At 33.1% G+C, this 72,089-nt stretch overlaps 4 protein-coding genes and 2 long non-coding RNA genes across 9 annotated transcripts in view; 5 read left to right on the plus strand and 1 right to left on the minus strand.

The window, feature by feature from the left end:
* Window positions 1-16,004: 16,004 nt before the first annotated feature.
* Window positions 16,005-19,678, plus strand: LOC107914639 (RAN GTPase-activating protein 1). Of its 4 annotated transcripts, none has more exons than XM_016843608.2 (3): window positions 16,005-16,278; window positions 16,488-16,566; window positions 17,747-19,678. In XM_016843608.2, the coding sequence occupies exon 3, from the start codon at window positions 17,758-17,760 to the stop codon at window positions 19,372-19,374; it is 1,617 nt and encodes a 538-aa protein (XP_016699097.1). In that variant the 5' UTR covers window positions 16,005-16,278; window positions 16,488-16,566; window positions 17,747-17,757; the 3' UTR covers window positions 19,375-19,678. The 4 variants fall into 4 exon arrangements, with proteins under 4 accessions (XP_016699097.1, XP_040955754.1, XP_016699106.1 ...); XM_041099820.1 differs by having other exon boundaries at window positions 16,028-16,278; window positions 16,488-16,553; XM_041099821.1 differs by having other exon boundaries at window positions 16,098-16,278; window positions 16,488-16,513.
* Window positions 19,679-20,037: 359 nt separating this feature from the next.
* LOC107914655 (chloroplast stem-loop binding protein of 41 kDa a, chloroplastic) lies at window positions 20,038-22,139 on the minus strand. The gene is made up of 6 exons (XM_016843634.2): window positions 21,635-22,139; window positions 21,426-21,547; window positions 21,073-21,175; window positions 20,841-20,979; window positions 20,475-20,752; window positions 20,038-20,371 (listed from the first exon to the last, which is right to left on the minus strand). Exons 1-6 carry the CDS (start codon window positions 22,013-22,015, stop codon window positions 20,189-20,191), a joined length of 1,206 nt encoding a protein of 401 aa, XP_016699123.1. The 5' UTR covers window positions 22,016-22,139; the 3' UTR covers window positions 20,038-20,188.
* LOC121220264 (uncharacterized) lies at window positions 21,139-21,865 on the plus strand. The gene is made up of 2 exons (XR_005917496.1): window positions 21,139-21,256; window positions 21,337-21,865. It is a non-coding gene; the product is annotated as an uncharacterized lncRNA (long non-coding RNA).
* An 8,095-nt stretch (window positions 22,140-30,234) lies between the features above and the next one.
* Window positions 30,235-32,122, plus strand: LOC107914633 (uncharacterized). Its single transcript, XM_041099822.1, has 6 exons — window positions 30,235-30,388; window positions 30,513-30,677; window positions 30,799-30,921; window positions 31,033-31,272; window positions 31,364-31,528; window positions 31,613-32,122. Exons 1-6 carry the CDS (start codon window positions 30,338-30,340, stop codon window positions 31,928-31,930), a joined length of 1,062 nt encoding a protein of 353 aa, XP_040955756.1. The 5' UTR covers window positions 30,235-30,337; the 3' UTR covers window positions 31,931-32,122.
* Window positions 32,123-39,897: 7,775 nt separating this feature from the next.
* Window positions 39,898-40,725, plus strand: LOC121220265 (uncharacterized). The gene is made up of 2 exons (XR_005917497.1): window positions 39,898-40,455; window positions 40,535-40,725. It is a non-coding gene; the product is annotated as an uncharacterized lncRNA (long non-coding RNA).
* A 28,187-nt stretch (window positions 40,726-68,912) lies between these two features.
* Window positions 68,913-72,089, plus strand: part of LOC107914624 (probable transmembrane GTPase FZO-like, chloroplastic) — a 7,071-nt gene continuing 3,894 nt past the window's right edge. Inside the window, 5 exon segments of the mRNA XM_016843582.2 lie at window positions 68,913-69,737; window positions 69,992-70,545; window positions 70,706-70,774; window positions 71,667-71,733; window positions 71,736-71,863. Of these exon segments, the coding sequence (XP_016699071.2) occupies window positions 69,233-69,737; window positions 69,992-70,545; window positions 70,706-70,774; window positions 71,667-71,733; window positions 71,736-71,863 (1,323 nt within the window). The 5' untranslated portion in view covers window positions 68,913-69,232.

Genomic DNA, 72,089 nt, shown 5'->3' on the forward strand with positions numbered 1-72,089 from the left:
TTGCAAAAGTGAGAAAAGTTTTGTTGCCCAAGAATAAATACTCAAAATTTGAGGGGTTAAAGTGTAAATATAAAAAAAGTTGAAGGACCAATGGTGTAAATATTTTAAGGGTGGAATCATCTAGAAACTAAGAAAAATGGATGGATTAGGACCAAATTGAAAAAGGTGAAGACTTTTGAGGGACTAAATCATAATTTTACCAAATTAAGTGATAACTCAAGGATAGAATTTTAAAAGATCATAAAGGGCAAAATGGTCAAAATGATGATGTTGGAGATATTTTAAATTAAATAAATAAATATTAGTTTATTAATATTTTAATTTGATTTTTAACTGATGTTTTATTATTTTATTATTATATTTAGTATATATATAAGAAAAGGAAGATGAAGAATCATCCAACCCACCATTTTCCCATGCACCAACGTGAGAAAAAGAGAGAAAGAAAGAAAGTTTTGCTTTCTTTACAATTTCGTCCTTCCGCAAAAAATTCACCATTTTCATCTAGAAATCAAAAGAATTTCCATATCCATCAAGAGAGAAAGATAACAAGGAGACTATGGGGAGCTAGAATATCAAGTTAGATTCAATAAATAGAAGCTGGAGGAGAGAGAAAATTAAGTTAAAGATTGAAATCAATATGACAAGGTAAGAACATCAAGATTTTAATATATTTTTAAGTTTGATATTATTGAAAAAGTAAAGAAATGATGTTAATGTAAAGTTTTCGTATATATGATCCTATTTTCTTGGTATGTTAGTGAAGAGAAAATAAGAGAAAGTGATGAGAAATAGTGTAGAAAAAGGAGATAAGGGTGTTATAAACATGGTAATAAACATCTTGCACTAAAACAGTTTTGGACAGCAACAGTGGGCTAACTTTGAAAAATCACCATAAATTATGAAAAAAAATATGGAATTAAAGCTTATTAAGTCTAGTTTCTTATATAAGAAACGGTGTGAGTAATGAAATTATAAATCATGAGATATAATAAATTTTGTAAGACAAGGTCAGAATGAATTCAAGTTCCCCTTTTCTGATTTTGGAAAATCATCAAAAATTGAATAAAAATAATTAGAGGCTTAAATTTATATTTTTAAAATCCTGAATGAGTCTATTTTCAATATAAACAAACAGAAACATCATCTGAATTCTTTACAAAGAGATAATTTATTTTTAGTGAAGAGGGGACGAAACTGTCAAATAGTGAAATAAGGGAAATTTTAAAGAATAAACTGTACTTATTGGATAAACCAAAAATTCTAAAAATTTTATAGTAAGAATATATGTGATTCTAGTTTCATAGAAAATTTTCGGATCTCAATTCGGAGTTCTGTAGCTTAAGATATAATTAATTTAGTGATTATGACTCAAGTGAACAACTTGTTATGAGTAAACAAGTAAATAGTGGTATTATGTATATATCAAGGATGTGGAATGGAGTGGAGGAGGAGGAAAAATATAGGTGAATATTCAGCCAATATGAGTTTATTTTAAAATATCTAATTTACATGTTTTAGGTTCAGGGATTAAATTGAATAAAAGTAAAATTTTAAGAGTAATTTTGTAAAAATAAAAAAAAAGACCAAATTGCATGAAATGAATTTTTTTATTATTTAAATTAATAAATTGAATGAAATATTAAATTAGATCAAGATTGGGTGGAAATGCGAGAAAAATGGAAAATTTATAAAATGTCTCTAAATTTTGGTATTTCTGCAATTTAACCCGGTAAGTTCGTGTAACTTGAATTATATTCTTAAATGCTTGAAATATATTTTTCTTGATGTGAATATGATTTGGATGTTTATTGTATGATAATTGATGAAGTATTGATATTCTTGATGAAAAGAGAAAATAAATCCCGGTTGAATGAAAGGAAAATTCGATAGATCTTTGAAAAGGAATTGACGGTAAAAAGAATCTAGCCCAGACTGGTGATCCTATCCTGATATTGCCCTTCCGAAGAATATGTGGAAAATGGATTTAGCCCGGATGGGTAATCCGAATTAGGGTCTGAATTTAACCTGGACTGGTAATTCAGATCCAAGCTCATTAGAGTAATTGTCATTGTAGGGGATTTAGCCTGGACTGGTAATCTCGACAATACTCTATGAGTTTATATCGCAAGGGATTTAGCCTGGACTGGTAATTCCGCTGTAAGGATGAGGTTTGCGGGAGTGTGCTCTCTGAAATGAAAATGTGCGCACATGAATATAAATTGACAGACTTGGATTTGTACACTAAAAGTGTACCTTTGAAAATCCATCGAATTTTCGAGAAATTCAACGGGATAAATATGGAAAATAATAAAGGTAATAGAAAAACATGGAATTGAATTATTATTGGAAATATATTATCAAATTTAATACCTAGTTTGGATTGAACGCGGGATTGAGTACAATCGTTCTGTGCCAAAGGATGAATTGACGGATAAGACCATAACTGGGTTATGGCATTACAAATGTAAAGGATGAATTGACGGCAAATTACCCAAGTAAACTGAGGTTCAGCATTTGTTACGGACTTTCGTGTTTACCATCTGTTTAGCTCTCATAAGCTTAAGTTCAGCCTTCGGGCTTTTGAAAATGATGTACTCATATCCATAAGTTGTTCTTCGAAAGGTAAAATATCGGGAGTTGTCTTGAATGGTAATATAATTATTTATATGATGCATTGAATTGGTAAGTATTTAAGTCAAAATATGCTACTGCTCATGAAAAAGTATTAAGGTTTAAATTAAGTAATTTTCTTATGAAATGACTTATCATGTGATCAGTTCGGAAAAGACTTTGGGTAAATGCACTAGCTTGTAACCATGGTTGAATGATATGTTTATGACTTGTGTGACATGCATATGGAACAAGCGTGGAAAGTAAAGAAATGCAAATGAAAATAAAGAAATTATCAAGAGTTAAAGTTATATAAAATCCTACTAAGCTTGGGATAATATGTTTAAGTGATACTGTGGATTTATTCACCTTGTAAGTTGATGAATATAGCTTCATAGATATTATGGTATCAATATTGGTTTATCCTTGATATGTATAGACTTCATATTTTAAAAGAACTAATATGGTTAAAGACTACACGAGCTTACTAAGCATTCATTGCTTACGTATTTATTTTTTTTATTTACCCTACAGATTATCGGAAGCTCGATTGGGTTGGAAACTTGTCGAAGATATATCACACTATCCATTGGTTTTATCGGTAATTTTGGATGATTTGATTCTAGTTATAATGGCATGTATAAGTTAATTTAGCCAACGTTGGCTCATTAATATTTTGATTTTGGTTGGTTTAAAATATGAATGTTAGATGAAATGAAATGTCTGAAAATAATTTGTAAATTTTGGTAATGCTCCATAACCCTGTTCCGGCGACGGATTCGGGTTAGGGGTGTTACATTACTTGACCAAATCTCGTCGGAAAACTTTCCATCCAAAACTCAATGTGGAGATTCACCAAGTAGCTTGTGAAATTAACTACTTCGACCCAAAACTCCTTTTCTAAACCTGTATTGGAAATTATATGTCAGGCTTTCTCAAGTAATATTTTGTTCATCTGTTTGGCGACACCATTTTGTTGCAAGGTACCAACAATTGTGCAGTGTCTTTCAATTCCTTCTCATTTGCAGAAATTATTAAATTCAGTTGAACAGAACTTGAGTCCATTATCCATTTTGAACCGCTTTACAAACTTCCCAATTTGTTTCTCTAGTAGGGTCTTCCACTACTTAAAGATCTCGAAGACTTTTTTTTTGTGCTTCAAAAAGTATACCTAAACTTTTCTAAATTGGTCATCTATAAAAGTTAGTAGATATCTACCACATTCTTTGGAGATGATTGGAGCTAGACCCCATAAATTAGAATGAATATAGTCAAGGGTCCCTTCAGTCCTGTGCACTACCGAATCAAAGCTGACTCGAGTCTACTTCCTATAAACACAATGTTCAAAGAAATCTAACTTTCCCACTCTGGTGCCTGTGAGAATACCTCTTTTGCTTAACACGATATACATTTTTTCACTCATATTATCGAGACATAAATGCCACAGCTGGTTTGATTCAGAATCCAAAAAGAACGAATTTTGTCACATCATCACGACGTTAGAAAAGTCCTCATCGAGACATGGAGACGATCTCACCTCTACTTTCGTAATTTCTATCAAACCGAACATCTTTGCACTTTACAGAACGTAAAGGTTGTTGACTTTCTGCCCTCTCATCAGAACAAAGGCTCCACAAGATACCTTTATGTCATTTGGTTCAATGACAATCTTGTAACCCATTTGAGATGAGAATACCCAAAGAGATGAGATTTTTCTTTAAATCAGGCACATGTCTGACATCTGACAATGTTCTGATTATCTCGTCATACATCCTAATCTAAGTGGTACCAATGCCGGTTATTTTTCAAGGTGAGTTATTTCCTATAAGTACAACTCCCCATTAAATCGAACTATATGTGGAAAACCAATCCTTATAGGGACACACATGAAAGGAACACTCTGAATCTAAAATCCACTTGGATGTGAACTTAAACCTTTCGACTGTTGATACCAACAACAAATCATCACCTCTATACTAGACTACACTAGCATCGGCTACATTGGCCTTCTGCTTTCCTTTCTCATCATGTTTGGTGACCTCTTAATTTTATTATAAAGTTCATAACATTCTAATTTATTGTGATTTATTGACTTAGATCTCGCCCTTGATCTTCTTAGACCCGAATCATTATCTTGTCCATCTGACATGTTCTTCACACCTATCTCGTTGTCGAGTTTATCCATACTTATAAGATTTCCCTTCAAGTCCTCAAACGAAAGTCTCTCTCTACTGTAAATTAGGGTTTCCCAGAAAGTTTTGTATGAATGGGGCAAACAACAAAACAATAACATAGCTTGATCTTCACATCTATATGGGCCTCGACAATCTTGAGGTCATTGAGGAGAGTGACAAATTCGTTGATGTGAGCCCTAATAGACTCACCTTCTGTCATACGAAATGTATATAATTAATGTTTCAATAACAAGCGATTTGCAGGGGACTATCATATAAAAGAACTTTTAATTTCCTCCACAAGGTTGTTGTCGTCTTTTCCGTAAGTACCTCTTGCAATACATTGTTAGTGAGGCACAACTGAATTGTTGACAATACCTTTTCATCAAGCTCTTACCACTGTATTTGATTCGCATCTGCGGGTTTTTACCATGTAACGACCTTTTTTAGGCTATTCTGAACTTGAATTATCGTTATCCAAACTTGCCACAAGCTAGAATTCGTAGTTTCATCGAACTTCTCGATGTTGTACCTCATTACCAATTCTAAACGGGTTGAATGTAAAACTTGAACCAAGCTCTGATACCAATTTGTTAGGTCAAACCCAAGTTATACAACAATCTCGAACGAAGACTAAGAAAATTGGACACAAATATTTACGTGAAAAAACCCCTCTAAAAAGGATAAAGAACCACGAAGAAAGAAAACTTCACTAAAATGGAAAAAACTGAAATGAAAGTATAAAATTGAGAAATAAACTCTGAATCCAAAATATAAAGATTCCCCTAAATTTCCACAAATTGTCTCTTAATTTTTTTTGTTCTATTCTCTTTTATCTAAGGTTGCTAAGAGGCCTATTTATAGGTTAAATCTCGTATACAAATATAACTAAAAAATCCCAAGAATAATCAAAGTTAGATTGGAAAAATATAACAGAGTTTAACTAGGAGAAGAACCCAATTGAGTAGGGAGCACATCGCCACATCATGACATGCCATTCTACCTCGTTGGGATGCCCTTCATCATGTTGTTGGGACATGATGAATCTTTTCGTCGTGACATCAATGTCGTGTCGTCAGGACATTGGCTTTTCCTTGTCTCGAAGGTAACCTTGTTTTGTCTGAAATGCGAGGCACACTCCACACTTTTAATCTCAATAAAAATGCACTCGTTAGAAAACTTCGAAAGCTTAAATTTAGGATTTTTAGTTGCGTAGGACAATCTAGAATATATATATGCACACACATATGAGATTTTTGGGCTTTTTGTGAAAAATAAATAAGTAGGATAGACTATTTATGATATTTATGGTTAGAGTTCTAATGATTTTTAAACAAACTTTGGCACTCATAAATGCAAAGGTCTATTTAATTTTTTTTTAGAATCTCTCTAATTTTAAAGAGACCATTTACTATAAGGGTTCATTATGATTTTTAAACATACCTTAAGACCTTTAAAATTTGAAACAAATCATGTTTGTAAATTTTTAGGATTAGAGAGAAGATTAACAAAAGAAACTGTGAAATTTTTTAAAAAAATCTCAGCACTTATAGGTGTTCGCATCAGTTAACATCATTACTCAATGATTGAATTTCAAATTTTATCATAATTCTCATAAAATATAAAGAACCTCCACACTCATAAATATCAAAATATCTCTTAAAAAATCACATGCTGGAATTAATCCCAGTACTCCTTATTTTGGATTTCTATTTACAACAATAGGATAATAAAACTGAGATTCTAATATAACCTCAAAAGTAACTTATAAAAGAAATAAACATATAAGAAAACATATTAACTATGTTCAAGTTTTAAAAAAAAATAGATTTTTTAACAATAAACTGATTCTTTATTGAAAAGAGATATCAGATACAGTTCTCATACCCCACCAACCAACTTTTCTTCTACCTTAACCTGATTGGTCAAATGGGTGATACATTGAATGCAAAAGAATTAAATCAAATGGATATAAACGAAACCTAAAATAAACCAGAACAAAGTTTCGAACAAAAAACCAAAATAAATAGTAAAAAAACTATGGGAAACGAACCATTTTCCTCACCATTTCACATTTTCGATCAGTACATCAGTGATTAATCGAGTAGATCCTTTTTTCTCCCTCCGATCGCAGGTGTGATTCCGTGTGTAGCTCGATCCCTCCATGTCAGTCTGAGTTCATCGGAGTCCAGATGGTTGTAGTTCTTCTAGTCTCAGAAAATTTATTTGTCGATCCTCTCCTTGTAGTCCATCCCGATCTTGATATGCTATTTCTTCCACTATCACTGGGCTTTTTCGATCCAGTACATGGGGGTGTCATATAGCCTTCCCTCCTCTACCAAGTCATGTGCTACTTCATTTGCTTTCCGAGGTACATGTTGAAACTCTATGTTGTCAATCTTTGAATTCTTTCTTTTAATTCTTTCACTAGAATGATGATGTTTAATTTATCCTCCTCAATGACCCTTACTTTCTTAATAACAGTTAAGGCATCCCCTTCTACCAAGATCTTCTTAAAACCGAATTCTTCCGCAGAAATTAAGGCTTGCAAACATGCTCATGCTTCTACCATGATTGAGTCTAACACATGTTCATTCGGGTGATTACACGCTGCTACAACAAGGCCTTCCCTATTTTTGATTAAGATCCCTGAAACGATCTATTTGATTGTTGATGAAATGAGGCGTTAAAATTTCCTTTAATGTTTTTGCCATCTGGCGGCTCTCATTTGGTTGCTCTTGGGTTTTGCATTGGTACTGCTATATCTTCCAATTTTTTCGTTTTTAAAATATAAGTATTCATAAACGCTAATAATTCATGCATATTTTTTCTTCCACCCTCATGATATATTTTGTTTTGATTGTGCCATAGTGTATAATAGATGATTGCTACTTTTTTTCACTTAGGTTGACTATTATTTACAAATTCCCTTACTAACCAAAATTTTCAATTTTACTCTCCATTTGTGGTTGAGAATGCCACACTGAGCCTATGCAAGATTTTTCGAGTGAATAGGCATTCACGAAACAAGTGCTCTACTGATTCCTCCTCACCTCAGGTTGGCAGACAAGACAAAGGCTTTTTGCTGCAAGCCTTATTTTTTGTAAAATTTTTAAAGTAGGAAGATATAAATTGGCTATTTTCCACATTGCAATCTTGATTTTGGTTGTGATATTTAAATTCCACAACTTTGTATAGAAGGCTTTTAGTATTGTAGAACGTGTTGGACAATCGTCTCTTAACAAACCCAAGTCCTCTGTCACAAGTAATTTGTCTTCACGCCACACCACTTCATCAGTTTGTACACTATTAGAGAGAAGGATTGCCAATGTCCTTTTCACCTGTTCTTCATCAAATAATGACCTTAATACATCAAATTTCCAGGTAATGGTGTTTGTATCTACTAAAGTTGAAACAGTTGTGTAATTTATGTTGATGTTATGAGCTTGCGAACTCCCTAAACCAGGTCCCAATAGCCAAGAATCATTCCAGAGATTAATTGCTGCTCCATTGTCGACTTTACAACTTATGCCTCGCTTGATTAGTCTTTGGGCACTCCATATTCTACACTAGGTATAAGAGCGGTAAGAACCCAAAATTGTATTCATAAAATCTCTCATTGAGAAATATTTTGCCTTCATAACTTGTGGTAGCAAACTGTTGGATTTCACAATTGATCTCTAGCCCTGTTTCGCTAAAAAGGCTACATTGAACTTTGATAACTCCCTAAATCCCAACCCTTTTTGCTTTTTTTATTTGCACATTAAACTCCAGTAGCACCAATGTATGCCTTTATTCATTTTAGCATTACATCACCAAAATCTGCCAATTATTTTTTTCTAAATCATGACATAACTATCTTGACAAAAGAAAGTATTGCATTGCATAAATTAGAATTGCCTGTAAAATTGACTTAATAAATACTTCATTTCCACCTTATGACAGTTGACGTATACTTCAATTTTCTATCCTTTTGATAAACCTCTCCTTAATATTAACAAATGCATCATTCTTTCTTACCCCACTATTGTTGGTAATCTGAGATACTTTTCCAAATTACTTGAATTTGCACTCCGAGTGCATTTCTAACTTGTTATTTCATCTCCAAAGATACATTCCCACTAAAATAAATGAGTGATTTATCGAAATTAACCAATTGTCTTGAGACTCCTTCATACTCTAACACTACTTCTTTCATGACATTGACTCCCTCCATATTTGATTCACCAAACAAAATACTATCATCTGCAAAAAATAGATATCTTAATGATAAACTACATCTCCCCACTCTTGCCCCATGAATTAATCCTTTTCGCCTAGCCATATTCAGTAGATTAGAGAAGCCCTCCTCACAGATTATGATTAATATGGACTTAATGGATCCCCTTGCCTTAAACCTCGTGTAGGCCTAAACTCCTCACCCTGAATTCTATTGAACACCACCAAATAAGATACTGTAGTTACGCAATTCATCACTAGAGAAATCCATTCATTGTTGAAACCTAATCGAAGCATCATCTTTTCAAGAAGCTTTATTCTACTCTATCATAGGCCTTGCTCATGTTTAACTCATTATAACCTTCCCTCCCCCTTTTTTTTGAAAGAGTGTAATATTTCATATATAATAAGTATGTTATTTGTAATTTTTCTTCCCGGTACAAACATTCCTTGAGTTTCATCAATACACAAATTAAGTATTTGTCTAAATCTATTAACCACCACTTTAGAAATATTCTTATAGATAACATTGCAAAGACTAATTGGTCTAAATTGAGCCGTGTTTATTGGTGTATTAATTTTTTTATTAGTACTACATTTGTTTGGTTGATAGCTTTAATTTCTCTCCTTTCATTCAACATGTCCATACAATACTAAGATATATCTCTCCTTATGATATGCTAATATTTTTGAAAAAATAATGTTGGAAAATATCCTTATCTGATGCTTTTAGAGGAGCCATGCTCTTAACTGCTTCCACAATTTCCTCAGCTATCAGTTCTTCATTAAAGTTTCCAAAAATGCAATGTTGAATCCCAGATAAAACATTTCACAGTCTTTCACAAATGTCGGTGTAAACAAATATTTAAGATAATTTGTTACAATTCCAACCATTTCCTTTTCTCTAGTTACCTAACCTCATTCTTATCCTGCAACCCCCTAATGGTGTTCCTTTTCTTGTGATAAGATGCAAAATTATGAAAAAAATGTATTTTAGTCTCCAAATTAGAGCCAATTTACTCTTGCTCGTTGCTCCTAAAATATCTCCTCCTTATTTGCTTTCATATTTAGAGCCAATTTAACCTCTGTTAGTTCAACTAAAATGTCCTCATTAGGATCTGTCGAATTCAACTCACTTAATCGCACATTTAGTGTTAACTTTATGCGATCCCTATCTATTTAATTTGCTTTCACCCATTGACTTAGCTTGGATCCTAGTTTATGTGGTTTTGTAAGAATATCCGTGTTATTTGACTCTCAAAAACTCTGTATCTGATGCTCACTTGTTTCTTTAAGTACCCAGTTCGCATTAAAATGAAATTGAGATTGTTTCCTTAACATCTAACCTCTATTACTTCCAATCATATCAATCAATATCAGACATTGATTAGAAAAACCATGAGGGAGATGTTTAACCATGTAGCTCGACAATAGATCCCACCAATTCGAATTGGCCACCCCTCGATCTAGTCATTCTCATATATTATTTATCGGTAGCCTACCTCTCTCTCATGTAAACCATTATCTTGAGAACCTTAAGTCACTAAGATCACATTCCTCCAAAACTCCTCAAAAAGATAGCATTTGTCTCTCTTCTCGAAGGCACCTTCCTCTTTTCTCAAATGAATACATTACTTCATTAAAATCTCCTATTGCTAACCACGACAATGTATTATTTCTACTAAAATGTTGTAATAGGTTCCATGATTCTACCCCTCGACTTTCCAATAGTAATCCATAAAATCCCGTGAGCCTCCATGATACCGTCTCTTCCCCTTAGTTTAGTTCAATATCAATATGTGATAAAGAGAAACTCCTTAAATTAACATTACAGTCGTTCGTCCAACCCAGTGATAAACCTTCTATTGAGCCAAAAGCTTCCACATTGATGTCATTCACAAATCCATATTTCATTCGTACTTGTTTCATTCATTTTGCACTAATCTTTGTTTTTACGAGAAACAACAATTAAGGCTGAATTTGTTTCAATTTGTTCTTGAGACACTTAACTACCCATGGCTGCCCCAGGCCACGGACATTCCAACTTAATATTTTCATTGCAACCAACTAACCTGCTTAATAGCAGCCGTTGATATTTCATTAGATACTCTGATTCCATTGAATAATTATTGCTTGAAATAGTTGGAATCATATGATATATGCGTGGTCTTTTCTTGCCGTCAATGACCTCAATAAGGTTATCCTCCATGTCCAAGCTTAGCTCTGTTTGCCCATCCAAGTTTGGCCGATGATTCGATAAGTTACGATAGTCCTTGTTTAACTGAATATCAATTTTTGTTGAGGAAGCTAAATAATCTCTTGTTTTCCTTCCCCTCACCAGATAAAGATGAGGAGTTTGGATGTCCCTAAAACTCCTCTCATCTTTTTCCCAATCCAAATCTATCTCTATCATATTGACATCCCTACTGTCGTCCTGTAGCCACCTACTTGCCACCGGCAGCGCCCTCCTTGATGGTGCTCTCAAGGATATGTCCCATCCAAACACCACCTCTTGTGATCCTAACGTCAATCAAACCAGACAAAAGCCTTTACCGTGACCTAACTTTCCACACAGAAAACAGACTAATGTGATTTTTTTCATATTGAAACAAGGCATAAGTTAATCTATTTTGATTTAAGGCTATTTGTTTCTTCCTTTTCAAAGGAAGTCAGACATCTAGCTTTACTCTTATGAGCATAAATCTCTTAACTCCCCTTGTAGCTAAAGCAACATCATATTTTAGGAACTGGTTGATGAAATTTCCAAATTGCCACACCATTCCCTTTGACATAAACTGTCATTGGCAAATTGTGAACTTAAACCTAGAACTCGGTAAAAACTAGAGAGACGAGTAACGAGTCTTCTCCCTTTTCTAATAGATGAAATACGATGAGATGCCTATTGAAGAACCAGGGCATACCTTCAAGTACTCTCTTCATATCTATCATGTAATAAAAACGAAACAAGCTTCCTTTCCCCCCAATATTTGTAATAGACACCCCTCCCAACGGATGCCACAAATTTGCCAATGTGTTTCTCATTGCTGGAAAATAGACCACACTGTCTGTTAAAACTCGCCACACCAAGCATAAATTATAATCTTCCTTGACCACATTTGCGTTTCTGTGGGCATGTAATGGCTCTTCTTCCACATCAACGATGTTAAGATTTGCCAATTCCTCCTTCATATTTCTCGCTTAAAGAAACACCTCAGATCTCGTAATTAAAACGAACAAAAACTATGGAAAAAAATGTGCTGTAAAAACAGACAGAGAAAAATGTGCTAAGAGAGTAGACCCAAAAATTAATCTAAAATTATAAATTCAATTAATGTGAAGGGATTTTTTATAGATAATATATTTTGTGGGGAATATGAAAATAAAATAAAGTAATAATTATTGCTTATGAGAAATGATGAGAAATACTTTAAGCTTTTATTTTACAAAATTAAATTTTAATTTCCCAATATTGTTTTTGGAGCAAACTCCAGCCATAAAACACAGTTCAATATTATTAATTCATTTTGTGCGTGGTGTGCTGTTAGCATTGAGATTTAGGGGTTTGATTGGACCACACCAACACAATCGATGTTTGTTAAATGTTATCATTTTTGTTAGACTTTCAAGTTCATGTTCCTGACTCAAACACATTGTTAAAAATAATCAATTTTTACTTTGGGTAAAGTAAATAAATAAATTAATAAAAAATATATTCTCAATATTTTTTTATTCCTCATTGAAATAAATTCAGTATTTTTCGTGTTGTTAGTAAAAAATTAAAGATAAGAGGTGTGTCCTGATTAAATCCGAATTTTATAGTTAAATATTTTATTATTTTAATAATAATTTAGTTGACATTGATTTTATTTAACTAAATTAAGGATGATTAGCTCATCATCCTAAGGAAATAATAATAATGTAAACTACTAATATAAAACACGCTAACGAGAGCATGAAATAGATGTAAATTACGTATAAAATGGGGAAAAATAGTTGGCATGTCCATTTCATCCATACATACGGTTGAATGTTCATGTTCTAAGAACAAATCCCATGTTACTTACAGCTGGCAATGTGTCGGTTTTAACTTTATTTATATGAAAGAGAAAAACAAAAAATATCATTTAGAATTTAAATTTAATTATTTTAATGTTTATTTTAAAATAATGTGTCGGATTTAATATAGGATATTCTACTAAATTAAGCATTGAAACCAAATACAATTATCAAATGGCCTTTATCTCGCTTATAGGGATTTGAAAGAATATAAGATTAAATAATATTTTAATAAGCGAGGATAATATAAACACTATTTACCTTAAAATAGTTTTTGAATGAAATTTATATATTTAAATTATAAATTAAAACTATATCTATTTAATGAAACTAGAAATGATTAGTTTTTATAAATTGTAAAACGGACATGAACGATACCTTGATCATATCCAAAAAAATATCATATAACTTTTAGACAGTGCTTGGTGCTTTATCGTATTATGATTTCAAGGAATGTGATTTCTGAAAATATGACTTTAAAATGTTTGTTTACATTAGAATGTATTAATTAAAATCTTAATAAACTTATATTATATCATTTGGTTCACTAAACACTCTGCTGAAAGTATAATGATAATTTTCAAAATGTATTCTTATTTATATATTTAATATTTCACAATACAATTTATTATTAAAAATATTTTAATTACAATAATATTTCACATTACCATTTAACAAGTTAATGCCCTAAAGCAAAATAAAATAGGGTTAATTTTGTCTTAATATTTTTTTACAATTTTTCTTCTACATAAAAATGTATCTTTCCCATATTTTACCATAAGAATCACATTGTTATGTTCACGAGAATATTAAATTCTAAGTAATTAAATTATAATATAACAAATATTGGAATCACTTTTCAATTAATTAAGTTTCTAGGAAAGTGATCACTTTTTATTATACTAAACGCTGCCTTAATGTAAAATGCATTTCCCTTTGTAGGCTTAGTGTGAAACATACTTACCCTATGGTTTCAAGAATATTTAACGCTCAGTTTGGCTCTCGAACTATATTCGTTGTCTCAATTTAACATCTAATTTTATTGTCCCACATTTATGTTAGACAACCATTTCGTTACCTGGCACAATCCAATTTTTTGTAACCACGTTAGAAAACTAATTAATATATGACATCAATAGAATGTGGCATGTGGCACATTTATCTGTTTAGAACTTGACTTATGATGCTCATGTTTAATGGAATTGAAATATATATAAATTTCAATAAATAAAAAAAATCAGAACAATAAAATATTTAAATATATAATATCCATTTACATAAAAAATATTACAAAATAAAAAAATATAATTATGATTGATAATATTTTCTTTTTAAATTTACCTTAAATGAAACCTCAACTTAATGGTAAGGTTAAGGCCAAACGAACTTTAACTCTATATAAACTATTTATTCTAATTTATGTTCCATTAATGCGGACTTTATGTAGATTTATTCTAGGTATAAGATTGATCGTATTTTATAATGATTAATTTTAATTATGATTATTTAGATGAATTCTCTATAATTGTAATTGTAATTATAAGTGTAACTCGAAAAAAACTTATATATTAATTGCAAAATGTATTAAGTCTAATATTAGAATGTAATACAGTTTATAATAATTAAAATATTTTTATAACTAATTAAAATTTTATTATTTATAATTGAAATATATTAAGTATAAAAAAATAGAAAATATAAATATTTTTCATAAAAAATAAATCCTTTTTATCAAGTCCATGAGTTTGAATATTTTAAATTAATACTCTTATAATTTTTACACAACAAGGTTAAAATAGATCTTGGCAGCCTAAAGGCTAAAAGCAAGTAAACAACTATGTTGGGTGGTTACTCTGTCTTGTCAGGTCAATGTTAGTTAGGTGCTGCTAATGACAAGATAGTAACAGAAACTGTATTTAAAAAAAATTATCCATCTAATACAATATAAAAAATAGTTAATATTTGATAAAAATAATTTATAATATTTTTCATAAAAACTTAAAATATAATATAAAAATAATGCTAAGATGGTATAGATATATGAATATTATGAATTTTTTTGAATAATTTTATTATAGGTTTGAATCCTATTTTTTTTTATAAAATGTCTAGAATTATCTATAACCCTTCCTTAAATCATAAATAAGAGGATAATGCGCTTTAGTTTACTCAAACTCATGTCATCCTGTATTGATTTTATTGCCCATATCAATCGAGCTTTAACTCAATTGATAATATTATAAAAATTTTAAACATAAAAATATCAAAATTTATTAATTCTCCAGTTAATTCATTTGGGTACTGTTTTCCTTGTATTTAAATAAACTTTATAAAGCTTAGGTGCCATCAGTAATTGATGATCATTACTCTACTACTCTATCTTGGGTCCAAAAATTAGGTAATGCCAAAATTTTGTTTGTTGTGCCTTTTTTTTAACATTTATTTATGTTATAATGTGAACTCTAATAAATAGAAAAATATAGAGAAATTAATATTTTATTGGAATTATTATTTTATTTTATTTAAATACCATCCTAATTTAAATTATAATTATTTTGATTTGTATGAATCTTATTAATCACTTATTTAATACGAGTTCAAACGATAACCTTGATTCACTACTTGATATTGTATAAAAAAGATACATAGCTAATTCAACAAAACATTTTTTTGTTGTTGATTTCAATGATGCATATAAAAAGTTTGACACGTATATTTACTCACAAATCGATTTACCATTTAGATCCATTCATTTAATTAGAAAATAAAAATTTCTTTCTAAATTTATAAATTAATTAAAAGTAAATTTTTTTATTTGCAAAAGAGGGCCTAGAAGTCAATTTTAAATTCATGGCTAACCCAATTTCTTGGTAAACATAGACCCAATGGTTTTGAATTAGATTGAAGCCCAAATATAATAATGGAACTGAACTGTTAAAAACAGAAGAAAGTAGGGGCTAACTAGTAAATTGACATTAAAATGGAAGCGGAAAACCTACGCATCTCTTTTTGAAGTAAAAAAGCCGTCATTTAATTTCCCTCCAATTCGCTCGAAGGGCACGCATTCATTTTTGGGTTTTTCTTTATCCCCCCCATTTCCATCATTACTCTCGCTTGCACCACTCTTCACCATTTAAAAAGGCTTCTCCCTCTTTCCTTCTTTTCTAAAATCCCAATCCTCAAAACCATGATACTCTGAAAGAAAGCGGAGATAAAGGTGTTTAATTTAATTAACCCATCCTTCTTTTTTTCTCTTCCTAGTCTAGGGTTTCGTTTTTCCTTCCTTCTTTCTTTCTCGAGAAAAACAAACACTCTAGGGTTTCTTTCATTTCTTACCTGCTTCTTGTTTATACTACTTGTTTAGTTGGTTTTATATAGTCGCGAGCAAGAAATTTAAGTGGATAAACTATTGGGTTTTTTTTTCAGGTTCTCGTTGAATCGGGTGGTGCAAGGTTAACAAAGTTATCGATTTTTTGTCCTTTTTGCTAACCAGTTAGTATTAGGCGTAAGAAATTGAACTCTTATTTAAATGTATTTATTTATTTTCACTTACATATTATGCATTCAGTAATTTTGTGAGTTCACACTTTTAGGGTTTTGATTTTCGGGTGGTGCAAGATTAACAAGGTTTCTCATTGTTTGTTTGTTAAGTTGACGTGGACTCTTAAAGCCCAACGTTTGATTGGATAAATTAACTGCAAGTTTATCTTTTTTCACATGATGTTTTATGTCATCTCTATATGATTTCTTGACAACATAATGATTGGTAATGAAGGATTAATACTAAATCAATGTGAAATAGGCTTGAGATGACTCTTCTTTTCGGAGAAGAGAGATGGCTTTTGATTACGTGTGCAATATATTTTGCTCAATAACTTTAGAATTAGGGGAGAAGGGCATATGTGCACAAGAACCTAAACTCTCTATTCTTGATTGGGTGATCTGTTTGCAAATGCGGAAGTTTTAACTTGTTTGTAAGATGTTGCTACATATGATGTTCATGGACCAAAGATACAATGAATCTAGATCTACTCTTATCGGTTAGTTTCAATTTTGTATGCCCCCTCCCCCAAGGAATGTAACTTTATCTACAATCCTCCATAATTATCATTGCCTTTACTGTTTCACTTTTGCTCATTCCATCAAAACTCTGGTTTGTAGAATCTAGGATTTGCTACTCAGCTATCATTGATAATGCTTACATTTTTCTGATCCTTTGATGGCCGCATGCTATCACCGTCAGTATTGCTAATGTCATTTTGGTAATTGGTTCTGCTGTAAGAATAACATGTAATTGAAGTCATTCTGGTTCAGTTAGAATAAAATAAGACTGCTTTTGGTTATTTCTTACTAAAGTTGCATAAACTGCTTGTGAAGGAATTGGCTAATGGATCTATCATGATAAGAATTTCATAGCCAGAACCTATATGCTGTTCATACGGGGTGGATTTGGAAATTAAGTTTCCTTTTTAGTGTTACAAAATTGCTGAGATTTTGGTTTCTTCAATTTTTATTTGTTCTATGCCATTTTTAGGTGTTCCACTCATGTTCTTACTATGTTGTATAATTACTTAATTTAACAAGAACTTCAGCTTTGTTGATTGCTTTGGTTTTTGTTACATTTATGGGTCCTATATTTTGTCATCTCATCTTTATTATGTATTTGCAATATCTGGTGGTCCTAGGTCAATTAGATATGGAATCTGGAACGCAAGCATTTCAACAACGCTCGCTGTCAGTGAAATTGTGGCCACCTAGTCATGGTACAAGGCTGATGCTTGTAGAGCGGATGACGAAGAATCTTACAACCCCATCCATTTTCTCTAGAAAGTATGGCCTATTAAGTAATGAAGAGGCTGAGGAGGATGCTAAGAAAATAGAAGAGTTAGCTTTTGCTGCTGCAGATCAACATTACAAGAAGGAGCCTGATGGTGATGGTAGTTCTGCAGTGCAAGTATATGCCAAAGAATCGAGTAGACTGATGCTGGAAGCTATTAAAAGAGGCCCTACTGTAAAGGATGAAGAGATAGCTGATAAAACCAGTATTCATGAAACTGTCTTTGATATATCTGGAGGTCGCAGGGCATTTATAGATGCAGAGGAGGCTGAGGAGATTCTGAAGCCACTTAGAGAGCCAGGAAATTCATATACTAAGATATGTTTTAGCAACAGAAGTTTTGGCTTGGATGCAGCAAATGTTGCTGCACCCCTCTTGTCATCCGTTAAGCAACAATTAACTGAGGTAGACCTTTCAGATTTTATTGCTGGAAGGCCAGAGTCTGAAGCACTTGAAGTCATGAATCTTTTTTCTTCTGTCCTGGAAGGTTGTCAGTTAAGGTACCTGAACCTTTCAAACAATGCCTTGGGTGAAAAGGGTGTTCGGGCATTTGGGGCTCTCCTGAAGTCACAGAATAATTTGGAGGAGCTTTATTTGATTAATGATGGTATTTCAGAAGAAGCTGCACAAGCAGTTTCTGAGCTAATTCCTTCTACCAAAAAGCTGAAAGTTCTTCATTTTCACAATAACATGACAGGGGATGAAGGTGCAATTGCTATCTCTGATATTGTGAAACGTTCTCCTGCATTGGAGGATTTCCGGTGTTCATCTACAAGAGTTGGCACTGATGGTGGTGTGGCTCTAGCTGAAGCACTGAAGACATGTACCCGCTTAAAGAAGCTTGATCTGCGTGACAACATGTTTGGTGTGGGAGCTGGAGTTGCTTTGAGCAAAGCTCTCTCTCTGTTTGCAGGTCTTACTGAGGTTTACCTCAGTTACTTGAACCTAGAGGATGACGGGGCAGAAGCACTTGCCAATGCTCTGAAAGAGTCTGCACCTTCACTTGAAGTTCTGGACATGGCTGGAAATGACATTACAGCCAAAGGTGCAGCTTCTTTAGCAGCCTGCATTGCATCAAAACAATTCCTCTCAAAATTAAACTTGGCTGAGAATGAACTCAAGGATGAAGGTGCTATTTTGATTGGTAAGTCATTAGGGGAGGGTCATGGTCAGTTGAATGAAATTGATATGAGCACAAATGCTATTAGGAGAGCTGGGGCAAGGCTTTTGGCCCAAGTGGTTGTGAAAATACCTGGATTTAAGTTGCTGAATATCAATGGAAATTTCATATCTGATGAAGGGATAGATGAGATTAAAGAATTGTTTAAAAGTTCCCCTGACATGCTTGGTTCTTTGGAGGACAATGATCCAGAAGGAGAAGATTATGAGGATGAAGACGAAGACGAGGAGAATGCAGAAGAAGGGAATGAATTGGAGTCCAAGCTTAAGGATCTCAAGATCGAGCAAGGAGAGTAGTCATCTGCTATGCATGCCAGCTGCTTTTGCGGCATCTGAAAAGCCTGTCTATTTTCTATTTTGATTTATTATAAGGTACCATAGCTGTGCACCATTAGTGTGGTAGATCCAATTGTAGTTCAGGTTTGTGAAGCTTAATTCCTCAGTCAATTGAAACATCCTGAATTGTTGTAGCATTATTTAGCAGGGAGCTGAATTTAGTTTGAACTTTTTACTGAGCTATGTACTTCTTGGACAGCCTATTATCATTCCTTTAGTTATAGCTGCAATGAACTGGGATTCAGCAGTCATATGTTCCAGATCATATCATTGTTCAATGGTTTAGCATGTAATCCCCCCCCCTCCCCCTCAAATGCATAATTTAGAACGACATCCTGCCTAATGCCATCTTGCTCGTGTTGTCATCTTGTTTAATTATGTTTGTAATTACCTTTTTCTGTTGTGGGCTTGCCACTTTTGCTGCTTTGCAATTGAGACCTTATCCTGACGTCAAAGTACGTCCACCCAATACTTCTTTGGGATGACAAGTTGCTTGGATTATCAATTACGTAACTGTATTATGGTAGTAGGTTTTATTCTATTATTCGTCTGATTTCTTTATATTAATAAATGCATGCCTTGCGTAGGGTAAATGATCCTACGCTTGTTCCGTCTTGAAATGCATTTTGGAAAGATAAAAACTCTTTATTATCAAAGGAAATGAATTATGTAACACAGAAATGACTTGAAGGGGAAGGAAAACAAAAATGCATCCTCATAAAGTATTGCAGAATGGAGTGGGTCTGAGTTTAAAATGACACTTGATAGTGGTCGATCAAACAGCTACTGGAACTTTAAGGGACCCTAGTATCTTATCATCCATCTCAAACTGCATAGGCTTCGTGTCACGCCCTATCTTTACATACTCCTCGAATCGCTCCTTCAAGTCTTCTGGCAGATTTGTGGTGCTCTTCCACCCCAGTATGTCCTTTGCAGCCCTTGGTTCGGCGTAAAAGTGCTGCACATAGGAAGGATAATGGTGATTATATACTACAGTTCACATCAGCTTTGCATTTGTCTAATCGGTGGATTCAAGACGAAGATGTCATAATGATTATTACCATATTACGGAAAGGAAAAGCTTTCTTTGCATCGATTCCAATAGCTTTTGGATCATAATGAACAATTTCAACTGGTAAGCCAGCGGCTGCAGCACACAATTTGGCCATTCCATCCAGAGTCACTGCCCGGTCACTCACACAATTGAAGATATTACAACATGCAGCTTCTGGCTTCTCAACAGCTAGGGTAAGCATAGAGGACAAGTCCCTAACGTGGGCGATGTTTGTAAGTTGCATCCCTGAGCCTGGGATTGGCACCGGTCTCTTTCTAACAATTCCTATATATATTGTAAGAAATTTCATCCATGTCATTATCTGATGGTGAAGTTCTATGGATAACAAAGTCCAAAATATTGCTTCACTTACGATCAAAGAACCACTCCTCGCAGTCTTTGTTGTTACCGGATCCAATCATGTATTGTGGCCGGAATACAGCCCAACTACTGAAAACTTCTGCAACATATTTCTCGACTCCAACATGGCCAGCATCAGCTTTAACAACATCCTGCAATAGCCAAGATTTTGCTTAAGCTATGCACCCAGTAAAATTATTCATGCTTGGGGCACTATATATACATAATGACATATTGTCATATACCCCTTCAACATGAGGAGGCTCGTCGGTTGGCTTATAGATTCCTGCACTACTGATGAACAAGAATTGCTTCACTCCAGAGCTCTTTGCCCAATCTACCACCGGCCTATGTTGAGAAGACTGGAATTAGAATGATCTTCCTTTTTTCTTTTTGGCCATAAAATGAAACGCTTTACATTACATACAGGTATGCAATCTCTTACTTTTCCTTTTCTTTAGCCTAATGATTGTTACTCTTCTTTGACGTTTCCAATTTTAATCAATTAGTATGGTAACTGGTATATACACGGACACATGTGCGCATGAAGGTGGCATAAATTGAAGGATGAGTTTGTTTGGAATTAATGGTAACAAACCTGACAGTGTCCAAGTCCTTGCCATTGTTATCCAACACCACATCAAAGGTTGCCCCTGCAACAACCTTGCCAACATCTGCAGGGTCTCCCCACACCGTCTTCCCTCCAGCACTCGTAATTTCCTATAAACATTTCTCAAATTCCATATTAAAACAGTGATTACAAAAACCAGAAAGCAAGGCCTGGGGGCGGTTGCTATTTGATCTTACAGAGAATCTGTTGAAGGGGGGCTTCTTCATTTTATCAGAGCCCTCTTCTCCAACAGTGAAGATGGTAACCTCATGGCCAGAACCCAGAAGCTCTTTGGCAAAGTAGAAACCGATAACTGCATGGCCGCCACTGTTTGTATTAACTATAAGGACCTTCTTCTTCTCTGCAGCAGAGGCCCTGATAGTGAAAGAAGAAGCAGAGAATCGTCTAGAGCTGGTGGGGTAGGCATGGAAGGAAGGAGAAAGTGAAAGAGAAGAAGAGAGAAAAGAAGAAGTGGGAAGAGACAAGTGTAGAGGAGGACATAGAGAAGGTGAAGGGAACTTGGTAGGTGGAGATGAGAAGAGGAGAGAGGAGGACGAAGAAGAAGCAAGAGCAGCCATTGAAATGAACGTTACCTTTTCTTTTTGGTGCTTGCTTCAGAACCAGCAATTTTCATATGGATCATGGTCAAGGCTTTATCTAAAGGTAACGGTTGTTGATTGGCCCCTTGCATTTACCCCTAGGATTTTTATAGTAAGTCGGTATTTAATTTCACTATTAATTTTTTTCATTTTGGTAAATTTATATAATAGTTTGATGAACGATAAATTTATATATTAAATATTTTTTTATATAAAGGATTTATTAAATTTGGATATATTATAACAAATTACCTGTATTATTATTATATTTTTTATACATTTTGATAAGAAAAGGATTTATTGTTTTTTTATAAGATTTACCAAAAATAAAAATATTAAATTATTATAAAAATATATTCTAGAAATGGGGCTTCAATTTTTTTTCATTACTTGGTAAAAATTTTATGTTAAAAGAATCTAAATTGATGTTGAGTGGTCAATCAATTAATGTAGTAGTTATGATGGTGAGTTAGCTAAAGTGGTTAATTAGCTGAATAGTTAATAAGTAGTAAATTATTAGTGATAATTATAACAATTTTCTCCTTGTTTTTCATTGTTTTCTTCCATCAATGATGTGTTTGACATGGTATTGGAGCTTGGATAAGACTTGAAAACATATTGTTGTTTGTTCAATTTCCTAGATTTTATTGTAATTTCTTATTTCTTGTTGACAATATTGAGCGAACCAAAAAATCACCAAAGGCTCTTCAATGGTGGCTGTTAGTTTCAACCATTCACTGTATCTACACTTTTTAATATGCCAAGTACATTCCTTATTCCGTAACAGTTGCTGGGTTTTGAGAATTATAATGTGTGGAGTAGATTGATGAGGATTGCTTTGCTAATTAGAAATAAATTGGGTTTTGTTGATGGCAACAAACCCTAGTGGGGAAAAATAATCGTATGATCTACTCATAGTGGGAAGGAGCATTTATCATGGTCTGTGGGTGAGTAAGGCCTTATCAAGTCGAGAACGGAGCAAACACGAGAAATTTGAGTCACGAGGTTGTCGAAATATCTTAAAAAACTCTAGAAGTCCGAAGAAGGGACCGAATCTTTGTAGAACCATATAGAAGATTACAAAAACTCTAGAATCATCCACTCATGTATATCATTTAATAATGTTAGGTGTGAAGATTTTAAAATGTAATCTAGAACGTCCATTGTAATCATTTGTAACATCGAATCAAAAAGGGTTTCCCTATATAAGTAAAGCCTCCCCTCCCTCATTTGTATACACAAACTAGCTTTTGAGAATAATAAACACTTCCACATTTCCTATCTTTTTCTTCTGCTTGTTTAGGCTAAGTGTGCCAAAAGCTCTCCAAGTAAGTATCGACTTGTTGTCTTAGGAATCGAGCTTAGGGTCACATGTGACTGGAGCTAATGTCTTGACACCTGACACAATGCTATCTACTTTCTTGGACTCTAAATACAATTTGCACAGAGAAACATCTAATGCCTCTTTGATTTGGCAAAATCTTAAGGAAAGATTTGAGAATTTTGACGGCTCTTGAATATATTTTATTTATAGAAAAATTTCATTGCAAATTAATTCCAAATAAATTTATTTTACTTACTTAGGCCGCTATGGAATGAATATGATGCATTGTTTCATTTTTCTTTTTAGGCTTGTGATGCATCACCAAACAATATTCAACATGTGATTCAACATATGCTCTTTTAGTTTTTATGGTACTAAATGAAACCTATACTATTGTCAGAAGTTAAATTTTGTTGATATAGCTTTTGTGGTTTATCAACCAAGCATATTTTATACAAGTCCAAAGAGAGGTAACGGGAACGCTTGGTAGGTTTCAATTCCATACATTTATATGTACCTACAGTCTTGTATTCTTCATATTGTATTCTTCATATTCTCAATCTCAATAATTGAAAAAAAATATTGAATGTGATTTGTGATAATTTCAAACTTTTTAAATTTATAAAGAAAAAATTGTAAGGTTATTTAACAAACAAATTTACAGCATTAAACAATAATATTACACCTCTTGTTTTACTCAAAATTCTTTTATCTATTGAATAAATGATTGTCAGTTTATGTTGTTGCCAACTTGGCAGGTATGTTGTAAAATTCAATGAAAGATTCATTCTTGCATTGGATTTTAGATACAAAGGTTACTAATTATATAATGTTTGACTTGCTGTGTCTTGAGTCCTTATCATGTGTAACCAATCTAAGTTAGATTTGATTATTTAATGGTCATTTAGTACACATTTCTCATATAGGCCATATGTAGTTACCAAAAAAAAAATGAAAACTTTACTAATATTCTTTATCCACTATAATTTCGTTACAATTTACTTTCAATCCCAAAATTAACTTAGGATCTAAATTGTTTTGTTTTGTTTTTTTTATCTTTGACTTTTGCATAATCTAATATCTTTGTCCTAAAAGGACGAAGGACATTGATAAAAAGCAAGGTCTCTACATCCTTGAGTCTAACCAAAATCAATCAACATTGTTTCAATCTTCTTCCATGTCTTTTTTTTTCTTCTTTTACCAATGTTCTTACTTAAATTTGTTCTTCTACCGATATTTCTACTTCAATTTGGCACACTCGACTTGGACATGCATATTTGTAGAAAGTGAATTAGATTTCACTTTTTAAAATTATTTGTAAAAAGCACACTATAGATTGTTCTATTTGCCCAAATAAGTTTGTTCACACTTTCTTATTAGTTATTCACAGGTACAAGAAGCTTTTTCACTCGCACACATTGATCTCAAATGTCCTTATATTATTATCAACACATAGTGGTTGATGATTTTTTTTGACCATTTTATGTAACCACACTAATATTACTTGACTTTATCAATTTAGGTGATGCCATTGTTTGCCTTAAATAATTTATTTCTTTAGCACAAACAATTTTTTTGTTCTCATCAAAATCATTAGGATTGATAATGACAGTGAGTTTTTCAACATTGAGTGTAACCCTTATTTGTCATTCCTTGGCATCATTCATCAAAGCTCATGTGTTTGCACTCCACAATAAAATGGGATAACTATATAAATGTAGCTTGGGCTCTTATAATTAACTCATAGAAGTTATACACCAACTTAGGAAATTTCTAGATGCTTGTTAGCTATGCATCAATTTTGGTACCTACACTTTGATGCACATCTTAGTTATGAACCCTGGATTCATCAATGACTAGAATAAATTGCTAAGTTTGATTAACTAAATATTTATTAACCACTAATTAAAGATTTGTTAACCACTACACCACTACAATTTTTCCTTGCACTTGTTTATTTTTATGCTCTTAGTTAATAGTAGATTAGATTAGATTTAGTTATACTTCCTCTTGTTTGTTTAATTAGTTTTAGTTGATTTTAGATTTAATAATTAGTTAGTTTAATTAATTAAGTTGAGTTGTATTATTTATTTATTCAGTTCGGTTATTAATTTTTTTGTGGGTTTAATAAAATTATTTCGTTGTAATTTATTATTTGACAACAATTTTGTATACTTGCAAGTAGTTGGCAAAGTGGCAACAGTTTTTGAGTTACTATTTTCATCACCACCTTTTGCTATACCACAAGTCACAGAACAAATGTATTAGTATGCAAGTTGCACTTCACATAAATGTTAAACTATAAAAAAATCGATTGGACTTCTCTTAAACTTGGATAGGTGAAGCTAAACTTGGATGGTATTGTGAAAAAAGCCTCAACTAGAGGAGTGTTTTGAGATACTAATGGAGCTTGGGTAATCAATTATGGTAGGAATGTAAGGGTAAGCAAGGTTACCTAGGTAGAATTATGGAAAATCTTTAATGGCTTGAAGGTGGCATAGGATAGAAGAATTTGAAAATTCGTACTGGAATGTAACAAATCCATTGTAGTACACATGCTCAATGATGGATTTAAACAAGTGAGTCTATTTGCATTGGTTCTTAGCATCAAGGAGCTATGTCGGAGGAATTGGGAAGTTCAAGCTAATTCCATTCACATAGAGGCAAACTTAGCTACCAATTTTATGACAAATTTAGTTGCATCTCAAACAACTAACGTGACTAGCGTGACTCGAATCCAGGTCACATCTAAGGTGGTGAACACCCTTGACCATCATGCTGTCACATGGGGTTCTAACTTATCTAATTTTTTAAAGTCAATTGATAGGGATAGATAATATTTTACTAAATGATATCATAGGTAATTATTACGACTTTACCTTCGTCTTTGCAAAAAAAATAAAGAAAAAAAAAGAAAATAATTATAATAATTACAATAAAATCTTATCCTATTTTGAATATCTTATTAACTAGATGTCCATCAAGATCACTATAAGTTTTGATGTACTTTAAATTCTAATAGTCATTAGAAGTAGATCTCTACTTTATTTATACTTCTTATGTAATATCCCGAAAATTATTATAGTAAGAAAGTAGGTATCCTTGATAGTAAAATAAGGAAATAAATTGACAAAAGGAAATTTTGAGTTATGTCAACATTTGGAAGTATATTATGACATATTAATTCAAGAAAGGATTAAATTGCAAAAGTGAGAAAAGTTTTGTTGCCCAAGAGTAAATACTCAAAATTTGAGGGGTTAAAGTGTAAATATGAAAAATTTGAAGGACCAATAGTGTAAATATTTTAAGGGTGGAATAATCTAGAAACTAAGGAAAATGGATGAATTAGGACCAAATTGAAAATATAAAGAATTTTGAGGGACTAAATTGCAATTTTACCAAATTAAGTGATGACTCAAGGATGGAATTTCAAAAGATTATAAAGGGCAAAATGGTCAATTAGAGAGAGAGAATTCTAGAAGGTAATGATGATGTTGGTGATATTTTTAATTAATTAATTAGATAAGTGTTATTTAATTAATATTTTATTAAGATTTTTAGTATTATTTTATTATTAAATAAATAATATAAAAGGGAGGAAAGATGAAAAGAAATCATCATCTTTCTCATGCATTTCACGTTAGAAGAGAAGAGAAGAAAGAAAGTTTTGCTTTATTTACAATTTAGTCCTTCCACAAAAAATTTACCATTTTCACCTAGAAATCAAAAGAATTTCCATAGCTACCAAGAGAGAGAAATGTTAAGGATACTATGGGGAGCTAGAATATCAAGTTAGATTCAAGAAATAGAAGCTGTAGGAGAGAGAAAATCAAGTTAAAGATTGAAATCAATAGCACAAGGTAAGAACATCAAGATTTCAATATACTTTTGAGTTTGATATTATTGAAAAAAAGTAGGAAATTAATGTTAATGCAGAGTTTCATTATATAAGGTTCTATATTCTTGTTATGTTAGTAAAGGGAAATAAGAGGAAGTGATGGAAAATATTGAAGAGAAAGGAAAGGAAGGTGTTATAAATTTAGTAATCAACATTTTGCACTAAAACAGTTTTGGACAGTAGCAGTAGATTAAATTTGAAAAATCACCATAAATCATGGAAATCGAATTAGAGTATGAATAAAATATGGAATTAAACATTGTTGAGTCTAGTTTATCATAAAAGAAACGGTGTAAGTAATGGAATTGTAAATCATGAGATATAATAAATTTTGTGAGACAGGTCAGAATGAATTCGGGTTCCCCTGTTCTGAATTGGAAAAATCATTAAAAATTGTACAAAAATAATTATGAGTTATAATTTATATGTTTAAAATCCTTAATTAGTATATTTTCAATATACATAAACGGAGACATCATCCGAATTCTGTACAAACAGATAATTAATTTTTAGTGAAGAGGGGTCAGAACTGTCGAACAGTGAAAAAGGGGAAATTTTAAAGAATAAAATGTACTTATTGGCTAAACCAAAAATTCTGAAAATTTTATGGTAATAATATATGTGCGTCTAGTTTCATATAAAATTTTCAGATCTCAATTCGGAGTTCTGTAGCTTAAGATATAATTTATTTAGTGACTATGACTCAAGTGAATAGCTTGTTATGAGTAAACAAGTAAATAGTGGTATTATGTATATATCAAGGATGTGGAATGGAGAGGAGGAAGAGGAAACATATATGTGAATATTCAGCTGATATGGTTTTATTTTTAAAATAGCTAATTTATATGTTTTAGGTTCAGGGACTAAATTGAATAAAAGTAAATTTTTAGGGTAATTTTTTAAAAATGTCAAAAAGTGACCAAATTGCATGAAATGAATTGTTTTATTATTTAAATTAATAAATTGAATGAAATATTAATTTAGATCAAGACTGGGTGGAAATTCGATGAAAATGGAAAATTATCAAAATATCCCTGAATTATGGTATTTCTGCAATTTAGCCTGGTAAGTTCGTATGAACTATATTATGTATAATTTTAATTAAAGTGAATGTTATTTGGTGATGAATATCATATAAATATGTGTTTTATTATTAGAATTGAATTATTATTGGTAATATGCATAATTAGATGCATTGAAATGATTATCGGAAGCTCGATTGGGTTGGAAGCTTGTCGGAGATATATTACACTATCCATTGGTACTATCGGTAATTTTGGATGATTTGATTCTGGTTATAATGGCATGTATAAGTTAAATTGGCCAACATTAGCTCATTATTGTTTTGATTTTGATTGGTTATAAATATGAATGCTTGATGAAATGAAATGTCTGTAAATTAATTTGTAAACTCCGGTAATACTCTATAACCCTATTCTGGTGATGGATATGAGTTAGGGGTGTTACATCTTATGCCTATAAATAGAGACTTTGGATAAGTTTTGTAAACATCTCAATTGATCAATAAAATTACGCTCTCTCTTTGTTCTCCCATTCTTTTTGTTTTTTGTTCTCTTCTTTTATTTTATAACATATCCTTCATTTTCTTTTTGGTTTTTCATTTTTTTCCACTATTTTCTTCCTTTATTAATGAATCTAACAAATAAATTATTAATTATTAAAGAAAATCAAAACATAATTTTACCAATTACACCATATATGTTAGATCAAATAAAATCAAAACATAATAACAAATTACGTGTTAAAGCTTTGTTTTCTAAATTTTAGTTGGATACCAAGTTCAATTTAAGAGAGAAAAGTAAAGTGTTCTATTATATTGTCTGAGTTCTTTGGTATGTTTCAAATTTTTAAAATTGAGATTTATTTTCTTTTAATTTATAGTATAAAGTACCTTACTTTTTTTTTTCTGAACTCGCCATTTCTTTTCTGTAACTTAACTACTAATTGATTGCGTTTTAAAGTAAATTTTAGTTATGAAGTTTTAGATTTTTAAATTTATGATACAAAGTGTTATTCTTCTCCAAACCCACCATTTCTCACCATTTCTTCTCTCAAATTTCATGTCAAAATTGTACTTCCAGTTATAAATATAACATATATATATATATTATTTTTAATGGTCTAGGAAGAGCGAAGTTGGCACTAATCTAAATTTAAAAAAAAATAAAAAGGAAAAGAAATATGAAAATAATAGAGTGTAAAACAACAAAACAAATGAAAAAACGAGGAGGATCTGAGTGAATGGTTATTTAATTTTTTTTTTTTTGTGAAAATTCAAATACTGTGATTATTTATATGATTTTTTAATATATTATTTCAATATTTTTACAATTTTTTTAAAAAAATTTTAAAAATATCAAAATCAATTTTTTAGTTATAACTTAGGGATCAAATTAGCTATTAGTCCTTTGAATTAAGGTGCAATGTTATTTTTTTTAACAAAAGTTAATAATTGAATAACAAAAAATATAACAATTTAATAACATTAGTGGCTATTACATAATTTTTAAAAGTTAGGTGACTAGAAATAATTAAAAAAAGTTTAAACACAATTAATGTTATTTTTTTATAAAAAAAAAAGAAGGAAAGAAAAGAAAAGCAAAGAACTGTTTTAAGAAATCCAGATTCCAGCATTTACAAAATTAGCCATAAAGTAGGAGGATGGTCAAAGTCAAGAATTCCCTAAAATTCAAAGCATCATAACAAACCAACAAAATTCAAATCTGATTTTTAAAAAATAAACTACTAATAATATATATTTTATTTTAAAAATATTAAATATTAAATATTTAAAAATTTAACCTTTTCTAATATATATTAAAAACTATTTCATTATATATATTATTATTTAGTATATTAATTTTTGAATCTACATAATTTTTGGGTATATAACAATTAAAAACAATAAAAATAAAATTATTTTTATCGTATTAGATATATGAACGTTAGCCTTAGCACCGATCGGCGCACTCTTTTTAAATTCCCATCGTCAAAATTAGCCGTTACCCTTTTACTTTTCTGCTTCTTTCTCCCCTTTCGCTTTTCTCCTCCAATAGCCATGGCTGCTTCAGTCTCTGTTGATAATCCCTCTCCACCTCCTCTTACCAAGGTTCTTTTCTCTTTTCTACCCTTTCTTTCCCTTCTTCTATGCTTTAATGGGGTTCTTCTTCTTTTGTCTCTCCATTCTTCTAATATATCATTTTCTTTGGTTTGTAATTTGAATACATTTGCAGGATCCCACTAGTTTAATGGCTGCTTCTTCTTCATCTCCACTCTTCATCCCAGCTTCAGAAAAGCGTTTTTGGAGCACCCTCCGTAGCCGGGTCGATGCACTCATTGGTGACCGGAATGCCAAGATCTCCATCCTAAATGTGGAACCTTCTTTCCCTACGGAGATTGTAAGTTTTTCTTTATTTTTCATCTTTTTGAAGCTAATTGTGCTATGCTATGAAAATTTGCTTGTGGGGGTGATGTTGAATTGATAAGGTTTTTGCTCCGTTATTTTCTTTGGGGTTGCAGAATTCAAGAGAATCCAACAGAGCTAAGCGATTGAAAGAGGATTCAATGCTTTTGCTTAGAGGGTTTGATTCCATCTCACAAACACTCTCTCAGCTATCTAATAACCTCGACAATGCTCTTCAGGTAATTTTAAACAAATTTTATTCCAAATTTAAAGCAAAACGCCCCTTAGATTTATGTTCATGAGATTAGCTTTGTAGCTCAAATTTGCTAAACTTCTGCTCTGTTATAAAGGGAGCTAGAGAGCTGGCTAAACCTCCAACGTTGACCGATTTGTTTCATAGTAAACTGAAGAATTCAGAGACTAAAGAGGAAGACCCAAAGCAAAAAGGTAACCAAGAAGAGAGTAAGATCGGTCTGAAGAGGAAGTTTGATTACAGTGAGTGCTCAGATGATAATAAAGGAGATGATGGTTCACAAAAGGAGAATGAGCAAAGCCCCCAAAACAAGAAGATGATGAAGAAAGCCAAAAATGTAAACTTCTTACTTTGCTTTCACTTGTTCATCAACTAATAGGCCAAGCTCTCTCAAGTTTCACTAACCCTTTTTGCTTCCCTGCTTTCAGCTTGCAATTTCGATGGCCACCAAGGCAGCTTCACTTGCCAGAGAGTTGAAGTCCATAAAATCTGATTTATGTTTTATGCAAGAGCGTTGCAGTTTGCTAGAGGAAGAGAATAGAAGGCTTCGAGATGGGTTCACCAAAGGGATCCGACCCGAGGAAGATGATCTGGTGAGTTTCTTCTGTATCCACTTACAGACAGTAGTTTCCCATCTTGGCAGATTGTAAATCATTGTTTGCTTTTTTTTGGGACAGGTGAGGCTTCAATTGGAAGCACTGTTAGCAGAGAAATCAAGACTGGCCAATGAAAATGCAAACCTGGTGAGGGAAAACCAGTGCCTTCACCAGCTTGTAGAGTACCATCAAATGACTTCCCAAGATCTATCTGCATCATATGAAGAAGTGATAAGAGGAATGTGCTTGGACTTCTCATCTCCCATTGCAGAAGAAGAGGAAATCAATGGAGGAGGGGATAGTGATGATGCTGATAATAGAGTTACTCAAACACCTCAAACTGATATCTTTGGCATATCCACGTCCCTTGATCACTACTTTGATGAAGAACAGCATTAGGTCACTCGCAAACCAAATTAAGAAATAATTTTGTTAATTACTGTGTCAAGTTTGAAGTAGGTTTTAAGATTGTATACTTTGCTTCCACTTCCATCGATCTTGGTGGAGGTTATCAGTATTTCCTTCTCAATTGGAGATGGTTATCATTGTCCTATGAATCTCAAATAATATACAACTCTTGTTTTTGCAGAATTTGTCATCATTTTTTTCTGCCTAACTACCATTTGCATTACACAACAAAACAGTGTTTTCCATCTGTACAAATTATTTGATGAATATCTTTCACATGCTGCAAGAATAACAAGATGCTATGAGTTTGCATAAGAGAAGGGTTTAATTTCTAAATTCTACAGTAGAAGCACCACCATATACTGTACTTTTCTGAATCATGACTAGTTTTAAAATAGGCCTAGAAAGCAACATAAGAACTACTCAAGTATGGCAAGCAAAACAATCTCAAGTGCTATCGTACTAACATATCATCAGATGGCCCTTAGTGTAAAGGTCGGGCTTCTGCAAGAGTAAAGGCTTAAAAAATCATATAAGCCCTAAGTGTATGGGTCCTTTACCCAAAAGAGATTGTTGTTCTGTTGATTTTAAGATTGTGCTTTGCAGGATGGAAGACTAGGTACCCATTTATCTGTTCACATTCGAATATTAACACCATTTCCAACCTACCTGCATAAACTGTCCACGAGACATACCTTGCATTCCAAAGGCTTCGCCAAGTATAGGTGGGTTCCTACCCACAGGGAAGTATCTAGCTTATAGAACTTTGCTTACCAATGATTGAGGTTTTGTAGTATTTCACCAAATTTGTTTGGCAAGCATAGCTAAATTGCATGCATGCATGTCCCTAAACCCCAATCCCCCACTAGTTTTTGGCATGCAAAGTTTTGACCACTACAACTAGTAGATACCCCGACGTTCCTCACTGTTGCGCGGAAGCGTGTGAAAGAGTAAAATTATTGTACTGAAAAATCACACTAAGTTCAATTCCCAGGAAAGAGAGGTGGATCACGAGGATCGCTTACATACCAGATCTTTCCTAGCCAGAATATCCCTCTATCGTAATTTAATAGCACAATAAATCACTACAATCACATTCACAAAATATGCAAAACAAATAATAAAGAACACCAGAATTTTAACGAGGTTCAGAAAATTTTGCCTACGTCCTCGGGCACTACCAAATATATTTCACTCCAAAAATTACAAGTGAAATTTACAAATAGAGAGAGAGAATAATGCCTTAAGTAGAGAATGGCAATTATGGGATGAAGAAAGTAAGAAATGGTTAGGCCTATTTATAGTTGAGGTTCAAGGATCAACTTGCAATGTCCCTATACAATTAGGGACCAAAATTGCAATTATCCCATGCCAACTTTTAACCCAACTTGCCAACCAATTTTACTTTCTACTTTCGGTGCCCACCCTTTTTGACTTTTCAAACAATGGGTGGGTTCCAATAATCTCCACATTGAAGATTTGATTAGGATAATCTTATCTTCACACGATTCTTTCTGCCTTTGACAACAATACTTGATAGTGCCTTCTTCAACTGTTAAACTTGCAGGATATTAATCAAGTTCAAACAATGTTCGAACTTGGTTGATGTTACCACCTTGGTCATCATATCTGCGGGATTATCTGTAGTCTTGATCTTCTGAAGACAAATTTTCCCCTCTTCAATAATTTCCCGCACAAAATGGAATCGTACGTCGATATGTTTTGTACGTGCATGATAGACTTGATTCTTTGCTAAATGAATAGCACTTTGACTATCACAATACACGTTAATATGCTCCTGAACCAACCTCAAGGTTTTAGCCATACCTTGTAACCAAATAGCCTCCTTTACAGCCTCTGTTACAGCCATGTACTCGGCTTCTGTGGTTGACAATGCAACTGTAGACTGTAGTGTAGACTTCCAACTTATTGGTCCTCCAGCAAGTGTAAACACATAACCGGTGGTTGATCTTCGCTTGTCCAAATCACCGGCATAGTCAGAATCAACGTACCCAATAACACCTTTACCAAGTGTATTATCCTGCTTGAACAGTAATCCAACATCCACGGTCTTCTGAATATACCGTAGAATCCATTTTACAGCTTGCCAATGTCCTTTTCCAGGATTATGCATATACCTGCTCACTATACTAACTGCCTGTGAAATGTCGGGTCTTGTACACACCATTGCATACATCAAGCTACCCACTGCATTAGAATACGAAACTTGAAACATGTATTCTCGTTCCGTATTCGTCGAAGGAGATAGTTGTGCAGAAGCTTGAAATGAGAAGCCAACGGGGTACTTACAGGTTTTGTCTGCTCGTTCATGCCAAACTGCTGTAGTACCTTTTTCAAATACTGCTTCTGAGACAAGCTAACTCTATCATGAGCTCTATCTCTCCATATTTCCATACCGAGAATCTTTTTAGCTTCTCCTAGATCTTTCATCTCAAACTCGAGATTGAGTTGAGTCTTCAATCTTTCAATCTCAACTTTGCTCTTAGATGCTATTAGCATATCATCAACATATAAGAGCAAGTATATGAAAGTTCCTTCTTGTAGCTTCTGAAAATACACGCAATGATCAAATTTACTTCTTGTGTACCTTTGCCCTTTCATGAACTGATCAAATCGCTTGTACCACTGCCTCGGAGATTGCTTCAATCCATAAAGCGACTTTGTCAGTTTGCAAACCCAATTTTCTTTTCCAGCAACCTTGAATCCATCTGGCTGAGTCATATAGATTTCCTCTTCCAAATCACCGTGTAAAAACGCGGTCTTCACATCAAGCTGAACTAGTTCAAGATCATATTGCGCAACCAAGGCTAGCAAAATCCGAATAGACGAATGCTTCACAACTGGAGAAAACACTTCATTGTAGTCTATTCCTTCTTTCTGAGCGTAACCCTTTGCTACTAATCTAGCCTTGTATCGAATTTCATTTTTATCAGGAAATCCTTCCTTCTTTGCATATACCCATTTGCATCCAATTGCCTTCTTTCCCTTGGGTAGTGTCACCAACTCCCAGGTCTTATTTTTATGAAGAGACTGCATTTCTTCATTCATTGCTTGCTTCCACTTTACACCATCAGGGTTACTTATTACTTCTGTGTAAGTAGAAGGAACATCATCATCTGTAATTGGAAGTGCATAGGCCACTATATCATCAAAGCGAGCAGGCTTATGAATCTCTCTTCTTGGCCTTCTATATGCAATTGAATCTTGTTGCTGTAGAGATTCTTGGGTAGGAACCTCTTTATCATTTGTCCTTTCAATATTAGCTGGATCATCGTTAACCTTTTCAAGCTCCACCTGCTGCAAAGTACTACTGGTTTTGTCATCCTTTTGTGAATCCTTGTACTTCAACATGGTTGATTCATCAAAGTCACATCTCTACTGAAAACAATCTTCCTTGTATCAGGACACCAGAGAAGATATCCTTTTACTCCATCAGTTATACCCAAGAATAACGCTTTCTTTGCTCTTGGGTCTAACTTAGATTCTTTTACATGATAATATGCAGTGGAACCAAATACATGTAAAGAATCATAATCAGTAGCAGATTTACCAGTCCACATCTCCATAGGAGTTTTTCCATTTATTGCAGCTGATGGCAAACGGTTAATTAGATGGCACGCATATGTAACTGCCTCAGCCCAAAATTCTTTGCCCAATCCAGCATTGGACAACATACATCGAACTTTCTCCAGTATAGTTCGATTCATTCGTTCTGCCACCCCATTTTGCTGTGGTGTATCCCGAACAGTGAAGTGTCGCACAATGCCCTCATCTTGGCATACTTGTAGAAATGGATCGTTTTTGTACTCAGTACCATTATCTGATCGAAGTCGTTTGACCTTTCGACCAGTCTGAGTCTCCACCATCTTCTTCCATTTCAGAAATGCATCCAAAACTTCACTTTTTCTTTTCATTAGATACACCCATACTTTTCTTGAATAATCATCAACAAAAGTAACAAAATAGTGCATACCTCCCAAAGAAGCTACTTTGGTAGGTCCCCACACATCACTGTGAACGTAGTCCAGAATTCCTTTCGTATTGTGAATTGCTGGACCAAATTTTACCCTCTTCTGCTTGCCCAGAACACAATGTTCACAGAATTTCATTTTGCAAGAATTTGCACCTTTCAATAAGCCTTGCTTCACCAATGTCTGCAAAGCTTTTTCACCAGCATGTCCCAATCGCATATGCCATAATCTGGTAGCCTCTGAATCTACATCTTTTGTAGAAACTGTTGATGTTGATCCAATAACTGTACTTCCATTTAAAAAATATAAGTTATTTCTTCTTGTGCCTTTCATCACCGTCAGTTGCCCAGCTACTACTTTTAATAATCCATCTCTCAAAGTGATTGTGAGCCCTTTAGATTCTAGGGCACCTAATGAGATGAGATTTTTCTTCAAGCTAGGTACGTAGCGAACATCTGTCAAGACTTGGATTGAGCCGTCGTGATTCTTCAATTGGACTGTACCCACTCCCATTGTCTTACAAGCACTATCATTGCCCATAAGAACAATTCCACCTTCTAGCTCTTTAAGACTAGAAAACCAGTCCTTATTAGGACACATATGGTAAGTACATCCTGAATCCAAAATCCACTCATCCGTTTGACATGCCATTGCCATGCCAACCAAGCTAAAGTCTGACTCATCATCATGCTCCGCTACACATGCATTAGAAATAGCCTTGCCCTTTTGTAGCTTAGGATAATTCTTTTTCCAATGCCCTTTTTCACGGCAAAAGGCACATTCATCTTTGGCGGGTCTCCCTTTGGACTTTCCCCTTCTACCAGATTTGCTGCTGTGTGAACGACCTTTTACTGTTAAGACTTCTGCGGTTGTATCTTTGTGATCTCTTTTATCTTTCTTTCGAGTCTCAGATCTATACAACGCACTACAGACTGCATCAAATGTGATCGTGTCCTTCCCATGAAGCAATGTGGTGGTAAGATGATCATATTCATCATGAAGGGAATTCAACAACAATAATGCCTTGTCTTCATCTTCAAATTTCTCATCCAAATTTAGCAAGTCTGCTAAAATTTTATTGAATGAGTTCACATGGTCATTCATCGACATACCGGGTGCATACGTGAATCGATAAAGTTTCTTTTTCATATAAAGCCTATTTTCAAAACTTTTCGTTAGAAACTTTTCTTCCAGTGTATCCCATAACTTCTTCGCTGATGTCTCCCTCATGACAGAGTACTTCTGCTCTTTGGCCAAACATAGGCGGATTGTACCACACGCCTGTCTATTGATCTTGGCCCACTCCTTGTCATCCATCTTGTCAGGTTTTTCTTCAAGGGCTATATCTAGCTCTTGCTGACATAAGACATCCAGGATCTCACATTGCCACATACCAAAATTATTGGTACCGTCAAATTTCTCTACTTCAAATTTTGTATTTGTCACAGTAGTCCTTGCTGATGAGGATGCTGCTGCCATTTTTCTCCTCAATCCCAACTACTGTATACGTGAATAGTACCATATACGTGAATAGTGCCGTATACGTGAATAGTACCGTATACGTGAATAGTACCGTATACGTGAATAGTACTGTAAACGGTCGTATTCCCCAAGTACGAACCTGGCTCTGGTACCAATTGTTGCGCGGAAGCGTGTGAAAGAGTAAAATTATTGTACTGAAAAATCACACTAAGTTCAATTCCCAGGAAAGAGAGGTGGATCACGAGGATCGCTTACATACCAGATCTTTCCTAGCCAGAATATCCCTCTATCGTAATTTAATAGCACAATAAATCACTACAATCACATTCACAAAATATGCAAAACAAATAATAAAGAACACTAGAATTTTAACGAGGTTCAGCAAATTTTGCCTACATCCTCGGGCACTACCAAATATATTTCACTCCAAAAATTACAAGTGAAATTTACAAATAGAGAGAGAGAATAATGCCTTAAGTAGAGAATGGCAATTATGGGATGAAGAAAGTAAGAAATGGTTAGGCCTATTTATAGTTGAGGTTCAAGGATCAACTTGCAATGTCCCTATACAATTAGGGACCAAAATTGCAATTATCCCATGCCAACTTTTAACCCAACTTGCCAACCAATTTTACTTTCTACTTTCGGTGCCCACCCTTTTTGACTTTTCAAACAATGGGTGGGTTCCAATACTCACGCATTGCCTTACTGGTTTCAGCACACAAACAATTGTAATTCAAATATGTAGGAATAGATTGAAGCACTGACTTGATAAAAATTCCCTCACCACTCTAAGCAGTCATGCACTCCACTGGTTCTCTTTAGCAGCAATGCACTCTGATTCCAGTAAATGCACATTTTTTGTTCCTTCCACTACTAATGTAAGCCCAAGGTATCTATCTGGTCCAATCGTAGATTCCACCTAAAAAATATTTGAGATAGAAGCTTTAACATGATGATTTGTAGTATTAGGACTAAAATAAATGATGAAATTAATAACTTGGCAATTTGCAAAATTTCCTTAATCTCAATTGAGGCTCTGCGAAAAACCTGTTAAGTATTTTGGACCCTTAGTGTAGCAATTTCATCATATTTGATAAATTATTAAAATGGTTAAATTATTTATTCATGAAAATAAACAAATTTCATTCATTATATATGTTAGATAATACTAAATGATTTTTGCTTTTAAAGTAAAATATATAAGTAAATATTTACTCATTGATTAATTAAAGTTCAACTAATGTTAAATTGCATTATATGGTCAAATTATAATGTGAGAAGATAACATATATTAGTAAGTAATCTAAATTGCCTATAGTTTAAAGAATCAAATTGAGCAAATGATTTATTCAAAGGACTATTATATCGTCTATAAATCCGATTGGGGAGATAATTTATCTTGGCTATCAGAGCAGAATTGGCTTCTAGAAATAGAGTCATAGATGTGATTATTTGGGCTCACAATATATTAAATAAGACTCAAGTTGAATTTATTCTAAATTCGTTTACAGATTTATTCATTTGTAACGTTTATGGTATGATTGGCCTAAATTGAGTATGCGAATGATCATGTACTTTGATATGTTGAAAACTTACGATCTCATGGCAGGGGGCCAAAAGTCAATGGTATCCTCTCAATTGTATTGTATGAATTATGAAAATGGAACAAGGTTAATGGTATCTATTAAGGACAAACATTTTTATCATTATTATTATTGATTTGATTAATGATAATTTTCGTCATGGAAGAAATAAGGGTGACTTTGAGATAAAATGGATTGAATTAGGTGAACGAATTTAACCTAGAAGGATCATGGATATTTTATAAAGGTAACACACATATGATAACTAAAGTTTAAAATCAGTAGCTTTCATAATGATATATAATGTGGAGCTCAATCATGGTACCTTTAGTAGATTGAATCCATGACGAAATAACTATGTAATTAATAAATAAAGAGTCAGAACTTGATTACATGTTATTTTAGTCTTCAATATATATGTTCAATTGCTTCCTTTACTACCTCAACATAACTCTTTAAGAGATTGCGTGTAATATGAACACTTGTATGGAATAATAAATGATTGAACAAAGAAAAATGATTCATTGGTTTTACTTATCAAGAGTAATAAGTGTTTTTTTTTAATTTAATGATTAGTTTGATATAAGGTTAATTTAATCACTTTGGTATCCGGATTGAATGATAAATCCTAAGTGGAGCTAAATTAAAAATAATATTATCTAATTATTTGAAATGAAATAAAATTAATTTAATAAATTTATGCATGCATTTTAATATGGTAAAATTGACATGACTTGAACATAATTTTTTTTTGAAATAACACAATTGGAGTATATTAATAAATAAATAAAAATAGTCCAACAACCATAACAAATGGAAAATAAAACCCCATAAATAGTCAAACCTAATTTCCTAAAAGCAGCCTAATAAATGGACTTTGCCATTTGAAAACGCAAATCACAATAAAAAAAGTCCATTTCCAAATATTTCCTTTCCCAAAACCAGATCCTTATGGGTCTCAAAATCAGAAGTCAACAATGGCCTGAAAAACATCACTATCTATTTTCTCCTCCTGACTCTTACTTCCCTTCACTACTACTTCCCCTATCAGTGAGTAGCCCAACATTACCTTGAACCCGATTTTCATTGCACAGTACCAGAGATATTCCCTCCAACCGTTCCCCTTCAATCTTTCTCCACCGCCTCATTTACGAAATCTGGCACCCCGTCAAGAAGATAAGTATTCCTTTCCCCCTTAATCCTTCAGGGGCCAAAAGATGACCCACTTGGTTCCCCTACCTCTGAATATGCGAGAATACAAAGTTTTTAAATCTCTTCCTAAAAAAGTTTAGCTTTGAGATGTAAGTATTGATGCATGAATCATCTTTTCTATTTGCCTGCAGTTTCTTTATCACCGTAAGCGAATCGCCTTTGATCATCGCATCTTGAAACCCTAAATCAATGCCCAATCAGACTACTTGGAGACATGCAATAGCTACCGCAGCGAACCCCATTGGTATGTGATTATTAATATTTTGTTGACCCCATAACAACCCCTTTTGATTTATGATAACAATCCTCGAACATTTTTTTAGAGAGTGAGCTTGAAAAGCCCCATCAAAATTTATCTTTATGAAAGCGTTCACTGGAGGCCTCCATCTTACAATCTCAACTCGGGTAACAAGTAACAGTTTGTTTAAGGCATCTAATTCTTCTAATTGAGCTTTAATCATTTCTGCTATTGCTTGAGCGTGATTTTTAATCCCATCATGCACATATTTATTTATTTCAGTCCATAACACCTAAAGGGCACACCCCACTATCTTGCAAATCTGGTTAGACGAGGTAGAAACTAAATTATCAAGTCAATCCTAAAAGATAAGAACAGTGAACTCCATATGATAGTAAATGTTTAATTTGTTCCACACTTCTACTACGATGATACAATCTTGAAACGAGTTCCAGATTATAATTTTTATCTTTTCCGGCAGGTTAAGTTTCCATAGCTTCTTGAAAAAATTGTACAATTTATTTGATTCTAGTAAGGCCTAGATAAAAATGAATTTTGTATAAGAATGTTGTACCCACTACGAACCGAGAATACCCCAGACGCCTCACCTTGCTAGACAATTGAATCCACCTGAAGTGCCTGTGCTAAAGGAATACATAGAATTTTCCTTGCTTTCTTAGCACTAAACATACTGGTAATAAACTGAAAATTACACTGCCCAGTTTGTTGATCAATTAAATCAGAAACATTTACTATATTTTGGCCAGTATATCTTGTCTAAATTCTGTGCCCTTTTAATCTAGGAACTCACGCCTCTATCCAAACATTAATTTTGGAATTAGTACCCACACGCCAGCACAAACCCTCTTGAAGTAATCCTTTGCAGACCATATACTCTTCTAGGTATAAGATGTGTAAGCTCCCAAGTTTCAACTCATGAAATCCGACTTTGGGTAATACTTTGCTTTTAGCGATCTTACTAACAACGTGTTTGTATTAGTCATTAAACGCCAACATTGCTCTGCCAGAAGCACCAAATTAAACTTCGTTAAACTTTGAAAACCCATTCCCCCATTATCTTTGAGATCACATAAATTCAACCACTCACACCAATGAATCTTTTTCTTTTCCCCATGCTTTTGCCACCAAAATGGACTAATAATTTCTTCCAACTCTAATTACAGGGACTTCGGTAAAAGAAAATGACATAGCATAAGTAGAGATGGCCTGAAGGACACTTTTTATAAACACCTCCTTACTTTTTTGTGATAATGGCTGCACACACCAACTCTTAATACAACTTAGCATACGATCTTTCAACAAATTAAAAGTTTGTTTCTTTTTTCATCCCATCATATTAGGAAGGCCTAAATATTTTTTTTAGGTCTAATGAAAAACGTACCTCTAATTCTTTAGATATCATTCTTTTTTGTTGTTCTTGTATGTTTGAACTGTAAAAAATAACTGATTTATCAAAGTTAACACATTGACCTGAACTTCTCTCATACTCCTGTAAAATCTGCTTTAAGACCAAGGCTCCTTCTTTTGTGGCTTCACAAAAAAGAATATAGTCATCGGCAAATAATAAATGAGATATTTTGGCCTTCGACGACAGATTTTTGCCCCTTTTAATAAACCATCCCTCATCGCTAATCTCACAAGGGTTGAAAGACCCTCACCACATATTAGAAAAAGATAAGGGTTAAGTGGATCACCCTGTCTAAGGCCCCTAGCTGGTGTAACAACCTCTCTCATTTCCCCTTTAATCACTACAAAATAAGAAACTGTACTAATACATTCCATAATGAAATTGACCCAACCAGTTAAAAAACCCATTTTTTAGCATTACTTCCTTCAAGAACATCCAATCCACTCTGTCGTACGCTTTACTCATATCCAGTTTCCATGTAAAAAAGCCTCTTCTTTCAGTTCTTTTTGTTTAAAAGCATTCAAAACCTCATAAGCTAAAAGAATATTATTTGTGATTTATCGACCCGAAACAAAAGCACTTTGTGCTTCATCGATACAATTATTCAACACTTTCTAAATTTGATTTACCACTGTTTTCGAGATAATTTTATAAATGACCGAAAATAGACAAATGGGTCAAAAATGCACTAACCTGGTTGAATTTGCAATTCTTTGAATAAGAACAATGTGAGTACGATTAATCTCCAATAAGGAAGTGCCTTCATTAAGAATATCTAGACAAAATGGACCAACATCTTGGCCTACAATATGCCAATACTTCTGATAGAAAAAAAATGGGTATATCATCAAGGCCTAGAGCTTTAGTTGGGGCTATATTTTTCAACGCAGGGAGAATCTCCTCCTATTCATATTTTGATGATAAGATCCTGTTTTGCTCCTTCATTATACACCGTCTCATCCCTTTCAAAATATGATCTGAGTTGCCAGAACCTTGAGATGAGAATAGATTAGAGAAATAAGTATTCGCTATATTTAACATACCTCATTGCTCCATTATAATCCTTCCATCCTCGCCTTGTAACCCCCTAGTCTGATTTGTTTGACGACATTGAGATGTAAACCGATGAAAAAAATCATATTTCAAGCCCTTTGCTTCTAATAACATTCTTCCTTGTCTATCTCCAAATTGAGCGTCAATTATGTATCCAAAAGCTTCGCAATATTCATCTCATTTCTAATCCCCAAATTCAAATCACCTAATTTACTTTGAAGCGTTTCTATATTACCCCTATTTCTCTTTTTCAACGAATCGGCCCACTTCTACAAACCTAAACGTAAAAATTTCATACGCTCAGGAACAGTGCCCCACAACTTACGAATCTCAGGGTTACAAGACTCCTTTAAAGTCCACCATGATTCAAAGTGAAATTTTTACCGTAGTTTATGTTGGAAAAACAAGTTTGAAAAATACAGTGGAAAATAAATTTAGGGAAAACCAGAGTTTTAAAAATTTTCTAAAATAAGATATTGGTTGTGATATCTGAAGTAATAAACACTTGATCAAAATTGTACCTTTTCGATTCCTCTAGGATGAGCGCTTCGACCGAGTAGTCTTCTCCGCTATACTCAAGCTCAAGTTTGCCGAGTGTGGGCTCGCTTCGAATCAGAAAATTTTTCACAAACAATGAAATAATTTTACAATTTCTCTAAACTTTTGGGTCAAGTTGTGAATTAGAAAAATATCTATAGAAATTTTTTGGAATAATCTCTTCAGAGAATTTTCTCTCTACAACTTTCTCTTGAATTCAAGTGTGTGTAAATAATGATCTAATGCTCTCTTTATATACGGAGAGTTTAGAGAGTTCAACTATGATTAAACCTAATTACTTTAATATTAAATTAATATAATATTTATCAAGATAAATATTAGATTAAATTTAATATTAAATCTTATTAAAATAATAGAATGTTTATCTACAAGATAAACATTAAATTAAATTTCATATTAAGATAATAAATTTAATATTAAATTAATAAAATACTATTAAGATAAGTATTAAATTTAATTTAATATTAAAATAATATTATTTTTGGAATAATTAATTTGAAATCAAATTCTCTAGTAGAATTTCAGTGGAAATGTAACTCTTCCACTGCTCAACCACCGATGACCAACCGCTGTTGGCCACCGGGACGCCGCTGTTGCAGCCACTTGCACCGCCGTGTTCGTGATACAGGTGCAACACCTTTACTGCACCTCGAGCCGATTCGACTGTTACCTGTTCGGTCTAGGTCAATGACGACCCGATTGATCCGGTCTAGCCACTAGTTGGACCGTTGGCCCGTTTTTACATACTAGGCCAGATTCAACCAGTTTTTGAGTCTCGGTCTCGGTTTGGGCTCCTGGGTCTAATTTACGATCTCAGGTCCAATTTTCAAGTTCAATTACCCATTGGGCCTATTGTCTGGCTTGAAAATTAATTTTTAAAAATATCATATTAATTTTAATTAATTTGATTAATTTAATTTTACTTAATCAAAATTAATTTTTTCCAACAATCACTTAGATTTTCCAAATTAATTTTTCAAGAAAATTTTTTAATTAAATTCTCTAGCTGAACAATTCTTACGACCACATAATTTAATTCCATATCGAATAAATCGACTCAATTAAATTATTCCCAAAGTCGTATAATTTTCTTCTGATTCAAATGCAATCCAATCAAGCTTTTGTTAAGCTAGCAGATGGATCAATCGGACATGCAATTAGGCTCTAGTGATTACAATTATGTCCAGAAGCATCATTCCGATAACTCGCAATTAATTAATCATGGAATTAGTCTACAAAAAGTACCATGATTGAAAACACCTTATTGTATACTATTTACGAAAACAATCTATCCAACTGCTTTGTCCAATGACCTCGTCATGTGTGTGTTACCGTCATGTGATATCCTTCATTCCTTTGAGTTAAATCCGTTCACTCAATACAATAATATTTTATCTTATTGTCACCATCGTGTCTTTTTAATGATTAATATGATCACTATCAACAAATAATTGTAATAAATTGCTCGTTCGAGAACAAGCAACTCATGGTCACGTTCCATATTTATCAATCCACACAATGCCAATAAGATGATATCATTAACTCTTTAATTAAGCTATGAATTCCGCTGTTACTAGTAAATTCATACCATACACAAGTCATGTACCCAACATATCGACTATGGGCTCGATCATCTTTAGAGCATAAGCCTCCACTTATATCAAACCATATGAGTTGCATACGTATGGTTAGTTACTAATTGAGGATTTAGGTAAATCACACCATGAACGTCACAAGTGAATTAATTCACAAATGGATTTAGAATTAATTCATCTTGGGTCCAATCCAATGTATTATTCTATCATTGAATACATCTATGTCTCTACTCGTGGAGCCAATTGCTCTAATAGCCAAAACTAGCCATCTCCCCAATTGGTTGTAGACGACATAATAATCCTTCTCAATATTTGAATCAAATACTTACTTTGATCCTTTTACGGGATTACAGACTCATTTAGATTATCTACTGAAGTAAGTTGTCTTTTTCACAATGTAAACGTTCTTTACAATGCCATTTATCTTTAATTTGAATTTTAGACAATGAATGAGCTAATATTTGCTTGTCAAAATTTTGCTATGTATGCAAAATATAAAAGACAGAAAATACAAAAGACATAATAGTGGAATGTGAAATTAACTTTATTTATTTATTCATTGTTCAAATAAATAGAAAACAGTTACATGTTTACTACAATATGGAAACATTTACCAACAGTTTCATCTTTACTACATCATCTAACCTCTCTCTAATATTTTTTTCTGCAAAAATTCATCTTTCCCATGTAAACCATGGTCTTTCATATCCTAGATCTTCTAGCTGGCACTCAATCAAAATATCTCAGAACTCCTTCACACAGCCTTGCTCCCATGGTAACCCACAATTCTTCTTATAAGAATAAAGAATCTCATTAAAATCTCCTCATACCATCCAAGGCAAACTTTGATCTTGACCCAAGCATTTTAAAATATTCCAAACCTCTAATCAACCCCTCTCCTTTGAAGAGCTATAGAAACTCGTCATCCTCTATTTTTCCCTCTTTGAGTTTTCCTGAACCTCCATATTTATGTAATGCTTTGAAAAATTCCTTAAACTTATGGATACATCTTATTTCCATCCCAAAAAAGCCCACCTCTTATACCCTCAGCTTGTACATCAATTTCATTATATAACCCACATTTTCTACGAACACCTTCCATCCTTTGTGAATCCAGCTTCGTCTCTATAAAGAAGACAATTTAGGAATGATTAAGTTTCAGTGTATGCTAAAGCCTTCTAATTTCTCACGGACTCCTCAAGCCGCGAACATTCCAACAGAAGAGTTTTATTGCTATCGGTCGGCTTGCTCTTTGGCAGTCGTTGATAATTTTGAGTGAAGAGCCTGCATACTCTCTTTAATTACCACCAATGAATCTGAACTACCAGAACCATTTGCAGTAGAAATCATTTGTCTCAGTCTCTTTTTGCCCTCAAGACGTGCTATTGGATTTTTCTCTAGATTGTATGCCATCAAATCCTGTCCATGCCCAATTAACCAACTCAATCGATCTCCGCTTTCCATATTCAGATTACCTTCCAAATTTATACCCAATATTGGGTTAATATGCTTTTTATAATCCAATAGTATAGTATCCCTACCATTCGATCCCAAGAGAACATTCCGACTCTTTTTCCCCAATTTTCCATTCCCTCATCCTTCCTTAGCCAAATACTCGGTGTCCCTAAACCCTAGTAATTGCCCCCTTGTCTTAGCCCATAGTGAAATATCCCATCCTATATCTTCCTCTTGGAAATCATTATTCAACCGAACTGGATAGAAACTATCCCCATGACCCAGACGCCCATATAAGAAACAAAATAATGTGAGTTTCTCATTTTGGAATTTTGCATAAATAAAATTACCAAGAGAAAGTTAAAGTTTATTTTTACTTTTTAGTGGCAAACGTACATCAATCTTCACCCGAATACGCATTAATGTTTCAACCCTCTAATAAATTACCTTATATCGTACTCTTCAAACACCCAAATAAAATTACCGAACTATTTTGCAACCACTTTAGAGATGAATTTTGACGGAAGATCATGAATTTGAACCCAAAAAATGAATAAATTAGCCCAACTTGCATCAGATCTTCATTCCTTTCCATATTGTGAAAAACCAATAAATGATTATTAAACGTCCACGGTGCACAATTAACCACTCGATCGATATCCACCCTATTATAAAATTGAAACAAATAGCGCTTCTCCCACTAGATCTGAGATCTGCACCTTCAAAGGGTGCCGTAGATTTTCCAACGTATTCCTCATTGTAGGGAAGTGAATAACACTAGCCGTAAGAAAACATCCAACCAAAAAAAACAAACATTTGTGCCTGCACCTCAGCTCCATCCTAAATTTGCCATACCTCATCTTCTTCATTGTAAATATTCAAACCCTCTATCGCGTTTTCCATTGATTAAAGCCCTTAAGAATTTAACATTAAAGACAACAATTTGTTACTTTTTCCTTTTTAAAAAAAATCCTGATCGATAAAACAAAACAAAAGAACCCTAAAATTAAAACCTAGAAACCAAGAAATGTGCCACAATAGAGCAGACGAAAAAACAAAGAAAACATGCCATATTGGCAGATTTCTCCAAAATCTTTATCTCTTTAACATAATTAAAATAAAGCTTTTTTAAATTATTTAATTAGATAATTAATTTTAGTTAAAAAATTAATTAAGAGTTTAAAATACATATATAAGTTGACTCAAATAGGGTCATAAGGTGGTCGACTTATATGGGAAGCACATTTGCTGCTCAAGCAATCATAGATTGTGGAATGAGAGTCCTTATATGACTAGGATTACCACCTATGTTGTTAATTCGCCTAGGACTTTTTTATTTTATTGATAATTCCAAATAAATAAATTCATAATAAGGTCTCTAAATATTTAATATTGGCTAAAAAGAAAAGATTCATGAATTAATACAAATTAGAAAACTTTAGTTGTCAATTTACTCATTTAATTAAAAGAGAGAGTTTGTTTGAAACCATTTTTGATGAATTTTTGAGTAAGTACTTATGTTTGCATTTATAAAAATACCCACTATTCATTCAATTTATGAGTTAAAGAATAGTAGAGAAGATTTGATTAGTTAAAAACAATGATTTAAGTTATCTGAGAATTCAGAATTAATCTGATAAGATTCCATGGAGTCAACTTCAACTAAACTTTTCAAGTTGTTTTGAATAATTTTTTGCACAATTCTAGTTCCTAAATCATAGGTCTTTGAATTATTTATGAAATGGTTTTTGAATCACCTGATTTTGAGATATGCAGTTCAAGATATGGTTGTTTTAGTAAAGTAGTATAGTCCTTACAGGAAGTTTGAGATTAATCAAAAGATTTCACAATGTTAACTTTGACTAGGCTTTCTAAGATCTTCTAACTAGCTTTATGTGAAAAGATCTTTGAGTTTTCTTTGTAACAATTTTTGAATCACCTAATTTTAAGTTTTTCAATCCGAGATATGATTATTTTTATAAAGAAGTGCAATTCCTTGTGGGCAGTTCAAGATTAATTTCAAATCAACTTCTTTAACTTGTGAAAGCATATTAAAATACATCAATGTATTACATTATTGATGATTTCTTATTGTTTAACTAACCAAGTTGAATCTAGATTGTATTAATTTCTTTTAAAAATTTCGCTAGCACTCATTTCTTGTTTTTAGACAAATAGGTATTGTTGTAAACAAAAAGTAATGACAAAATAGTTGGACTTGTTTGACTTACCTGTAAATTTTGAAGACTCTAAATTACTTTATAAATTGGACAATTTTTGTAAACAAAATATTTAAATGATGATTTTTACCGATATTTTAGATATATACTAGACTGAGTTAATTAGCAAATTAGGTCGTTTTCCCCAAATTTAGGGAAATATGTCGATTTTGGAGAGAAAAATATGGTCATTTGATCCAATGATAAAAAAATATAAATATATCAACTTTTTCTCAACTGTTAAAATTTTAAACGGCTAATTACATTTTTGCCCCTGAACGACTATTTCATTTTTTATATAAACCCTACTTATTTTCTTTTTTCTTCATTCAATCCTATTCTCTCTACTGTTTTATTCTCATTTTTTTCATTCAATTCCTCTCAAATTCTTCTTGTCTTAATTTTATATTTCGTAATTTCTTTGATTTTATTTGATTTTTATAATTTTAAAAATATCAATGCTTCTTATTTGTTTGGATGACAAACACATTTTCGACGTCTAATTACAAATGGTAAAAAAATATTATTAATTTTTTCTTTTAATAATATAATTATTAAGTTGTTAACATTATATAATCAGACCAAAGATCGAATTATCGAGACATATATGCATAATTTAAGTGCGAAGGCACTGTGCGTTATTGAACAACACTTGCAAGAGGCGGGATTCATGCACGTGTCTCGTATGCTCGGGGGACTAAATTGGAACCCACACTTATCAACGCTTTGGTAGAAAGATAGAGATTCGAGACACGCACATTATCACACCCCAAAAATGGGCCTAGAAGAATTGTGTTTGTGAATCAAGAGAGAATGGTCACGCCCTGATTTTTTATTTTATCTGTGCATTTTTAAAAAGTAAATTGATTTGGTCTAGTGATTAAGTGTTATGGATTGTATGCTTGAGGTTTTGTGTTTGATTTCCTTTCCTTGAAAATTTTTATTAATTTTGTCTCAATATCTGGATTAGCACTCATAGGTCATCTTTAATTTTTGTTTGCTCATTATCAAGAATGAGCTTGTTGGTTTAATGATAAAATTTTAGCATTCCCTAAGATCCCAAGTTTGAATCTTGTTATGTGAAAAAGTTATAAATATTTTTGTTCTTCCCTTGTTATGTCGCCCTTGCTGTTAGAGAGTGGGTCAAATGCAAACTCTAAACCACCAAATTGTGATAACAGATAAACCTGATAGGTTAGGATATTGTTTAATATATTTTTTAAAAAATTGAGAATTATTCCTTAAAACTCTCCTTTTTTTGTCGTCCCACTTCCCCCTCTTTCTCCATTTTTTTGCACATTGTTTTCTTTTTTTGCTGTAGTTCACCTTTGTTGAAATTTTCAGTGTTTCTTCTTCTGGCTATCTCTTTTTTTCATTTCTTGTTGCTCTATCTGTAATAGCCCGAATTTTGGGCTAGTGAATAGTGATTTTGGGACCACAAATTCGACGAGAAAATTTTTATTCTATTTTTATGGTCTACGGTTTCACAAAATAATTTCGTGAAAATTTCGTTCGAAAATTTTGACGTTTGGGCACTCAATTTAGTCAAAAGGACTAAATTGTAAAAAGTGCAAAAGTTGAGTTCTACATCTTAGAAGTGTCTAATTGTTATGAAATTTTAAATTAGAGGTCCTTAAATGGTAATTAGACCATTGGTTAACTTGTTGGACAAAAATGGACAAGAGATAAGTGAAATAGAAAATTTTTAAGTTGGGGGCATTTTGGTCATTTAGTAATTAAAAGAATTAAAAGCCTAAAATAGCCAAAAATTAGCAAGGGGGAAGCCATATTTAGGGTTTTCAAGCTTCCAAGCTCCATAGTAAGTGATTCCAAGTCCTGTTTTTAATGTTCTTTACGTTTTTAGAGTCTCGATAACTTGATTTAGCTTATTATAGCAATAATTTAATCTAGGATTCATATTTGGAGAAATACTCATAGGTGAAATATGTTTATTTTGATTTTTTATGGTATAATATAAAGCTTGAAATTATGTTAAATAACTTTTTCTGGCCGATTTTAAGTGAAAACAAGTAAATTGACATATCGGTAAAAATATCTAATGTTCATAAGTAAGTGTTAAAGTCAGAATTTGATGTTGCCATAGAAGGAAAAAAATGTTCAGCATGTCATAAAACATAAGAAAAAGGAATAAATTTTAATTTTCGAGCCTAAAGGTAAAATCGTAATTTTGTGAAACTTTAGGGGTAAAAATGTAATTTTGTCAAAATGTGATTTTGGATTGGATTGAATACTGTGAGTGTTAAATAAGTTAAATGTGTTATTATAAGTCAAGAAAGACAAGGAATTGACATTGATTAGTGAAAAAGGAAAAAATGAGAAAAAGTGAAAAATTTCCCGGTTGACCATTCGGAATAAAAAGGGATACGAATGAAGTGACAGAAATGATCACTTGCGTGGCATGGACTGTGTGTAGGCCACTATGTGAAAGTGAAAGTGATGGCCACGTGTGTATTACTATGTGCAGGCTACTACGTGTACCAAAATGATAGGTCGCATGTGTAGTACTATGTGTAGGCTACTATGCGTATCAGATAGCTTCGATCACGTGTGTAGTACTATGTGCAGGCTACTACGTGTATCGGATAGTGATGGTCACATGTGTAGTACTATGTGAACCGGTATCATTAATTATAAGGTGGTTGCTATGTGCTGATCCCACCGGATATCATTGATTACAAAGGGTGGTTGTTGTGTGCTGAATCCACCGTGTATCTGTTATTATTCTGAAGTGCTCATCGGGAAATTGGCTAAGTGAAAATACATGAGATCATGTAACGTTTAAGTGTGATTGAATGATGAATATATGTGTGGAATTGAATTGAATAATGATTGAAAGTGAAAGTGAAATTATGAAAAAGTAAAATTAGCAACAAAGCAGTTTTGGACAGTAACAATAGTGTGACTTTGAAAAATCACCAAAAATGATGAAAATTGAATTAGAGAGTGAATAAGATATTAAATGAAAGCTTAATGAGTCTATTTTTACATAAAAGAAACAGAGAAAGAAAAAGAGTTATATATTTTGAGATATTTGAATTTTAGTGAGGCAGGGTAGGATTGATTTCGGAATCCCCTATTCTAACCTTGGAAAATAATTAAAAATTTTAAAAATATAATTAATTTATGTTATTAGAATCCTTAATGAGTCTATTTTCAAAGAAAATAAACGGAAATATCATTTGAATTCTGTACAATGAGATAATTCTTTTTTAGTGAAAAGGGGTCAGAGATGTTGAGGAGTGAAACAGGGGTGACTTTAAAGAATAAAATGTACTAACTGGCTAAGCCAAAAATTTTGAAAATTTTATGGTAAGAATATATAATTTGGAGCTCTGTAGATCCGGATAAAAATAATTTAGTGACTATAACTCGACTAGATAGCTTTGAATTTAAATATAAGTGAATAGTAAAATTATGTATAATGCTATTTAAGCATGTTATATACATAAAGGATGTGGGATGGAGAGGAGGAGGAGGGCAATAAAGTATATGAATGAATTGTGTATAATTGGTTAAATGTCTGATTATAATCGATAAATGTTGAAATAGGAGTGATGCTTATATTGGTGCATTACTGGTCATGATAAGCTCATGAGAGAAAATAAAGTTTCATAGCATATGCGTGTGGTATATTTGGCATGAAATGATGTCATGAGTGGCTAATGAATTAACTCATATTGATAAGTTGATGCATAATTATAGTATTCATATATATATTTGTAATATTTTGCTATGTGATTCAGAAAAAGGGGAATAAATAGCATACTGAAAATTCGACCATGGTGCTAGTTTATGTTAAAGGAGTGTTTTATGGCATATCTTAAGTAATGGAATGTTATGAATTTTGAGATTAATTTGCTAGTCAAATAAATGACAAATGAATTGATTACGTATTCGTAATTTTAACATATGCTTGGTATATGAAACGTAATAATATATGCTTGAATAAACTTTAAGTATTCGAATGACATGGATTTGATGGTGATAAGATTCGAACATTGAATTCATGAAGCACAGGTGATGTATTATTGTTGTGTGATAGCTTGGTTCGAGAAATTGGTCAGGTAAATGGTAAGTGAAAGCATTTATGGATATAGAAGAAAATTTGGAGTGAATATGAAATTTAGCTCAATTAAATGATTTCATCAATTAAACATTGTGTATACCAGAATGTGTTAGTGAATTACATATTCGTAAATTAACATTCAAAGTTCAGTTAGTGATATATGAAAATAATATGAAAAGATTTATGATTGTGATTAATATTGATTCTGACTTAAAGTGGATTCTTCAATATTGGATTGATTTAACGGATATATTGAGCATATGAATAGGTATGTATTGGGCCTCGTAAACCCTAATTAGCGACTCGAAGATAATAATTTGAAAGTTTTTAATTTGGATGAAATTTTATAACTCGGTTTAATATGTTTATAAGTGTATTTATTCTGGTAATGCCTCGTACCCTATTCCAGCGTAGAATATGGGTAAGGGGTGTTACAATGTGACATCACCAAATTCAGCCCTAATGTTTAGGTCGGGTTTGAGGTGTTACACTATCTTCTGTATTAGTAGTCATCACATTCTTTGCACGCAATCGGCAGCCATTGACAGTCATTGCATCTTGTCGCATGCAATCGATAGCCATCACAATCTGTCGCTCATTGTGTGCCATTAGCCGACAACAGTAGCAGCCCTTTGGTGACCCGTAGTTATTTCTCCCAATATTCGACAATCCTTATTTGTCGCCCCTAGCCATCCTCTACATAGATTAGGTGGGGGTCTTAACCTTTTGTAATTCGTATATGTGCGTGTCTTATTCATAAGTGAATTGTGTGATTTGGTGATAACCGGATGTATGTATAGATAAATCTTGTTGAGTCATATATGTGTGAATCCTAACCCTATGTGATTTATAAGTGTATGATAAGAATTAAATGATGTTGTGTTTTAATTGATATCATTCAGTTGTGACCTATGTTTTCTTCTGGCAGAGGTTGAATGTGAGTATTTCCTCTAACTGTAAAATTTGGTGTAAGTTGATTAACTATGGGAATGTTTCATTTATGGCCAAATACGGGTAAGTGAGTTGGGTGACATGATTAAAGGTGAGTATGCTCTAATTTGAGTTAGTCGAATGCGTATGTGTCCCTTTTGTGTTGCTAAAACTAGGGGTGAGTAAAATTCGATTCGACTCAAAAAAATAAAAAAAATTAAATTTCGAGTTAACCGAATCGAGTTATTCGAATTAATAGAATTATTCAAGTCAGCTCAAATTTTTTTCGAATTTCGAGTTTGAATCGAGTTTAGTTTTAGAATTCAAATAATTTAAATACCAAACTATAATATTTTACATTTTTACCCCAAACTCTCAAACCACTCCACTTTCCCACAAAACTTTTTCTCCCTTTCTATCCCACTCCCCTTTCTACCCCCTACCCATCTCTTCCCTCCTCCCCAATTTTTTTTGAATATCCCCCCAAATTTTACTCCCCTCAAAATTTTCCTCCTTCAACCCTAAAAACCTTTTATTTTCCCCCTAAACTTTTACTTTTCACCTTTTACCCCCAAATTATTAAATTAAATTAAATTTTATCTATATTTACTATTTAAATTATTATATTAAATTTCACATTTTGTACTATTTATATTATTGAATTGTTTAATCCTATTAAATCTTTATAATTTTTTGTTAAAATAGAAGTATTAATGATGCCATAAAATATTCATGTTAAAATTTTATGTTGGTATCAATTTCACATTTTATCTTTAAGATAAATTTTATTAAAAAAGTCACATTTTTTACATTTAATATATTTTATAATGTCAAAATATATAGTGACAAGAATCATATAAGATAATTGAAGCAACTAAGCAAGCAAAGAAGTTAACCCATATATAAAATATTAATAAATAAATTATGAGGGGATGAAAGTTAATAACAAATTTGATTACGGTGGGCAAATTTGATTACGGCGAGTGACAGTGATTACAAGGACTCAAAATTATTTTTTAATTTAACTTGAAAAATATATTCGATTCGAATTCCATTGCACTTGACTCGATTTGAGAAAATTTCAAATTGAGTTAGGATGATAAAATAGGATTCGTCAACTCGATTAACTCGAAATTTGTTCATTCGATTTGATCCAATTCAATTAAGCGCTCACCCCTAGCTGAAAATGATACTTGCCTGTTTTTGTGATGGTTGAATGTGCCAATAGCATGTTTTTGATCTATTAAACTATATGTGCAATTAGTATGTTCTGATAAGTTTTATTTGAATATGTCAATAGCATGTTTTTGATCTATTAAACTATATGTGCAACTAGTATGTTCTGATTTGTTTTATCTGCATATGGGAATGTCTAATTCAAGTATGCTCAATTATGTTATATCATGTACATATGCATTGGGGTTGGGTTATGTATGATTTGGATGAAGTTCTGGCAGATTACTATATGCGATTCTGGTAGTTTACTCGTAAATTCCAATTTGGCTGTTAAACTGCATTATCTGTTTCTAGCGGTGTTTTCGCAATAAATCTAGCAGCTTGTCTGCATAATTTCTAGTGGCTAAAGACCATTCTTTGGTATGTTGGGTTGGAAGGGCTTCTAATTACCCTAATTGGTGTGTTAAGTTGACGGAGATGGTGTGTAGTGGATGGGGGTAAGATTTGCTCTGTTGATACTTTGTATTGCATCATTTGATCATACCCATGTTCATGCACTGGTTGATAATTTCCATGCTTATTACAAACTTTGTATTGATGACACTGATTGATGATGTGCTATGTATTGTTATTGACATTGTGTGGATGGTTATTGTTTTTCTGAGAACGACTTTATAAATGAAATGTTACTTTTTTACTCAAACTGAGCTTCTTAAAGCTCACACCCTAATTTTCTCCTTTCAGATAATCCTCAAAGTTAGGATCAGGCACGACATTTGGAGGGTTCATCTCGGTTTTTTCTAATTAAAGTATTTTAATTTTATAATTTCATAATTAATTGAGACTGCAAAATTTTTTACACGAACTGTGGCATGGGATTGGACTTCAGGTTTTATTTTGATTTAGCATGCATGTAACATGTTTAAATAATTGGAAAACCAAAAAATTGATCATATAAGTTTGAAACACGGTTTTAAATAACAAACTAAAGTCATCGTATTTTTCTGCTGCAAAATCTGTACTTGAATTTCTGAAAAGTAAATTATAAGTCAAATATTTTTCCAAAATTAATAAGAAATTTTGTTTAATTGGATCTTTTTTTTAAAACTTGGTAACATTAATGTTTTTATAAGTAAAGAAAAGCACAGTACGGTTTTTCGAAAAAGAAGCAAACACTTACAAAAATCAATTTCTGAAGGCTTGATTGTTTTTACTTAGCCATTTCAGTGGCCAATGTGATCTCCAGAATTGGGTTGTAACATCTAGGCCGGGTTTGGGGTGTTACACACATTCCATATTTCGTGTGGTGAATGTAAAATCACACTCGAGGATGTAACATTACAATTCGTTACCGGGGTAGTGGGCGTTGACGATTGGAGCGCAATTTGCGACCAACTATTAGACAATGTGTCAGACAAGTTTACTGATAGCCGGATAGAGATGAAATGATTAGAAGAAAATTTCTCATATATCGACAACTCCGCTAGTACCGTTGAAAGACAACAACACGTGTGAGCATTCATACCGAGGTTAATCTGGGGTCTTCTAATGCCTGATAAATCTCGAAATCTAGTACATTTAAGGTGGCTTCTACAACTAGTCGACTTAAAAGAAACGGGGCGACTCAATTAGGGATCAACTGTGTTGGTGACATTGTAACGAGAGATGTGTTGGGCAGCTAAAGCACAAAAAATTTAAAAAAAGATGGTTGCATACTCTTTCTTCAATCATGGGCATGGTACCACCTACCATTTTTACGTCCTTGAGTAAACGCCCTTTATGAATTTCCACTCATAATAAGGTAAAATTCATTTAATAATATATTTATCTTAATATTTTTCTATTATTATATTTTTGAAACAACATATTATTTGAATAAGTGGAACAATAACGCGAGTCATGTGGGTATATCGAATGAGCTCGAAGATACTTGACTATTGTTAGATCAACGATTAGAAGTCGATATTAGTTTTTGAAATTTTCAATTATATAATATTTATGTAGTGATTTGAAATTTAATATTAGGTAAGTAATAAAATTTATAATTTTGTACTGTAGTTTGAAAGGATGTCATATTCTGATCCAAGAATTCAAGAATGCATCCAATCGAATTTTTGGTGAATTGTAATATCTAGCATGTCAAAATGTCATTAATCATTTTTGCAACGGTTGAGATGCACGAATCTGATCGAGTGATGCGCCAATTCAAGTTTACGCAAAGTATTCTTTCGTCATCTTATGAGGTCGATGAACTTCACAAGATCAACTTATGGGGGAAAATCGATGAGAACTGGCCTAAATTCCATGCCAAATATATCTACATCTAGGAACATATGTACAATTTCATACCTATGTTCAAACCAATTGTTTGACCAAATTTGGCGACCTCTTCGGATTACATGACATAGTTTAGAGTTTACGTTAAACCATATTTATTGCCAGAGACCCACATGAGTAGGCATTATCGTCGTAGAAGGCCAAGAAGGCCCCACACGAGGCCTCGAATGGGATTACGTGTCGACCTCATCAACATTAACTCCAATCCTAAATACTATATCAATGGGTGTACCACCTGCCAATCAGTATGATTCATATTTTTTTGGTGCTTTCATAAACCCCATTTTTTTACACAAGCACCATATTATGCACCATCACACCATGCATCAACACCTTTTCCAGGAATATTTTTTGCACCACCTCTATCCCTAGGGTCATATTACATGCCACTGCCGACAACAACACCAATGTATCTGCCATCACCTACAAGTCCAACATTCTATCCACAATTGGGTTATTTGGCACCATATACTTTTCCACCGATAGTGTCGCAAATACTCCTAACATCATCTACAAAGTTAGGTCATCTTCACATCTATCTATTAATACCATAGACAATATACAATGGGAATTTAGGACACAAATGCAATCTAGCATGGAGGAACGCGATGAAGATGAAGATGAATATCAAGATGGAGGAGACGGTGAAGACGATAAGCTGGAACCTCAACTACGACGCAATCCTCCTTAGATTTTTATCATCAACAATCTTATCATTATGCAAATCTCATTATGAAAAGAAATCTGCTCGAAATTTCAATATGAAACCTCATTATGACAAGTTTAAAAAATGCTTCTAACAAAAAGTTTTTTCCTGAAAAGTTTTTAAAAAACGCTTCTGGATGTAATGTCTAAAATGTTAGAACCATTTGTCTAAAAATTTTTAGATGTGATGTTTGAATTTTATTCCAGATTCTCAGGCCCGAGAATCCTAGTTTAGGGTTAGGATTCAATAAGGAAAATAATGTCTTTCTTAACCCAAACCCTAACAAGAAATCTCGTGATAAAATTTCATAATTCAGAAATCCCGGGATAATTTTAAAACATCCCATCCCAAGAATCTTGGACAGTCATTAATGAGTTTTTTTAAAGAATAAAGCTAACACTATGTTGACAAAAGAAATGGTTGGAATAAAAAAAATTCTCTTGACGTGTGTAAGCACTAGACCTATTAATGGGCTGGGCTACCCATCAGAAATTTGGGAGGGTTTGGACAAAAATATTCGGCCTGAAAAATGGGCTTAGGCAAAAAAATTAGGCTCGCTTAAAATAGGGGCTAGGCTCGGGCTTGATCATTTAATGCTTGAGCCCGACCCGACCCGTTTTAAGTTTATGATACTTTAATTATATTATTTTGATATATTATGTAATTCGAACACATTAAAAAAACCTATGCTAAATATATAATATTACTGTAATGTAAACATTAAAATAATGTTCAGATGACTATATAAAAAAATTCAATAAATAAAAAATGTATAAAATTATTAAATATTAAAATAAACTAAAATAAATATTTTTAAAAAAAATTAAAACTAATATGGGCGGGCCTAAATTGGGATTGGGTTAGTCGTTTGCAAATATGGACAGGTTTGGGTAAAATTTTAGGCCTACATTTCGCGCCGGACTGGGCTTGGGCAAGCATAAAGTATATTAATATCATGCTTAAACCTAGCTCGACCCGACCCATGAAAACCTTTAATAAACTTTCTTTTCTTAAAAAAAAACATTGGCACCCTAAAATTTGTAACCCTTAGATTTTTAAAGTATCTAAAAATCAAAGGTTAGAAATACGTACTCTTTTCTCCATAAATAAAAGACAAATGGTGGAAGTTATTGGATGTAGTTAAGAAAATATGAAGGAAATCATGACTGCTTTTTCGTTGTTCTTCAAAAATAAAAAGATCCCATTGACCCTCTACTTGGTTGGTGAGAGAGAGTAGTCTATATATGCCCATTTCGGGTTCTACTTTAGCATTACCAAAACCCAGTTTACTCTACCTTGAAACAAGAAAATATGGAGGCATACATATACAGTAGTCCATCATCATCACTAGAAATAGCTTTTACTATGAAAGAAACCCTTAAATACAGGGGAAAAGCTTTGGTTCTGCTAACCCTATTTGTTGTTTCTGTGATTTTAATTATATACAGCTATAGGTGCATCAAACGTCGAATAAATGGTTGTTACGTCGATGGCCATTGCAATGGAAACGCTCCGAGAATCGAGTTGTCTGTGTTGAAAAACTGATCATGAATGAAAAAATACTCTGTGATATCAGTAAGTACAGTAAGTGTCTTAAACCATAATTACAAACTTATTGACCTTTTATAGATTATTTGCTAACAGACTAACTATATTAACAATAAAGATAACTACTCAAACTAATTATCAACTGACTACTCAACACTCCCCTTCAAGTTGAGTGGTGAAATAGATCTTTAACCCCTAACTTGGACACCAAATATTCATGTTGTTCGATTCCAAGTGCTTTAGTCATTAAATTCACAAGTTGTTTAGTTGTTTCTATGTGCTGGATTTGAATCAAACCTTCTCAAATTTTATCTCTTATAAATTTACAATCGACCTCTATATGTTTGGTGTGTTCATGAAATACAGGATTGGCTGCAATTTGTAATACCGCCCGACTATCTAAAAATAGTAAAGAAGTGTGACACTGATCAAGGCAAATTTCTTTCAACAAGCCATCCAACCAAATAACCTCTGCTACTACTGATGCCATACTCATGTATTCAACTTCTGTTGATGAATGAGACACAATAATTTGCTTATTTGAATTCCATGGAATGAGAGAGCCCTCAAGCTTAACACAAAACTAGTGACTGGTCGTCTGGACATGGGACATGAAACCCAATCTAAATCACAAAACGTAACAAGTTGTGGTTTATTAGATGCAATCAACAAAATACATTGGCCATGATTTTTCTTTATATATCAAACTACCCGAAAAGCAGCTTCCAAATGAGATTTCTTTGGTCTGTGCATGAATTGGCTTAAGTGTTGAACCGCAAAGGATATGTCTGGTCGTGTGTTGGTCAAATAAAGCAAACTTCTGAGAAGTCGTTGATATACTGCAATATCTGAGACCAGCTCATCACCATTGACAGTTGGTTGTATAGTTTCGTCATATTCAATTAAAGTAAGTTTTTGATTTTGTTCAAGAGGTGTACTTGCTGGTTTTGCTTTTCCTAACCCAACATCGGCTATCAACTCCAACACATACTTTATTTGGCTTAAAACAATACCTTTACTTGACCTTATAACCTCTATACCAAGAAAAAAAATTAGTGCACCCAAGTCCTTCATCTTAAAGTTCTAGTGCAGAACCGTTTTAAGCTCATTGATACACTAATGTCACTTCTTGTGATTAACAGATCATCAACATAGACAAGTAGTATGACTACGTTACCTCCCTACCTTTTTGAAAATAAAGGATAGTCATGTTTGCTTTGTGTGTAACCTTCTTGCAACAATGCCTCATTAAGCTTCAAATTCCACTATCGAGAAGCTTGCTTCAACCCGTACAATGATTTGAGTAAACGACACACCTTGTGCTCCCTCTGTTTGCGAAAACCTTCTGGGATATCCATATAAACCTCCTCATGCAGATCACATTGCAAGAAAGCATTGTAGACATCCATTTGGAAAAGAGGCTAGCCATTCATCGCAACCATACTAATGACTGTCTGAATAGTAACATGCTTGACCACAAGAGAAAAAGTTTCCTGAAAATCAATTTCAGCCCGTTGGTTGTATCATTTCCCCACCACTCGAGTTTTAAATCACTCAATAGAATCGTTAGAATTGTATTTGATCTTATAGACCCATTTGCACCCGATAGGAACCACGCCATAGGGTAAAGAAACAACCTCTCATGTACCATTGTCTTTCAAAGCACGAATTTCTTGTTGCATGGCATCGACCCATCTTGGATCTGAGATAGCCTTAGTATATGTTTGGGGTTTAGACATGGAAGAAATATGGGCTGCAAATGACTGAGTATGAACAAGTAAATGCAAAGTAGAATACACATAAAAAATGTGGTATGTACCTAAAGTAAGAGAAATGGAAGATTGGTTGGAGAAAACATAATTCCTCATCCATGCGGGTTGCTTGACAGACCATGTGGTACGTTGTAAGGGGATTGAAGTGGAAGAGGTTGGTTGAACAAACGGGGAAAATGATGGTTCAGGAAAAGTACAAGACTAACTCATTGAAATATTAACAGGTGGTAGGATTGGTAAGGTAGAGGTTGCTGGTAAAACTGGCAATGTGGGAAGTATAGGAATGGAAGGTATGGGCTCAAGATCAAGGAAATGTGTAACAACCCGATCTTGACCCTAATCAGACAAAGTGGTTTCGGGACCACAAATCCAAGTCAAAAAAATATTTTAAAATTAATTTTGATATTTGCAGTATGTGAATTACTATGTGTAAAAATTTTGTATAAAAATTTGATCGTTTGAATGCACAATTTGATAAAAAGGGCTTAATCGCGTAAAATAAAAATTTAAGGGTTAAATTTAAAAGCACCCAATTGTCGTTGTCTTTTAAAAATAAGGGTTATAAATGGAAATTAGGCCATTTAATAGTTAGTGTGCTGCAATGGTCTAAATTACCCTTAAGTTATATGTTTTATAATTAATTAAACTAAGGTTAAAGTAGTCATTAAGTAATTAAAATATATATTAGTTAAAATAACTTAAGAAAAGATGATTTTATCATCTTCTCCAAGCCGAATGTTAAGCAAAAAGAAGCTCAACTATGGCTTTCTAAAGTTCGGCCATATCCTTGCTTAATTAAAGGTTCCTTTTTGTTCGGTTTTTGAAAATTTTTACGTTTTTGAGATCGTTGCTTTGTGTACTACAAGACCCATGCTTTAATTTTAGAATTTGGTGTTGATTTTGTGATATGCCATTGATGAATGCTTGAGATTTGTGATAGTTGATGATGAAATATGAAAGATATGTGAAAGATTAACGTGTTTTGTCTTTGAATTTTTGGTGAAATAAAGTAATTAGGGCTAAATTGTGAAATTAAAATTTTGAGGGACTAAAATGTGAAATAAATGAATTTGTGGACTTGTATGAGCACTAGGGACATTCGACCCTTGTATAGTATGGGCAAATTTTGTATATTTTGTGTTTTATGTAATAGGGACTAAATTGCAAAAAAATATAAATATTAGGGGTAAAATGGTAATTTTCCCATTTATGTGCTTTTGGACTAACTTGAATGTAATAATATTTAATTTATCTCATTTTGAATATATTTAGATCAAGAACCAAAGAAATCGGAGTTAGATCGAGGAAAAGTTAAAGTCGTCGACTAATTGTCCGGTTTCAATTTTACACTGTCCGAGGTAAGTCTATTAGCTATTTAATGTCATAAAAATAAGTATATAGGTATGTATATGTGATGTATTTTGATGAATTATAATTTAAAATATGTTGGTTGAAATAATTAAAAGCATGAGTGAATTATATGCATTATTGTTACATGTTCGAATCATAGTTATATACTTATATGGTCATTTGAATTTAGTTAAAGTATGAAGGTATATAAGGATATTCAATTATAAATGTTGTCAAATTTAGTTGGAGTATAAAAGTTTTATATTTTTATATGTACAAGTTTTGAATTTATACATGTATATACAAGTATAAAGTATTGGTTTAATAAAAAGTATATATATGTGTGTGTGTGTGTGTGTGTGTGTGTACTTAAGATTCAGAAATAAACATAGGTTTATATTGGTATAAAACTTTGTATTGGATCTATAATATGCAAATATACATGTATATGTCCTTGTATTGAATTTAGGTATGCCATTTATACAAGTTTATATGAGGTTCAATTATGCAAATATGCATATATATATGTTCTGTAATGAGTTTAAGTATGGAATTTATATATGTATAAGGGAGGTTCGATTATGTATGTATATTCATGTAAAAATTCTTGAATGGAATTGAAGATATGAAATTATTAGTTTGGAATATCATAAGGTGTTCGAATGCATGATATTAGGTAGTAGGCTTTAATGTATTAAGTTATATATAATATATGTTCGGATGTATAATTAAGTTATTGAGCTGAATTTGATGTCTGAACTTTATATACCTATGTGGATTAAAGATATAGTTTATAAATTATTGAGTTGAATTTTTATGTGGATAATATATACAAATATGAGATATAACTTCTGTAAATTGAGATTTTAGGCTCACTGCCTATCAGACTTAATGCCGGTGAAACAATATCAGACTTTACGTCTAGCAGGCTTAATGCCGGTGAAATAATTTCAGACTTTACGTCTAGCAGGCTTAATTCCAGTGAAACAATATCAGACTTTACGTCTAGCAGGCTTAATGCCGGTGAAACATTTCAGACTATATGTCTAGCAGGTTAAGTGCCGGTGTACTGAATCAGGCTTTAAGTCTAGCAGGTTAAGTGCCAGTGAATCTGTTTAAAGAATGTGATTAAGTGTACAGTTATATGATTTTGGTTATCTTTAATTGATGAGCATATATACCTTCGGCTAAGTGTGTTTAATGAATATGTACATATTCGGTCTATGCATTAGTAAAAATATACATACATGCTTTCGATTTATGCAGTCAATAAATGTATACGGATAAATATTCGGTATATGTATTTGATAAGTATCTACATATGCATTTGAAATGTATACACCTCTATTTATAATTATTTGATGAAGATGAATGCATTTGGTCACATGTATTAGATTTGTATTTGGTTATAAGTTTATTATGAGTATACATACACAGTTGGATATGATATGTGTATAACATACATATATGCTCGGTTATATTCATTTGGTTGTAATGTTGTTTGGTATAAATATATATTCAATTGAACGCATTTCGACAGGTACATATATTTGACTATAAATAAAATGGCCTGAGTACAGTAAATGTATAAATATTAATTATATGTGTTAATTGCAATCTCAGTAAATTAAATTAAAAAGTTATATTATTTCTATATATATATTTCATTATGCAATAGACTTACTAAGCTATAAAAGCTTACTTTGTTTGTTTATGTCTTTCTGTTTTATATACTTAAAGATCAAGCTTCAAGCTCGGGGATCGTCAACAAGATCATCACTCTATCTACTGTCTCGGTATTAAACTGTTTAAATTTTAATTATGGCATGTACAGGCTAGATAAATGTTTTGGAAAGTCGTACTTTGATATATTTTATATGAAATTAATAGTCATATGAAAATTACTTATATTCTTATGCTTTAACTGGATTGTAATTTTAAAGAGAAGTTTAAAATTTTACATGTTTAACATTAGACCTAGCAATTTATATGTAACCGTTAAAATTATTGAACTATACTGAATGTCTGTTCTAAGTTCTGTTTTAATTAGTAATGCCTCTTAACCCTAATTTGATGACGGATACGGGTTAGGGGTGTTGCATTGGTTTGGTATCAGTTGTAGGTAAAAACACATAATTTTTGTTGGAAAATGTAAAAGGAAACTTAATCTCATGAAATATAACGTCTCGATTAACAAAAAAAATTAGTTTCAAGATTGAATAATAAGTAGCCTTTTTTAACATTGGAATATCTCATAAAGACAGAAGGAATAGCCTTTGGAGAAAATTTATCCCGATAATTAGGTGTGGTAGCATAGCAAATACATCCAAACACATGCAAATGAGAAAGATCAGTAGGTTTACGATATAAGACTTCAAAAGGACTCTTCCAATTCAAGAGAGGAGTAGGTAGGTGATTGATAAAAAAACAGTTAAAACACATTCACTCTAAGTTTTACTAGGCATATTAGATTGAAATTTGAGAGACCTGGCAACTTCAAGCAAATGTCAATGCTTACGCTCGGTAACCCTATTTTGTTGAGGAGTATAAGCAAACGAGCTTTAATGCACAATTCCCATCATACTAAAATATTCATGCCACTCATTATTAAAAAAAATCATATCTATTATCACTACGAGCATATTTGATGCTGATGGAAAATTGATTCTTGATCAAGGCAAAGAATTGTTTAAAGGATACAAGAGCATCACTTTTGGATCGCAACAAATACATCAATGTCATTCTCGAGTAATCATATGACCACTATGAGTAGAAATTTGATAGGGCCCACACAAATCTATGTGAATAAGAGAAAAAATAGCATCAACACGAGTTGTGCTTATAGGGAATGACAATCTAGTTTGTTTAGCAAGGGGACACACTAGACACTATTGGATGCTATCATTATTCGAAACTGTACAAGGAAGATTAAGCACCTTATTTAATCTTGAAACAGAAGCATTGCCAAGTCTAGCATGCCAAAGGAAAGATGGTTCAACATTTGCTGAAAGAGATGTAATAGGTGGAGTTATAGCCATGTTAGTCTATTGAGAGGGTTGCATGATATAAATACCACATTGCTTCTTACCAATCCCCCTCATCTTTCCACTTGAGAGGTCCTAAATAAGATAAAATTTAGGATAAAATGAAATAAAATATTAGAGATCATTAGTAAGTTTAGAAATAGAGAGAAGGTTATAATTAAAATTTGAAACATAGAGAACTTTGGTAAGTTTAAGGTCAGGTTGAATAATGCAAGTGCTAATGTGGGTAACCGAAACACAGGAACCATTGGGAATTTGAACACAAGGAGAATTCAATATACATGCAATAAGAAATTCTAAGAATTGGAAATCAGATAGCATGTGGTCAGTAGCTTCACTATCCATAATCCAATTGTTAGACACACCAACCATACTTGCTAAGCTCGCAACAACTTCAACAGTAGGCTCCTTGTTTAACAAGATTAAGATTTGCTGATATTGTGTTTGAGTAAACACAGGCGCTTGTGGACCAATCACAATACCAACATCACAAACCACTTCACCATTACTAGTAGAATCATTAATTGAAGCATTGTTCACCACAAACCCTAAAACATTATTTGTCTTCTTCTTAGTGAACTTAAAATCAGCCGGGTAGCCAATTATCCTATAACAATTCTCTCTTTTATGCCCTTTAATCTTGAAATGATCACATGTTCCATTAAACCGCTTCTTTTGAACAACATGCGTTGAGTGTAAAGAAACTAGATCTGAACCTGCAACACTCGAACTATGCTGCTTCTGAGATTCCTTTTGTATAAGCATGGAGTAAGCTTGATTTACAGTTGGTAATGGGTTCATCACAATATTTGACTGCGCACCGCATTATACGACTCACTCAACCCCATCAAAAATTGAAATAGGCACTGTTGCAACACATGTTCAACATTCTGCCTTGACTGATCACAACCACATAAAGAAAAAGGTATAAGAGTATCGTATTCATCCTAAAACAGTCTCAGCTTAGTGAAGTACACAAATATAGAATTAGTACCTTGAAGATGCGAAATAATTTCAAGATGTAAAAAATAAACCCTAAAGCCATCAACCTTATGAAAATATTCCCTAAGATCTTTCCATACAGCTGTTGCGCTAGAGGCAAAAATGATTCTGGCTGAGAACTCACTGCTAACTGTATTTAGAATCCAAGATAATACAATAGCATTACACCGCTCCCATTGATATCCCAACTCATCTGGTAACGACTCTTTAAAACAAGTACCATCCACAAAACCTAATTTGTTTTTGGCTAATAGTGCAATCTTCATTGACCGACTTTAGACATTATAATTATCAACTCTAAGCAACTGATGAGATACCAACAATGCACCTAGAGTATCCGATGGATGCAAGTAAAGAGGGTGATTAAAATCAATAACCAAATCAAAAAGATTCACTATGATTACAAACCAACCAGTATTGAAGCAGAGAAGTCTATCAATCAAGAATGATGCAAATAAGAGAAAACTGCCACAAACAAAAAAAAGCCCTAAATTACCAATTGGACCACACAAATTGGACCACACCCACCAAAAAATGTAATGGGCCAACAGAAAAACAAAAAAAAAAAGACTTAGTTTTCAACCTTCATAACTCGAAATGAAGTAACAGCGAATCAGCAAACCAAGCAGATTTTGTAACCGGACTTTGGTGACCGAAAAGTTAGCAATCACTGGAGCTCTGATACCATGTTGAAAAACTGATCATGAATGAAAAAAATACTCTGTAATATCAATAATTATAATAAGTGTCTTAAACCATAATTACAAACTTATTGACCTTTTATAGATTATTTGCTAATAGACTAACTATATTAACAATGAAGCTAACTACTCAAACTAATTATCAACTGACTTTTCAATAGTCTGTTCCTGTCTAAGTTCTCGGTAAGGTTTTTTTTTTCTCTCAAGTTAAAAACATGTAGATTAATTATTTAAAAGAACTGTTAACCTTTGACACAGTGAAAGGGTGTTAAAACTTATAATAATGAGAATGAGGTGATGAGGGAGATGGTGAAAGTAGAGACAGGATGGTGGAGACATAAAATGGGGTGGAGATGATAAGGGCACGAGGGTGGGTGTGAGGAGGGTTGTGCCTGAAAGACAGTGGAGATGAAAGAGGTCGAAGAGATGTGTAGGAGTATATCTACACCCATACGGCTGTACTGGATACTTGTTTGACATGGTGAATGGGTGGTAAGATTGACAATGAAGAGGAGGAAGTTATGAGGGAGATGATGAAAATGGACACATGGAGGTCGAGACTGGTAGTAGGTGTAAAATGGGGTGAATGTGGTGAGGGAGAGCGTAAGGGTGTTAATAGTCTTTGTTAGATATATATATATTACGCAGTATGATGTTTAATTTCGTTTTCTTGAATCCCAAACAGGTGGAAGCATCTATTCCAGGATGTAGTATGTTTGGCTTAGATAAAAAATGTTAAAATCTAGGTCTGGTCTATCTATATTAATTTTATATATATATATTTTTAAAAAATATAATATATAAAAAATACTAAAAATATTAAAATAAATATTTCCCAATAAATTTTAAAAAATATGTATACTTAAATAATACTAAGATAGGTGCAACTTAAGAAGCAAATGCCTCTAAAATAGTAACAAAATTAACAATAAAACAAGAGTTATACAATATCTAAATAGTAGCAACATAATTGTGAAATGATAGTAAAATAGTGAGAAAAAACAAGAAAACAAGAAAAAACAACAAGCAAACAATAAAAAAAATCATTTTTTCCATATTCAGGCTAGGGCCAAAAAAGCATTACTTGAGGCCTGGCTCGTTTTTAAACATACATTACTTTCTTGTCTAAACCTATTTTTTGAGCTTATATCTTTGCCTAAACTCTTCCTATTTTCGAACGGGTTGAGACCGATCTAATTCCTTTATATGAGTTTTTTTGGATTCTTTATTAGTAACTTGATTACGTGGAGTAGTAAAACATAAAAAGAATAATTTAAATTTAAAAGAAAAATCCTAGTTTGTTAATTAACTACATGTCCATCATGTAACTTTTTTTATGGCCAAATGGTTAAAGTCACATGCAAGAAAAGAAAACAAATTTAATAGAGAAAGTAAGAACAACAAACACTACAAAATTATTAAACAATTGAACTTTTGTTAACAAAATGTTTGTTCGGAAAAGCAAGTTTTGGTTTTGCGAATTGCCATGGCGGTGGGATGCAATTGAATTCAGTCAAGTGGGTCTCCCACCTATTTTTGTCTTTCAAAAGCTCTCCAATCCAATGAACTAAAAGCTGCCCATTACGGCTTCTTAGCATAGTGACCGTCAGATTTTTATTTTTAGCAAATTGGTGGTGGGTTCATCGGTATCACTCATATCTCCATAAGGATAAGACGATAACATCTCTCTTAACACTCACTGTTTCGCTCAACCGCCACCCTTTCTTCTTTTCTAATCTCTGCCTCCATAGCCAAATTACTTGCTTCACTTACCACAAGTAAGTATCCCACAAAAAAGAAGTTCCCTTTTTCTCCTTTTCGATGATCCCTCTCCTTTCCCTCCGGTTCCCCGCCTCTCCCTCCTCCGCTCTTTTCCACTTCAGCCCATCTCCTCCTTTCTCCTCTCGCTTTACTAAATCCCCTTTTCGCCGCTTTCTTCCTCCGACGAAACCCTCCCTTTCCACCAATTCTTTCAGCTCTACTTCCCAACAGCTTGGACCCCAAGGCCCTCAAAACCAGCAGCCTCCCAGAACTCTATTCCCTGGTGGCTACAAACGTCCCGAGATCAAGGTCCCTAATTTTGTTCTCCAGTTGGACCCCAACGACGTCTTGGCTGACGACAATGCGCTCGATTTCATTGACAAGGCCGTCTCCAAATGGGTTGGCCTTGTAGTGCTCAATGGTGGTGAAGGAAGTGGCGGCAGGGTTTATGAAGCTGCCCGTTCGTTAAAAGCGGTTGTTAAAGATCGCGCTTATCTTTTGATCGCGGAGCGCGTTGACATTGCCGCCGCTGTCGGTGCTAGTGGCGTGGTCCTCTCTGATCAAGGTGGGCTTTTGCCTTTTTCTTTTTTCTTCTAAAGTTTGCTTATTCAAGGTTATTGGACTATTCACGTAAAAGTGGATTTATTTCTTTTCAAAAGCTTATCAGAGTTTAAAGTAATGAAATTGTCATGCTTGTTTTTCAAAATGAAATCGACCCAATGTTAAAGTAAAGCTGTTAAAGTCTTCAGTCATATCAAATGCATTTGTACCTATATCCAACATCGTTGTATTTGTTTACGAGAAATGCTTCCTTTACAGGCCTTCCTGCCATAATCGCAAGAAACACAATGATGGATTCAAAATCAGATTCTGTCTTTCTCCCTTTGGTAGCTAGGACCGTGCAATCTTCAGATTCTGCTTTAAATGCTTCAAGTTCTGAAGGTGCTGATTTTCTTATATATGATCTGGGTCAAGAAGAGCACGCCAATACGGCAATGAAGGCTGTCTATGAAAATGTGAAGATACCGATCTTTGTTGTTAATAATAATTCACAAGCAGAGGTGCCATCATATACTGAGTTGACCAAGATTTTCAAATCAGGTGCTAGTGGTGTAGTTTTGTCATTGGAAGATTTGAGGTTGTTTACCGATGATGTTTTGAGCGAGTTTTTTAACACTGTATATACAACTAATAACAAACGTCAGGATGAGAGCATCGTTGAACTAGAAATGGCGGATATCGATCGTGGCTCTCACCAGAAAGTGGGTGTGGCGGGTTTTATTAAAGTGGAAGATAGAGAAAAACAACTTATCGAGAAGGAGAGATCAGTGTTAACCAAAGCAATAAATGTCTTCCAGAAAGCTTCACCTCTGGTGATCTTTTAATTAAGCTTTGGTAGTTTTAGTTATTTTCCATAATGGTTATGAGATTGTCAATTATTTATTTTTCCTTTTTTGGTTGAATCTCTGTGTTTTCGATTGACAATTTTTTTTTCCCGTTTTTGGTTGAATCTTTGCGTGTTTTAAATTCCAGATGGAGGAGATTTCACTTCTTATTGATGCTGTTGCTCAGATTGATGAGCCATTTCTACTGGCTATAGTGGTAATTGTGTGCTGAACTTCAACAAACTCTGGTTGCTGGGATTGCATTGGTATTAGCTCTAAATTTCAAATGAATGCCTATCTCTTTATTTGAGAACATATACCCATAGAATGACTATTTACTTTCCATTCACTTTCGGTTTAGGGAGTATAAAATTAAGGAATGCTTAAGCTTTAATGTCTTCAGCTTGGTTGATATGCTACCTCATATATTTCATTAGTTGTCACGGTGGTTTCACGAAGCGGGTTCATATCATATAGGCAATTTAATTAGATTCAATGAGATCGCATATGTCCACTAGGAATAAATTAGATTAACCTTGTGTTCCTTTCCTGCTATGCTCATGTTTCTTTCTTTTGATGGCCACTGCATCTGCCTCATTATCCATTAGTTCATTATTCTGGCTTTTTTTTTTTTTTTTGTTACGTGATACATTTGTCTGTGTTGAGCACTTCAATTAATTCTTATTTAGTTATATCATTCTTGCTGTTTTACTGATAAAACAATAATTTTAATTCCGTCATATTTGACAGAATGTCTTTACCGAATCATATTAGAATCTTCTATTAGTATTGTTTTAATTTAAATTAATTGATTGCTTGTGTCTTTCTTAGTATTTGTTTGTGTGTGTTTTCATTTTGTCTTTCTTACTATTTTGTTATGAATGCTCCCTAATCATAACTTAAGATCATGCAATGGTATTTCCTGTCTCTATGATATTGGCCTTATATTAATCAATAAAAGGAAATATGTTATGCAGTGAGAAAGCAGACATTGTACGGAAATTGTTTGTTTATTCATGCATAGAAATTTGCTTGATCCTGTTAAATTTTTGGCTTTGCTATGACTTATTCATATATAAAATATGATATGATATATATTGGATTCTCAGGGTGAGTTCAATTCTGGTAAATCCACTGTCATTAATGCTCTTCTTGGGGAAAGATACCTCACGGAGGGGTTATTCCCACGACTAATGAAATCACTTTTTTGCGCTATTCTGAGTTGGACCGGAAGGATATGCAGCGTTGTGAAAGGCACCCAGATGGTCAACTAATATGTTACCTTCCTGCTCCAATTCTTAAAGAAGTGAGTCCTTTTGGCATTTCCTCATCTGTGTACCTGAATTTAAAAGTTCAGAGATCCTTTGGGTCTGCCAGTGGCTGGTTTCTCTGTAACTATTAATAGTAGTTTTTGTATTTTTCCATGCACTGGCATACCATCATACTAAATGTTTGTTAGTTTAGAAGTGTAAACTTTATGCATGTAGATGTTAGTTGATTCTTCATATTAAATCCTTGCTGAAATATGCTGT

The sequence above is a fragment of the Gossypium hirsutum genome, chromosome D08 (genome assembly GCF_007990345.1).
Source record: "Gossypium hirsutum isolate 1008001.06 chromosome D08, Gossypium_hirsutum_v2.1, whole genome shotgun sequence".
Taxonomy (NCBI): Eukaryota; Viridiplantae; Streptophyta; class Magnoliopsida; order Malvales; family Malvaceae; genus Gossypium; species Gossypium hirsutum.

Coding starts and splice junctions, on each gene's coding strand:
- LOC107914639 (XM_016843608.2), top strand. CDS start 17,758: ATGGAATCTGGAACGCAAGCATTTCAACAACGCTCGCTGTCAGTGAAA.
- LOC107914633 (XM_041099822.1), top strand. CDS start 30,338: ATGGCTGCTTCAGTCTCTGTTGATAATCCCTCTCCACCTCCTCTTACC. Junction 31,273..31,363: donor TGATGAAGAAAGCCAAAAAT/GTAAACTTCTTA, acceptor CCCTGCTTTCAG/CTTGCAATTTCGATGGCCAC. Junction 31,529..31,612: donor GACCCGAGGAAGATGATCTG/GTGAGTTTCTTC, acceptor TTTTTGGGACAG/GTGAGGCTTCAATTGGAAGC.
- LOC107914655 (XM_016843634.2), bottom strand. CDS start 22,015: ATGGCTGCTCTTGCTTCTTCTTCGTCCTCCTCTCTCCTCTTCTCATCT. Junction 21,176..21,425: donor AAGGACTTGGACACTGTCAG/GTTTGTTACCAT, acceptor TTCTCAACATAG/GCCGGTGGTAGATTGGGCAA. Junction 20,753..20,840: donor CGAGGAGTGGTTCTTTGATC/GTAAGTGAAGCA, acceptor CAATATATATAG/GAATTGTTAGAAAGAGACCG.